The sequence below is a fragment of the Hyla sarda genome, chromosome 10 (genome assembly GCF_029499605.1).
Source record: "Hyla sarda isolate aHylSar1 chromosome 10, aHylSar1.hap1, whole genome shotgun sequence".
Classification (NCBI taxonomy): domain Eukaryota; kingdom Metazoa; phylum Chordata; class Amphibia; order Anura; family Hylidae; genus Hyla; species Hyla sarda.
In genome coordinates this window covers 100,917,791-100,989,879 of record NC_079198.1, presented here as the reverse complement: position 1 = coordinate 100,989,879, position 72,089 = coordinate 100,917,791, and the positions used below count along the sequence as shown (strand labels likewise).

The 72,089-nt window shown below is 44.7% G+C and overlaps 2 long non-coding RNA genes across 2 annotated transcripts; one reads left to right on the top strand and one right to left on the bottom strand.

Annotated features, from left to right (window-relative positions):
* Positions 1-15,246: 15,246 nt before the first annotated feature.
* On the bottom strand, positions 15,247-62,927 carry LOC130293722 (uncharacterized). The gene is made up of 3 exons (XR_008848272.1): positions 62,678-62,927; positions 60,782-60,866; positions 15,247-15,303 (listed from the first exon to the last, which is right to left on the bottom strand). It is a non-coding gene; the product is annotated as an uncharacterized LOC130293722 (long non-coding RNA).
* Positions 16,979-23,870, top strand: LOC130293723 (uncharacterized). The gene is made up of 3 exons (XR_008848273.1): positions 16,979-17,113; positions 19,060-19,172; positions 23,748-23,870. It is a non-coding gene; the product is annotated as an uncharacterized LOC130293723 (long non-coding RNA).
* Positions 62,928-72,089: the final 9,162 nt, after the last annotated feature.

The window sequence follows — 72,089 nt, the reverse complement described above, 5'->3', positions numbered from 1 at the left end:
GTAAAAGGACCAACTGCCTGGGAGCAAGAGCGTGGAGGAGGAAGCAGTGTGACCTGTCCAATTTTCATTTGTGGCTGTGCAGGAACAACATTTATCCAGTGGGCCGTAAAAGACATGTATTGTCCCTGACCGTAGTTACAGCTCCACACGTCGGCGCTGCCGTGCACTTTTGAACACATCGACAGGCTCAAGGACTGGCCCACCTTCTCTTGTACAAACTTATGCAGGGCTGGTACTGCCTTTTTCGCAAAGAAATGACGGCTTGGGACTCTCCACCTGGGCTCGGCACAAGCCATCAATTCCCTGAAAGCTGCAGAGTCCACCAGTTGGAAAGGGAGGGACTGCAACAACAGCAACTTGGACAGGAGCACATTCAACTTCTGCGCCGTTGGATGAGTGGGCGCATACTGTTGTCTCTTGGACATGGCTTCGCCTATCGATTGTTGGCGGAATGGCTGACTAAAAGTGGAAGAAGCAGGAGCGCCAGAAGGAGGGTTCGACACAATTCTCCCTTCGGCTGAGCCTGAGGTGGTGGAGCCTTGGCTGGATGACGGAGGGAGCGGATGACCACTGGGTGATGCGGCAGGCTGGACCACTACATCGGAGCCACGGTTATCCCAGGCCGCTTTATGGTGGCCAATCATGTGTTGATGCAGGGCCGTGGTGCCGAGATTGGGACCCTGGCAACGCTTCACTTTCTGCCCACAGATTTTGCATGTGACTACGCTAAGGTCCTCCGGATTCTTTATGAAGAACAACCACACCGCAGAGTAGCTGATTTTCACACCCACAGTTCGCACTATTTCACTGCTATTGGTGCCGTCTCCAGGAACCCCTGTTCCACTACCTCCCTGAATGGTAGCTTGTCGCGAAGCAGGTGGTCTCCCCCTGGCACGTTTGGCTCCTGAATTTCCACCACTGCCACCACCACGCTGATTGCCAACCGTGCTACCGCCTTGCTGCCTCATAGACAAAGAGCAAATCTCTTCTCCTGATGATGATGAACCCCCGTCTTCAGCACCCGGCTCCCAATTGCAATCGGCTTCATCATCATCAAAAGATATGTGCACGTCACTGATGTCCTCCTCGTGTTCCACAACAGTGTCTGCCTCAGGACCCTGAACAATTGAAACACCGCCTCCCACGTCACTCTCCGCATCAATACTTGCCCGCCTTGCGGAGCAAGGGACGCATGTCTCCTCACATTCTTGGCTGCCCATTAGCTGCTGAATGTCCTCTATTACATCGTCCTCACTAAATAGTGGAGCTGAACCCAAAGCATGAGATACTTCTTTGGGAGAGGGAACAGCATAGGACAAAGGCAATGGGATTACGGGGACTGCTCCCAGGTCATGCCAACTGAGGGTTGTGTCTGAGGAACCCACCGACTCTTGACTGGGGTTGTCATATGTCGCTTGTGATGATGGGGATTAGTGTGCAAACCAATTGACGAGGAGAGATGGGTGTTAACGGGAGCTCAGGCCTATTGCTGCGACTCCTGCTGCCACTCGCCCCAAGTCTGTTGCCAACTCTGCCTGACGTATGTAGGCCTCTGCCCCTTCTCTGTGCACGTCCTGGCACTTCCCTGCCTGACATACTTAGTGCGTTTATGAGGGTATAGAACAGCAGCAGGCGATTACTTACGGCTGTCCTTTCAAAGTATATAGGCCCTAGACAGAATAACAGTTACTAAATAGTACACTCCTTTGTTCTATGTATGCCCTTTGCAATGATGAGCGCACTGGTATGCGTATTTATACGCAGAAAAAAACGCTTTTTTTTGTTTAATACACCAGCAGGTCTATACTAATGTGTGGAATAGCACAGAATTTAGCACAGAGACAGAATAACAGGTAGTAAATAGTACACTACTTTGTTCTATGTATGCCCTTTGCAATGATGAGCACACTGTTAAGCGTATTTATATGCAGAAAAAACTTTTTTATTTTTGTTGTATACACCAGCAGGTGTATACTAATGTGTGGAATAGTAGTGAATTTAGCACCGAGACAGAAATACAGGTACTAAATATTACACTACTTTGTTGTATGTATGCCCTTTGCAATGATAAGCGCACTGTTAAGCGTGTTTATACGCAGAAAAAACTTTTATTTTTTTTCATACACCAGCAGGTGTATACTGTGTGGTATAGCACTGAATTTAGCACAGAGACAGAAAAAAAGGTAGCATATAGTACACTATTTGGTTGTATGTACACCCTTTGCAATGATGAGGGCACTGTTAAAGGGGTATTCCAGGCAAAAACTTTTTTTATTTATCAACTGGCTCCGGAAAGTTAAACAGATTTGTATATTACTTCTATTAAAAAATCTTAATCCTTTCAATAGTTATTAGCTGCTGAAGTTTTCTGTCTAACTGCTCAATGATGATGTCACGTCCCAGGATCTGTGCATGATGGGAGAATATCCCCATGGGAACTGCACAGCTCCTGGGATGTGAGTCATCAGAAAGCAGTTAGACAGAAAAAAACAACTCAACTTCAGAAGCTAATAACTATTGCAAGGATTAAGATTTTTTAATCGAAGTAATCTACAAATCTGTTTAACTTTCTGGAGCCAGTTGATATATAAAAAAAAGTTTTGGCCTGGAGTAGCCCTTTAAGCGTATTTATATGCAGAAAAAAACTTTTTTTTTTTTTCATACACCGGCAGGTGTATAACGTGTGGTATAACACTGAATTTAGCACAGAGACAGATTAACAGGTGAAAAATGGTAAAAAGGCACTAAAGTCCACACTAATATGGGCAGCACCACAGAATTTTTTTTTTTACAGATATTAAACCCTAAATTGAACTCTGTCACACAATTGTGACAAGCAGATTTGTGAAGCAACAGAAAAAACTCAATTGGGCTGAAAAAAGAGGAGATTAGATGCTCCATACAGGTAAAACAGCTGTGAGATCTATGGCGCAGGTGACTGCTCTGCAGCACCTCTATGCCTGCTATATTGAGTAAGGAGAATACGAGGTTTTGCTAGAATCGTTCTCGGTCAGAACTGCAGCAACACTGTGCCCTGTGTCTTTCCCTAATGCTGATGTCACCGCTACTCGTAGCGGTTGGATGCTGTAGGACGCCGTTGTATGCGGTCAGCACACAGACGTGCAGTCACTTCCTTTCCCTATCTCGTGCATAGAAGAAATGACCAGAGGGAAGATGGCCGCCAATTATATAGGGCTGTGACATCACAGGGGATAGGCTGCATCTGACATGTGATTCAGGGTCAGCCCGCCTACCTTGATTCCCGCGCCAGCTTCGCGCCCTCCCATGGTGCCTTGCCCCATGTACTGACATGTGGAGCCACCATCTTAGGTCTAAAACAGCCTAGAACGCAGGAAAATGGAGTTTAATAAAGCGATTCGTGCGATCGAATCGCAGCGAAGTTTGTATTCGATCAGAATCAAATTTTTCCTGAAATTCGTAACAAATTCGGGTTCGTCAGATTCGATTCGCTCATCTCTATTGCTAATATTTATTCTGGAGCAAACATTCACTGTGATGATTGAGCAAGGAGGGATGGAGGAAGGTTCACATCTGGCTGGCAGCTGTAAAGATGTTCTTCTTGAGGAGGTGTTGGATAAGGGGCATGAAAAAGTGGGACCTGAGGAGACTCTGGCGATGAAATCTGTTGAATGGGATGAGAAACCTACACAAGGTGACAGTTATGTTGATGATGACAAGGACCATGATGACCAACCTTGGCATTATGGGACAGAGGCCGAACAAGGCGGGGCCTTGGAAAAGCAGGCAAGGATGGCAAGCTTATGTTTTCATGACTATGCCCTTCCAGGCATATTTCACGCTTGAAAGAAAAAAATTTGTACTACATAGCCGCACTCTTAGACCTTCGGTATAAAGATTTCACTTTTTGAAAAGGAAGCTAAATTGAAATTTTATAGGAACAAGCTGACAAGCTGCACAGTCAGCTTGGCACGGTTTTCCATCAGCAAACACCTGCCGGATGGGGATCCACTCTCTCCTCCCTGCTAAGTCAACACTTCACTCTGCCAGGACTACTCCTGAAAGAGGCAGGAGCAGCAGCATCTTCACAGTAGAGTACATTGTGGCAACGTTTTTACATCCAGTATTCCCTCCTGACATGAATCATCACCAAACGGATGTACACCTCCACCTGTACAACTAGGTTGATGCAAACCTAAGCTGTGCCCTTACTCTGACACACACAATAAGCCTGGACCGCATGGACTTCTTGGTCAACAGATAAAACCATTGGCCAAAACTTGCCCAGTTTGCCATTGGTGTTCTATCATGTCCACCCTCCATTGTAGCATCAGAAAGAGTGTTCAGCGGCATTGACACCCCTAAGTGAACAAGACTGGAGACAGCAACTTGGAAAAATGCACTTTTGTTAATATGAATCAGGCATGGATCAGTGAGGAATTTAAAACTTCTTTTGCCAGATGTAATTGATCAGACACCACTACCACCACACCTGCCGATCGCTGGATACTAAAACTCCCACCAGTCCACCTCTGCCTCCTGTCTTCTACAATTTCAAACAGTCCACCACTGTCTGCTGTCTGCTGGATACTACAACACCCACCAGTCCACCACTGTTGCTGCCCGCTGGCTACTACTACTCCCACTAGTCCACCACTACTGCTGTCTGCTGGATACTACAACTCCCAGGAGTCTACCACTTCTGCTGTCTTCTGGCTTCTATAACTTCCACCAGTCCACCACTGCCTGCTATCTGCTGACTACTGTAAGTCTCATCAGTCCACCACTACCTGCTGTCCTGTCCACTGGCTATTAAAACTACAATCAGACCATCCTACTACAAGCTAGACCTACACATACAATACCCATGTTGCCCCAAAACGGAAAAATGTTTGGCTTTTCTTACTAAAAAGCTATTTCTTTTTCACTATTTTGGGACACCAATCTGTTTTCAACTTATGAAAGGGAGAATTCTTGGAATGCTTGAAAAAATCAATTTGGGCTTTAGTAGCCAAACTTAAAACCTGCTACTCGCAAAAAAAGGGATTCGTTTTGGAATACTTTGCAAAAACCATTGCGTCCTTTGATACCTATGTGTACATTTTAACATCAGCAGGCATCTGAGTTAGTTACCATAGGTTACAGTATGTCACTGTAACTTAGACATTAACATTAAATTAATATTAACTTTAAAACTACTTGAATACATTTCTGGGAGACCCTAGCAGTGTTATACAGGGCTTTGGAGCTCTTAGGTAGGGTTATACATGTGTTTTGAGGCTTATTTCAATACTGGTTCAAGGAGAACTTGTTTGACACAAAGTGAACATTTTCAAACAAATTTTGGAAAGCTTTTGAAAAGTTTGCTCAACTCTAGCCCCGAACAAAGCCTTCAACGCAGATATGAACCTATCCTTTTAGACACGCTAGTTTACATCCATAAAGGTAAGGTTAATTCTGTATGTTCCAATAAAACTGCCATTTTTGTCCACAGTCTGAGTCTGGAACTACAGCTTAAAGGGGTACTCCGGTGCTTAGACATCTTATCCCCTATCCAAAGGATAGGAGATAAGATGCTTGATTGCGAGAGTCCCGCCGCTGGGGACCCCCACGATCTTGCACGCGGCAACCCGTTTGTAATCAGTCCCCGGAGCGTGTTCGCTCCAGGTCTGATTGCTGTCGATCACGGGGCCGGCGGCGTGTGACGTCACACCTCCGCCCCTGTGTGACCTCATGCTCCGCCCCTCAATGCAAGTCTATGGGAGGGGGCATGACATCTATCACGCCCCCTCCCGTAGGCTTGCATTGAGGGGCGGAGCATGACGTCACACGGGGGCGGAGGCGTGACGTCACACACTGTCGGCCCTGTGGTCGCCGGTAATCAGACCCGGAGCGAACACGCTCCAGGGACTGATTACAAACGGGGTGCCGCGTGCAAGATCACGGGGGTCCCCAGCAACGGGACTCCCGCGATCAGACATCTTATCCCCTATCCTTTGGATAGGGGATAAGATGTCTAAGCACCGGAGTTTCCCTTTAAGTTATAAGAACTGAGCTGCAGTACTAGACACAGACTAAAGACAAAACCACATGCTGTTTCTGCAATAGAAGCAAAACTTTTGGCATTAAACCTGTATGTTATGAATTGTTCTAGAACAGCTCATAACGTCACACACTGGTAATGTCATAAACATAATGATGACATCATAGGTTGCTGGTAAGGTACGAGATTGATGAGGTAAGAGATTAAACTCATTCCTAAAATATTCCTGAGATCCATATATCTTTGTTTTGGTATATCATCAGCTCTAGGCACATGAAGGACACTCAACACTAGACTTAGTCTTGCCCCCTCCCAACTAAGTTTCTTAAAGGAAACCTGTCATCGCTTTCAAGCTGCCTGAACCACGGGTTATCAAGGTGGTCCCTGGCAGCTTCTCCCTGCTCCACCAACCTTGCTTCATAGATCTCTCCTTGTTTGGGCAAAGTTAAATATCTATTACTAAAGGCTGGGGGTCGGGGGGACAGGCGGACAGAAGCAACGGGGACTGCCCAATGACTTTTGATTCAGGTAGCATAACAGTTATGGCAGGTTCTCTTTAGTGAGGTGGCAATCATAAAGGGAGGTTCTCCACTCAAACCCCACGAGCCTACATGGAAAACTGCTCCTATGTATTATTACCATCAACAGCTACTGAGGGTTGTAGAAGCTGCAATGACTCCTGTGTGAAGGGAGTGGTGAAACAACTCCTCTTAGGGCTCAAGTACACAAACATAGTACAGCAAAGAAAAATGGGTGTATGGATCCCTAGCACCAAGCCACATATTCCATATGCCTATGCAACACAGACTGTACAGGAATATGTTTTCATTGAAGTGGAGAATACCTTTGTATATACTATACATAGTCCATAGAAATATGTTACAATTCTTTTTCTGTATAAAAGAATTGACATAGAAAAATAAAAAATAAACCTGGAAGCCTATAGAGGTACAATAGAGGCAATGTGCACTTTTACTGTGGCTCTATATAAATTAAAGTCATAACACGGCCCTGTGCATGACCCCTGAGAGTGGTAGAATAGCCTTGATGGATCAAAAGACATATTATTTATGATATAGCCATGGTAATCACAACAGCAGCCGATGTCTGATTAAAGATATTGGTCACAGTTAGGGATGAGCGAATCTAATCTGACAAATCCAAATTCGTTACGAATTTCAGGATAAATTTGATTCGCAATGAATCCGAAATCGCCGCGATTCAATTGCACAAATCACTTCATTAAACTCCATTTAGTGTGGTCCAGGCTCCAGGGCATCTAAAATGGCAGATCCATTTGAGGACATGGTGGGATGTGAGGACATGAGGCAAGGAACTCTGGGAAGGCAGGTAGTTGGTATGACCCTGAATCACATGCAGCATGCAGTCTATCAGCAGCCAGCCACCCCTGTGATGTCACAGCCCTATATAATCGGCAGCCATTTTGTGGCTAGTCACATCAGCATTTTATTTCAGAGAGAGCGTTTCATTGCAGGGACAGATAGAGCAGTGTGTGCATTGCACAGAAAAACAGCTTGACAGCAGTGATTCAGCACAAGCCAAAATCACTGCAGAAAAGCACTGACAGAGAGAGAGAGAAAGTACACTTTTGGGTGTAATACACAGCGACTCTACTGCTGCAGTGGGGTGTACAGCAACTCTAAAGCTCATAGGGGCCAGTTAGGCTGAGCACTAAAAGCCATTGTCATCTGCTATTAATGCCTAATAATACTGTACTGGGCTCTACTACACAGCGATTCTGTACTGCTGTAGTTGGGTGTACAACAACTCTAAAGCTAACAGGGGCCAGTTAGGCTGAGCACAAAAAGCCAATGTCACCTGCTATTAGTGCCTAATATTACTGTACTGGGCTCTACTACACAGCGATTCTGTACTGCTGCAGTTGGGTGTACAACTACTGTAAAGCTAACAGGGGCCAGTTAGGGTGAGAACAAAAAGCCATAGTCATATAATATATTAAAGCCATATTACAGTGCCTAATACAGATTGCGTAGCGGAGCTTATTGTCCTCTCATAAGTGTAACCTGTGCGTACATAGGTGTTCTATGTTTTTTTTCCCCTGTAAAACTATTTTGGGCCAAGTTACTGTGAAAGGCCAGCCAAAGCTACACCCTTGTTTTTGTAGCCTAATACACTTTTAAGCGGAGCGTATTTTCTACCGCTCATAAGTGTACCCTGTGCGTACATAGGTGGTGTGCGTTTTTTTTCCCTGAAAAACTAATTTGGGCCTAGTTACTGTGAAAGGCCAGCCAAAGCTGCCCACTTGTTTCTGTAGCCTTATACAGTTTGTAGTGGAGCGCATAGTCCTCCTCTCATAAGTTTAAACTGTACATACACCTAATTGGTGTCCTTTGTACATTTTCCTGTTAAACTAATTTGGGCCTAGTTACTGTGAAAGGCCAGACAAAGCTACACACTTGTTTCTCTAGTCTAATACAGTTTTAAGTGTAGTGGAGGCAGAGGTTGCAGCAGAGTAGGGTGTGTGGCAGCAGAGGTCGCAGCGAGAGGTCTAAGCTCCCGGTGTCAGCTAGCAGTTGTGTCTCGACCAGCAACCCAGCAGCTATGATTGATTGGTTCACTCGGTCATCCACTTCATCCCAAGTGACATTCGACACCCCCAGTCAACAGTCGGTGGGTTCCTCAGACTCAACCCTCAGTTGGCATGGCCCTCGTGCTGCTGCTGCCACCTCCAGGTTCTGTCATTGCGCCACCATATGGTCTCCTCATGCTGATGCTGCCACCTCCAGGATCTCTCATTGTGCTGCTCTATGGTGAATCTATTTAAATTCTTCTATTTAAATTTAAAAAAAAACCTATGTAATCTTTTCAAGACTGAGTACTGTAGTCGTTGTCATATATTACCTTTGGAATTACCACAAGAATCCAATGAAACAGGTTGGAGCGATAGGTTTGGGGCTGGGGGAGGGGTTGGCGGGGGCACTTAGAGGCAGGGGCTGGAACAGGTGGCAGCTCACCAAAATGGGTCCTCAAAAAAGGATTTTAAAAAATGTAAATACATTCAAATCAAATTAAATAAAAATTACATTAAAAAGTCTCATTAATCTCTTCACTTGTGACGCCATATGGTCTACCGACCATGCTGGCACATCCAGACGCTCTGCGGCAGTCATTCTAATTGTGATGCCTGTAATCTGCATGTCATACTGAATAACAGTATTATTTCACTGACACAGCACACTCCCTATTCGTGTTACGGCAAGGCAAAGTGTTCTACACCCATATTGAGGCTCTCTGTAGCCCAGAAATAGATGTTTTTAATGCAGATTCGCTGCGAATAAATTCAGACCGAACCAAATTTTGGGGGAGAATTCGGCCATTTTTGGGGAGAATTCATCCAATTTTCCCAAAATTCGCTCATCTCTAGTGACAGTTATTATTACTTGTTTACCAGAATATGTTCAGTACAGCCAACTGCATACATTTAAAACCTCATAACTGTTAATGGGGATGTATAAATTTAGGAGAAATTTTGTTTTTGTCTTTTTTCAGAAACAGCGCCACTCTTGTCTGTGGGCTATGGCAGGTATTGTAGCTGTGAGCTATGGACACAGGTGTCACTGTTTCGGAAAAGGAAACATCCCTCTGTCATACAGCTCTTCAAGAAATATCTACAATGGAATCTTAAAGCCATGTCATCCATCATTAAAGTTTAACCAATTGCAATAAGCAAATTACACGATACTTCATAATATCAAAATAATATATTCCAATAAATCAGTCAGACCATATATCATACTCAACTCTGCCCTAACACATGACGGACATAACTAGATAATCTGCATTGGATGATACAGATTAGCACTACATTAAATCTTTGCACAATGTGATCTTAATAAAGTAAAACTAGAACAGATGTCATGGAAAGAAGAATGTATTTTGACGGTGTATAGTGTTTTCACATTATTTTTATCTGTATTTTGGATAGGGCTTCCTGCCTTCCTTCCGGCTTTAACAAGGATAGCTAGTAATGCCCCGTGTCTGTGTCTTATATAATCCTTCAGATGTGTATGTGATCAAGGCATAATGGGGGAGATTTATCAAAACCTATCCAGAGGGAACGTTGCTGAGTTGCCCAAAGCAACCAATCAGATTGCTACTTTCATTTTTGAAAAGGCCTGTGCAAAATAAAAGATGCAATCTGATTGGTTGCTATGGGCAACTCAGCAACGTTTCCTCTAGACAGGTTTTGATAAATCTCTCCCAACGGGCATAATACTTTATGTATATATTTGTTGTACATGACACAAATGTCCTGGAAAGCCATTCTTAGGATTTTGGATGATAGAAATTGAAGGGGTTATCGGTTCTTATACAGTCCCTAAACAAGAACCAGATTCCCTGCTCGAATTCTCTGAAATCAGCTGTAATCGGTGGGAAAGCCTGTGAGAAAGTGTTTACTTTTTCTGCAGCGCCACCATAGTAGAAAATAAGCATTACACAGTTGGCATTAAAATCAATAGTTTGTCTGTACATTGCAGGGCAGGACATATGCTCCAAAGTAAGAGGTGCTCTTTATGATTGCTCTTCTCCCAGGCCAAGAGATAAGGAGCTAGAATGGGTGACCTCTATTAATAGGGTACTCTGACATCAGCAATCCTACCAGTTCCCTGCTCAGATCTTCCAATTTAACAGCACAACATTGCACAATGAGTGAGGTTGCAGCACCTGTTAATCATTCCCTGTCTATTCCTCTGCCTGTAACATTCCTCAGAAAACGGATGCATACCACACATCTCATTCTCCATAATTGTCCCAATAAAGATATTAGAGATGAACGAACTTTCAGAAAATTCAGTTTTTGGAGTTATCAAATGATCGGAAAGTGTTTGCTTTGCGGCAAACCCGCAATTAAAGAGTTAAGTAGCACTTAAGTAAAGTAGCACAACCTAAAATATATTATTATTGTGATCACATCTGGTCTCACTCCCCCCAAGCCCTCATTAATTATTTTATGCAATAAAAAAATAAATAAAACACCGGTCATCAATGCAGTCCATAGAATTCTACGTAGTCCTCTGGATACACAAATCTGAAACCATAAGAAAAACACAAAAAATGGGTTAGTAAATTTAGGGCGCACATAGAGAAGTGTGTTTCTAAACAGAGATCCTTCAGCTGGTGCTAAACTACAACCCCCATCATTCACAGACTGTCAAAGGCTGTCTGGGAATTATGGAAGTTGTAGTTTAACAACAGCTGGAGGCTCCCTGTTTGGGGACACACTGACGCAAAGGGTCTGTTCTACATTTTACATTTTTAACATGCCTTTTTAAAACAAAAAGGTATGCTGAAAATGCACAATGTAAACAGACACATACTAACAAGCATTCTTCTTGATTCAGGGCTCTTCTTCTGTAGCTCCGCCTCTATTGACATCATTATTAGATAGGGGATCTACAAAAGCAGAGCCATGGACCAAGAAGAAGGATGGTAAGCAAGATCTTCTTCTGTATACAGTATAAAGCAAAGGCTGTATAGTGTATATATCACCCACCCCCTCACTTAAGAGTTAGTGCTCAGCAGTAGTGTTGAGCGGCATAGGCCATATTCGAATTCGTGAATATTCGCGAATATATGGGTGAATATTCGTCATATATTCGCGGATATTCGCATATTCGTAATATTCTCGTTTTATTTCCGCATATGCGAAAATTAACATACGAAAATTTGCTTCTTCACAAATGTACAGCGAAAATTCGCATATGCGAAAATATGTTTATGCATATTTTCGCATATGCGAAAATACGCACACCAGTAGTATTAGAGCCTTCTTTACACCACACAAGCTGGAAGCAGAGAGGGAGGTTCACTGTGATGTGTACTGTGAAAAAAATATATAAAAAAAAAAACGAATATTCGTAATTACGAATATATAGTGCTATATTCGCGAATATTCGCGAATATTCGCGAATTTGCGAATATGCGATATTCGCAAATAAAATTCGCATTGCGAATATTCGCCAGCAACACTACTCAGCAGCACTATCTAACTCTTTCCTTGCTGACCTGGTGCAAAGCGCTCAGCCCCACAAGATTTCAAAGTAATCTAGCGATCTGGACAGTTCCCTTGGTTAAGTGTGACTAAAAACAAGAGCGCAATGCTGCTCGCTTCCTTGGCCTGTAATAAAATATCAGCCAAAGGCTGTGTGGGAATGATGAGGATTGCAGTTTAACAACAGCTGGAGGCTCCCAGCTTGGGAACACACTGCCACAAAGAGTATGTTCACATTAAACATTTTTAAGCTGCCTTTTTAAAACAAAAAAGTATGCTAAAAATGCATATTTACCAACCTGATGTCATTATTTGGTGGGGGGGGGGGGGGGGGAGTTACAGAAGAAGACCCACGGACCAAGAAGAAGGTTGTTAAGTAAGATCTTACCCCCCACCCCACCCCCATTCCCACATACACACAAAGAGGGTCCTTAAAGGGGAACTCCGGTGAAAGCAAATGTTTTCAAATCAACTGGTGTCAGAGAGTTAAACAGATTGGTCAATTACTTCTATTTCAAAATCTGAAGCCTTCTAGTACGTATCAGCTGCTGTATACTACAGAGGTTCGCTCTGACCACAGTGCTCTCTGCAGACACCTCTGTCCATGTCAGGAACTGTCCAGAGTAGGGGCAAATCATCATAGAAAACTTCTCCAGCTCTGGACAGTTTCGGACATGGACAGAGGTGTCAGCAGAGAGCACTGTGATCAGACAGAAAATAAATGTTAAAAGAAGCTGATACAGTGAGGATCAAAAGTTTGGGTACCCCAGATAACAATTTGTATTAATGTGCATAAAGAAGCCAAGGAAAGATGGAAAAATCTCCAAAAGGTATAAATGACAGATTAGACATTCTTATATTATGTAGACAAAAGTTAGATTTTATTTCCATCATTTACACTTTCAAAATAACAGAAAACAAAAAAATGGCATCTGCAAAAGTTTGGGCACTCTGCATAATCTATAGCATGCACTGCCCCCTTTGCAAAGCTGAGACCTGCCAGTGTCATGGATTGTTCCCAATCATCATCTGGGAAGACCAGGTGATGTAAATCTAAAAGGGTTTAAATGCCCAGACTCATCTGACCTTGTCCCAACAATCAGCACCATGGGTTCTTCTAAGCAGTTGTCTAGAAATCTGAAACTGAAAATAGTTGAGACTCACAAAGCTGGAGAAGGCTATAATAAGATAACAAAACGTTTCCAGATGTCAATATCCTCTGTTCGGAATGTAATTAAGAAATGGCAGTCATCAGGAACAGTGGAAGTTAAAGCAAGATCTGGAAGACCAAGAAAAATATCAGACAGAACAGCTCGCAGGATTGTGAGAAAAACAATTCAAAACCCACGTTTGACTGCACAATCCCTCCAGAAAGATCTGGCAGACACTGGAGTTGTGGTACACTATTCCACTATAAAGAGATACTTGTACAAATATGGTCTTCATGGAAGAGTCATCAGAAGAAAACCTTTTCTATGTCCTCACCACAAAAATCAGCGTTTGAACTTTGCAAATGAACATATAGACAAGCCTGATGCATTTTGGAAACAAGTTCTGTGGACCGATGAGGTTAAAATTTAACTTTTTGGCTGGAATGAGCAAAGGTACGTTTGGAGAAGAAGGGGAACAGAATTTTATGAAAAGAACCTCTGTCCAACTGTTAAGCATGGGGTGGATCAATCATGCTTTGGGGTTGTATTACAGCCAGTGGCACAGGGAACATTTCACAAGTAGAAGGAAAAATGGATTCAATAAAATTTCAGCAATGGGTTCTTCTAAGCAGTTGTCTAGAAATCTGAAACTAAAAATAGTTGAGACTCACAAAGTTGGAGAAGGCTATAATAAGATAACAAAACGTTTCCAGATGTCAATATCCTCTGTTCGGAATGTAATTAAGAAATGGCAGTCATCAGGAACAGTGGAAGTTAAAGCAAGATCTGGAAGAACAAGAAAAATATCAGACAGAACAGCTCGCAGTATTGTGAGAAAAACAATTCAAAACCCACATTTGACTGCACAATCCCTCCAGAAAGATCTGGCAGACACTGGAGTTGTGGTACACTATTCCACTATAAAGAGATACTTGTACAAATATGGTCTTCATGGAAGATTCTTCAGAAGAAAACCTCTTCTATGTCCTCACCACAAAAATCAGCGTTTGAACTTTGCAAATGAACATATAGACAAGCCTGATGCATTTTGGAAACAAGTTCTGTGGACCGATGAGGTTTAACTTTTTGGCTGGAATGAGCAAAGGTACGTTTGGAGAAGAAGGGGAACAGAATTTTATGAAAAGAACCTCTGTCCAACTGTTAAGCATGGGGTGGATCAATCATGCTTTGGGGTTGTATTACAGCCAGTGGCACAGGGAACATTTCACAAGTAGAAGGAAAAATGGATTCAATAAAATTTCAGCAATGGGTTCTTCTAAGCAGTTGTCTAGAAATCTGAAACTAAAAATAGTTGAGATTCACAAAGCTGGAGAAGGCTATAATAAGATAACAAAACGTTTCCAGATGTCAATATCCTCTGTTCGGAATGCAATTAAGAAATGGCAGTCATCAGGAACAGTGGAAGATAAAGCAAGATCTGGAAGACCAAGAAAAATATCAGGCAGAACAGCTCGCAGGATTGTGAGAAAAACAATTCAAAACCCACGTTTGACTGCACAATCCCTCCAGAAAGATCTGGCAGACACTGGAGTTGTGGTACACTATTCCACTATAAAGAGATACTTGTACAAATATGGTCTTCATGGAAGAGTCATCAGAAGAAAACCTTTTCTATGTCCTCACCACAAAAATCAGCGTTTGAACTTTGCAAATGAACATATAGACAAGCCTGATGCATTTTGGAAACAAGTTCTGTGGACCGATGAGGTTAAAATTTAACTTTTTGGCTAGAATGAGCAAAGGTACGTTTGGAGAAGAAGGGGAACAGAATTTAATGAAAAGAACCTCTGTCCAACTGTTAAGCATGGGGTGGATCAATCATGCTTTGGGGTTGTATTACAGCCAGTGGCACAGGGAACATTTCACAAGTAGAAGGAAAAATGGATTCAATAAAATTTCAGCAATGGGTTCTTCTAAGCAGTTGTCTAGAAATCTGAAACTAAAAATAGTTGAGACTCACAAAGCTGGAGAAGGCTATAATAAGATAACAAAACGTTTCCAGATGTCAATATCCTCTGTTCGGAATGTAATTAAGAAATGGCAGTCATCAGGAACAGTGGAAGTTAAAGCAAGATCTGGAAGAACAAGAAAAATATCAGACAGAACAGCTCGCAGTATTGTGAGAAAAACAATTCAAAACCCACATTTGACTGCACAATCCCTCCAGAAAGATCTGGCAGACACTGGAGTTGTGGTACACTCTTCCACTATAAAGAGATACTTGTACAAATATGGTCTTCATGGAAGAGTCATCAGAAGAAAACCTCTTCTATGTCCTCACCACAAAAATCAGCGTTTGAACTTTGCAAATGAACATATAGACAAGCCTGATGCATTTTGCAAACAAGTTCTGTGGACCGATGAGGTTTAACTTTTTGACTGGAATGAGCAAAGGTACGTTTGGAGAAGAAGGGGAAAAGAATTTAATGAAAAGAACCTCTATCCAACTGTTAAGCATGGGGTGGATCAATCATGCTTTGGGGTTGTATAACAGCCAGTGGCACAGGGAACATTTCACAAGTAGAAGGAAAAATGGATTCAATACAATTTCAGCAAATTTTGGATGCTAACTTGATGCCATCTGCGAAAAAGCTGAAGTTAAAGAGAGGAGGGCTTCTACAAATGGATAATGATCCTAAACACACCTCGAAATCCACAAGGGATTACATCAAGAGGGGGTAAACTGAAGGTTTTGCCATGGCCTTCACAATCTCCTGACCTCAACATCATTGAAAATCTATGGATAAACCTTAAAAGAGCTGTGCGTGACAGACAGCCCAGAAATCTCAAAGAACTGGAAGAATTTTGTAAGGAAGAATGGGCAAAGATACCTCAAACAAGAACTGAAAGACTCTTGGCTGGCTACAAAAAGCATTTACAAGCTGTGATACTTGCCAAAGGGGGCAGTACAAGATATTAACTCTGCAGGGTGCCCAAACTTTTGCAGATGCCATTTTTTTGTTTTCTGTTATTTTGAAAGTGTAAATGATGGAAATAAAATCTAACTTTTGTTGACATATTATAAGAAGGTCTAATCTGTAATTTGATGCCTTTTGGAGATTTTTCCATCTTTCCTTGGCTTCTTTATGCACATTAATGCAATTTTTTACCTGGGGTGCCCAAACTTTTGATTACACTTCCATAAAAAACAGACCTAGAATATGTTCATGTGCATGAGCCCTCCAGGATCGGCCATCAATTGAAAATTTTGGTAAATTGGGGAAACATATTACTAACAAACATATAAGAAAAAAAAAATATTTGTGAATAAACCAATATGGCATTGCTCCTGTGTATATATACATATGTAAAATACACTATGGGGGAGGTTTATCAAACCTGCCCAGAAGAAAAGTTGCTGAGTTGCCCATAGCAACCAATCAGATCGCTTCTTTCACTTTTCACATGCCTTTTCAAAAATGAAAGAAGCGATCTGATTGGTTGCTATGGGCAACTCAGCATAAATCTCCCCCATAGCATATAAACACTACTTTAGCTCTGATGATCTAAAGACTGTGGCCCTCCAGATGTTGCAAAACTACAACTCCCAGCATGCCTGGACAGCCAACGGCTGTCCGGGCATGCTGGGAGTTGTAGTTTTGCAACATCTGGAGGGCTTCCATTTGAAGACCACTTCGACCACCGCTCTATGGAAACCCAACCAAATAATCCACCCTGAATAAAATAAATAACAATGTAAAGCTAAAACCAAAAGTATTAATATAGTAAAACAAAAAATGTATCCAGAGTCAAGAATATTACTATATAGTAAATATGTGGGAAACCATCGTACATTTGTGACCTCCCATTTCCTATGGATATTTCAGTTGTATGTTACATCGCACATTAGTACAGGGATACAGAGCACATGTAAAGCAGATCCTGGTAAGTCGATAATAAGTCGACACTGCAGTTTTGGCCTTTTGTGCCTTTTCCAAATTCGGTCATGCCACAGAAAGGACTGTGCAGCTGTGACACAATCCGCAAAGCAACATCCTCCATTGTCCAGCTGCCCCGACACTCACTCTTACTTTACAGGATATTCACAGGCCTTAATGCAAACAATACGAGCTTTCAAATGGGGAAATCGGATATTGAACGTTAGTGGGAAGGCAGCTGGGCACATTCTGGCTTTATGGCATTCACTCACAATTATATAGGTCCATCATGCTATTTAGGAAATAGATGTAATTCGTAGAATTCTGCTCAGACGGGTGACACTGAGAATTACACTTTTGCATGCATTAGTCAAATAGTAACACAATTTTTATAATATCACACTCCTCCGTCTTGTGAATAACTAAAAAATTCTATATTTTGCTGCTTACCAGTGAATTGTGATATCTTATATCATGTAGCCAGGGCTAAGTTAGTAAAAAAAAAAAAAAAAAAAAAAGGGGGCAACTTGAACCCTAGGGCAAAATTCATAAAGGCACTTTAGAATTTAGAATTATAATTCTTCATTTAAAGGGGTACTCCAGTGCTAAGACATCCTATCATCTATCCAAAGGATAGGGGATAAGATCCCTGATCGTGGGGGTTCCCCCGCTGGCGACCCCTGTGATCTTCCACGCCGCACTCCGTTAGAATCAGTCCCCGGAGCGTGTTGGCTCCGGGTCTGATTACTGGCGATCACGGGGACGGAGCATAGTGACGTCACAGCTCCGCCCCGTGTGACATCACTATGCTCCGTCCTCGTGGTCGAGATGGACTCAGCCTGAGGACCTCCAGCGGCTCCGGAAGCAGCTAAAGGTGGGTGCTGCATGGTAGATCCCGGGGGTCCCCAGCAACGGGACCTTAGCGATCTGACATTTTATCCCCTATCCTTTGGACAGGGGATAAGATGTCTAGGGGCGGAGTACCCCTTTAAAGTACTGGTCTCCATATATAAGAAAAAGAGACCTAAGAGGCCCCTTAAAGCATACCTGTCAGATCCCACAAAAATATTGATATTTTACTCAGTACCTAATCCTGACCATGTACATCTATTTTTTATGCCTATTTCACCTATATTTGTTATAAAAATCCATCTTTTCATTAGCTCACAGTGTTAGAAATCCTCTCAGGGGAAGGGGGTGTGTCCCTCCTTGTGGTGGTGGGAGGTGATTGGTGTGCCTGCTCATGCAGCCTTGTCCATGAGTCATCTCTTGTCTATGACTCGTGGACAAGCCTGATGCTGCTGCAGGACTGGTTAGTGTCCCAATAGGTATGGGGACCCCGAATGGTGGTATTTTCAGGGGCCATTTTCTTCATTAAATATTCAAACATTTTTAAACAACCTTATTACAAAAGGTCTTTAATTTTCATCATTTACAACATATAAAAAGTATTTGGATCTGACAGTGCCCATTTAAGCTCCTAGGCCCATATGCAATAACATTTTCTGCACCCCCAAAAGTTACGCCCCTGGTAGTAATGGCTTTGTCCTTTGTGGGAATCGAAACCCTAGCAAACAGAGGATGTTGCAGAGAGGATTACATTGTTCTTTGTTTCCCATTTAGTGGCAACTACAGGAGAAATGTAGTATTACATGTCCCACTCTGTATTATTTCATAGATGGTGATCCAAATGCAGATAGGCATAATGACATATGTATTTTTGTGATGCATTGCTGCAAGTTTAAATTATGTTCAGTGGACATAAACATAATTTCTGCTCCAATGGCTGGAATAAAGGATAACTCCCATCCTGATTGCCTAATCCCATAAGGTGTATATGTCACTTGAGTTGTTTAAATGGGCACTGTCTGAATCAAAAACGTTTAATATGTTGTACATTGTGACAAAACATTATCCTTTCTAATATACTTCATAACATTTTTATCTCTTCAGACACGCCCCTTCCTGAGCAGTGGATGTCAGAATGGTTGAGCAGCAGAACATAGGGTTTTGTGAGCCAAATGCAGAAGCTAGACACATAAAAAGATAAGAATTTGCATGACCTAGTGAGTAACATATATAAGCATAATTTTTTCTGTGATATGACAGATATGTCCTTAAAGAACAAGGGGGTCTGATTGAGGGCCTCTGGTGGCTTGCCATGGCAGACAGAAGACTAACAAAGACTTCTAGGTCAGCCACAGATGCATGTCTATTAAGCCTTCTAGGTATACAGCAGTATACAACAGATCGCGTTCTGGAAAAAAAATCACATAAAGTGTATTCAATAAAATATATGTACAGTAAAAAGGATCAAAAAATATTTTTCAATAAATACAAAAACAAAAAAAAAACTTACCTATATGCAGTATGGTTTTGCCTCGACTATCCTGGCCCATGTAATAAAGAAAAAACAAAATAAATACAAAACAGCAGCATTTTAACACCTCTCCTCCAACACAATAAAAATGAATGAATTAATTTATACATACCCTGCGATGGTTCTATTAAAAATGTGACTTACCCCATAAAGAACTAGTCCACATATGGCTAAACTGATGAAAATAAACAATTAGATAAAAACTTTATGGAATGCAAAAGAAAGGAAAGATTTAAGAAAAAGAATACATATATACATGGTAAAACCATAATTTCACTGAGCCCTAGTATAAAAATAGTGATACATATGCTGGTGAATGAATTAAAATTTGAAATAGATAAAATAGGTAGTAAAAGTTCATTATTAAGGGTGGTTTCATACCACGTTTTGTAGCTAAGGTTCCCGTATACGGCTGGGAGGAGGGGGGCGGGGCTTAATCGTGGCGCCCGCACTCAGCCGTATAGGGGAACCGTATTTAATGCATGTCTATGAGCCGACCGGCGTTTTCGGCCGTATACGGTTTCCCGACCATAGGCATAAACACGGTCGACCACATTTTTGCCTGCGGTCGGGAAACCGCATACGGGCGAAAACGCAGCTGACCGGAGGCTGTGGGTCACTCCGATCGGCTCATAGACATGCATTAAATACGGTTCCCCTATACGGCTGAGTGCGGGCGCCACGATTAAGCCCCGCCCCCCTCCTCCCAGCCATGTACGGGAACCGTAAGTACAAAACATGGTGTGAAACCACCCTAAATTATATGTATCCCAAAATATTCTAATCCATCCACCCCTCATATAGCCCCATATACCTTATTAGAAAAATGAAAAAGTTATATGGCTCTAAGTGATGCACAAAATTGCTGCGGTCATTAAAGGTGCTATCCCAAGATCAAAAGTTATCCCCTTTCCACAGGATAGGTTGATATCTAACTGATTGGTAGGGGGCCCCCACCGATCCTAAGAACAGAGGACAATTGTTTCCCGAATGATTGAAGCGGCCCTATTTATTGAAAGTTACACAGAACAAATATCATCTGAATAGGTCAATATTGCCCTATGTAATAAGGCCAGCGATCAGCCAACAAATGAGTAAATGCTTATGCATCAGCTGATCGTTTTGTTTTGCCATGTTAATAAAATACTCATTCCTTGGCCATACATTGCCGTGTGTAATAGGGACCAAGGAATGAAGAAAGCAGAAGGCACCAATAATCATGCAATTGTTAATGCAGCTCTCCCCATAGGGTGGTTCAGTGTTGTAATCGGTTCTTTTAACAAGCGCCGATCAACGAGATCGCTGCTTGTTCACAGTATGCATTGCCACTTAGAGTATGGGTAGCAATGCATTGCAAATAAAAAGAAAATAGAGCCAAAAGATAATGCTTATGGAGCACTGGAATACATTAGAAAATGTAGGAATGAAGCGTAAATTCTTGGAAAGTAAAATGTGGCCACAGTTATTGTTCCTGAGGTGTACAGTGCTTACTATTAAAGGGGTATTCTGGCTACAGCCATCTTATCCCCTAGCCAAAGAATAGGGGATAAGTTGTCTGATCGCGGGGTCCCTCCAGAACCACCGCGATCTCCCGGCTGCACCCGGCGTTTGTTTATAGCGTTGGGTCCAGTGCAAGGGCACCGGAGGCTCGTGATTTCATGGCCGCGCCTCACTCGTGACGCCACGGCCATCACCCCTCAATGCAAGTCTAGTGGAGGGGGCATGACGGCCACCACGCCCTCTCGCATAAACTTGCATTGAGGGGGCATGACCGTGACATCACGAGCCTCTGCCCCGCATCATCAGTTATCCGGCACAGAGTGAAGTTCGCTCCGTGCACCGGATGTCTGGGGTACCGCAGCCAAGATCGCGGGGGTTCCCAGCGGCAGGACCCCCGCGATCAGACATCTTATCCCCTATCCTTTTGATAGGGTATAAGATGTCTATGGCTGGAATACCCCTTTAATCGTCCTTTTTATTGAGAACAGCTTAAATTGCCATCTACTCTGTCCTGACATTACATCTGCGATATTCCAGGGAATTAATGTAATTACTCATCCGTTAAAGAAAGAAGAAAAGGAACGAATCAAAATAGTTTATTATAAAGTTTAATCTGAAGAATGTGATTAACGGGAAATGTAGAACGACTAAGTCCGCCACTTCTGTTGATCCTTATATTAAAACACTTCTCTGCCTGAATAATAAAATATAGACAAGCTCATAAATACTGTATTTCTCTTTTTTCTATACAGATATTTCTCTTTTCAGAGCTGCAGTTTTTACTCTAGAATTGTTCTTATCACTATTACTAGAAACTGGAAATTGTAGCCACGAATGTGTATACAGGTTTACATCCCACACCAACACTTCCCGCCTTCTCCTTTTTATTTTCGTATTGAATGCCTTCCATCCATAGGCTGGGTTCACACATAACATTTTGATATTTGGTTTTAGTTTTGGTCAAAACTAGGAGTGGGCCAAAAACTCTGCGTTGATTCCACACCTGATTTGGGTTAAAAATATTGACCAAACTGAGCTCTAAGACAAAGACCAAATTACCACATGTGAACCCAGTCTTAGACATATCTGTCCCTAAGTTTACCCCTGTACTTTCCATGCCAGCTTGGCTTAGAACAAAAAGAGAGGCTTTCCTACACTTGAGACAAGTGCTAAATAGTGTTGCTCGCGAATATTTGCGAATATAGCACTATATATATTCGTAATTACGAATATTCTTTTTTTTATTTATTTCTTTTTTTTATTTTTATTTTTTCACAGTACACATCACAGTGATCACCCTTCTCAGCTTGTGTGGTGTAAAGAAGGCTCTAATACTACTGTGTGAGACTGGCGTGCGAATTTTCGCATGTGCAAAAATTTGCATATGCAAATGTTCGCATATGCGAATTTTCACTTATGCTAATTTTCGCACACGTGAATTTTCACATTTGCAAAAATAAAACACGAATATTACGAATATGCGAATTTAGCGAATATATGACGAATATTCGGCCATATATTCGCAAAATATCGCAAATTCGAATATGGCCTATGTCGCTCAACACTAGTGCTAAATGACCAAATGCATCATGGGAGTTAGCAATGGAAATTTCTCTTAGAGTTGGTATTCATTTTAATAGACCGAGGCATTGGAAAATAATTAGAAAATATGATGCATAATCATTTTTATTATTATTAGTCATAGTAGTAATGATGATAATAGTAATAAATTATGTTTTAAATTGTTACATATTTGTTACGCTGTGAACGTGAATATTCATTTTGCTGTGATTTTTCTACAAGGTTTGAGAAGAGCATCAAGGTCATGTCTCTTCTATGATCATTAATCATCTGCTCCTTAATGCAATCATCATAACAGAAACTTAATGCATAAAAGCAAGCAAACATAGTAGAGACGTTTAATAGTTGTTCAGATCTAATACCAGAGTATATTCTTAGTTACTGTTAAAAGCTTTTTGTCCAAAAAAAGACAGTATTGTTAATGAACAAAGAGATATAAACCCACTCGTTAAAGCAGAAACGGTCCTACCTGCTGTGTTCCCAGGTGCTCCATTCCCACTCCTTGAACGTCTCAAAAGTAATGTTTTAACACAGGAAGGGGTAGGTGCTTGTCCCAATAATAACATGTTGGTGAAACCACACCCACAAACAATGTCCAAAAAGATGCATTTTGTTGCCGCAACATTAGTACCACCATGTATCTATTGGACAAAGTGTATGGGCATGGTTTCACCCACATGTGGTTATTGAGACAAGCACCCACCCCCTCTTGACTCAGAGCAATATACTTCTGTGATGTCCAGGGAGTTGAAGTAGAGGACATGGAGGACTGTTTCTACATCCCGGACAACCCCCTTTAAGGCATCAGATGTTCAAACACTTATGCCTTACAATATCAGTATTCAGAAGAGTACAGTTTATGGAAGTGTATCATAGGAGATGTCGTCCAAAACATCTGCAGTGCCAAGGTTGTCTATGCCTTTCCTAGATGATCAAGAGAAATGGGAGGCCCCAAGAGGTAAATTTCAAGTGTCATAGCAAAGGAGCTAAATACTTATGTCCATGCCAAATGTAAGTATCTCCTCTTGCAAAAATGTCTAAAATTTCGTTTTCACATTTTCATTATGGGCTATTGAGTGCAGACTGATTTTTTTTTTCAGTGCAAGGACCTAACAAGGGTCTGAAGACTTTCCGAATGCATTGTACACTGTTAAATAAAATACTTTAAATAAATTTGCAGATCAGCATGAAAGGAAAGACATAACCCAAAAATACAACATAGCATCTTCTCTTAGCCTTCCCTGATGTCTTCAGACTGACAAGTCTAATAGCTTGTGTGGCCTTCTGCGGCAGAAGACGAGACAAGTAACCATCTAGTTGGTAAGAAGCAGATTATGATGTTAATTGAAATACTAGCAAAGCAGATAACATCTACAACTAGTAAAAGAGACTACTGAATAACCCATATATCTCAGACAGGTGAATAAATATTTCATATGCAAAACATAATCATCTCTCATAGTGAGAGGCGGCTGAGGGCTCAGCTGTATTGTGTTGTGATTGATACTTTTTCATTATTTTATTAAAGAGAAGTTAACACATACAGTGCACATCACTGAGAGATAAAAGGTAAGAATGTTATTAGTATGATAGGGAAAGAGGAGACTTATTGACACACAATGCACCGAGTCTTGCAGATTCTGTGAACTGATAAGGCTAGAATCCCACTGAGGATTTTCACGCAAAAGGCCGTAAAAAACTATCTGCGAGAAAATAAATCTGCGTCCAGATGTTAGCTGCAAGTCAATAGTAAACTGCAAATGCCAGGTCCACTTGACGTTTTTCAGTTTGGCATTTTTTTAATCCAATGGGCATTTTTCAGCTATTTTGAGCTCAGAGGCTGGTTTTCAAAAACGTCCTCAAAAATCTTGGTGTTTTCCTCCCATAGAAGTCTATAGGAGTGAAAAAAAATGCCAAGAAAAACACCATGTGGGTTTTAACTTTTTTTTTTTTTTTTTTAGGACTTAAAAAATAAAAAGAAAAAAGATACAGTAGTAATGGAAAATAATTTATTCAACCCCTTAAGGACTAGCCCTTTTTCACCTTAAGGACTGAGCCCTTTTTTGCAATTCTGACCAATGTCATTTTATGCATTAATAACTCTGGAATGCTTTTACTGTTTATTCTGATTCCGAGATTGTTTTTTCGTGACATATTCTACTTTAACATAGCGGTAAATTTTAAGAATTACTTGTATCCTTTCTTGGTGAAAAATCCCCAAATTTTATGAAAATTTAAGAAAATTTAGCATTTTTCTAACTTTGAAACTCTCTGCTTGTAAGGAAAATGGATATTCCAAATACATTTTATATTGATTCACAAAAACAATATGTCTACTTTATGTTGGCATCAGAAAGTTGACATGTTTTTACTTTTTGATTACATTAGAGGGCTTCAAAATATAGCAGCAATTTTCAAAATTTTCACAAAAATGTCAAAATCTGAATTTTTCAGGGACCAGTTAAAGGGGTTATACACCATAAGGTGATTTTAATACGTACCTGGCAGACAGTAATGGACATGCTTAGGAAGGATCTGCGCTTGTCTTGGGGCTAAAAGGCTATGTTGTGAGATGTGGCAAGCTTTTTGTGGCTAGCTTTTTGTGAACTTGTATTTCCTGTTTGACTTATGTTTTTTTGACTACAAATCCCACAATGCCATGTTCCTTCCTCCCACACATCAGCCACCCCACCCATTGAAACCTGTGGTTTTAAATCAGGGTGCCTAGCATTATTTCCAGATTGATCCCTCCACCCATTGAAGCAGACTTCCCTGTCATCAGCTGACTAGTGAGTCAGGTCTTGGCCGCATTGCAAGCTGGGAAAAATCTGAGACACCAGTCATTTTGTATGCTAGTAAAAATAAATATTGGAGTGAAAAACACAGAAGAATTGTGAGAAAACCGTCACACACAGGTACAGACACTATATTATGAACAACACTAACTTTACAGCCCCTGTAGCATAGTCAAATAAAAAAAAAATCATGGAATACCCCTTTAAGTTTGAAGTAGATTTGATGGGCCTTTCTTTGAGAAATACCCCATAAATGATGCCATTATGGAAACTACACCCCTCAAAGTATTCAAAATGACATTCAGAGAGTTTGTTAACCCTTTAGGTGTTTTACAAAAATAGCAGCAAAGTAAAATCAAAATCTGCATTTTTTACACTAAAATGTTCTTGTAGCCCCATTTTTTTTTTCATTTTTAAAAGTGGTAAATGTAGAAAAAGCCCCCCAAAATTTGTAGCTTAATTTATCTCGGGTATGGAAATACCTTATATGTTGACATAAAGTGCTCTGCGGGCTCACAACATGGCTCAAGAGGGAAAGAGCAACTGTGGGATTTTTGAAAGAGAATTTTGCTGAAATGGTTTTTGGGGGTCATGTTGCATTTAGGAAGCCCCCATGGTGCCAGAACAGCAAAATAACCCCCACATGGCATACTATTTTGGAAACTACACCCCTCATGGAACATAACAAGAGGTATAGTGAACCTTAACACCTCACAGGTGTTTGACGACTTTGCGTTGAAGTTGGATGTGAAAATGGAAAATTTTATTTTTAACACTAAAATGATGGCGTACCCCCAATTTTTTTCCACAAGGGGTAATAAGAGAAAATGGACCCCAAAATTTGAAGCCCAATTTCTCCCAATTAAGAAAACACCCCATATGTGGACGTTAAGTGCTCTGCTGGCGCACTACAGGTCTCAGTACAGAAGGAGTGCCATTGGGCTTTTGAAGAGAGAATTTTGATGATATTGAAGTCGGGGGCCATGTGCATTTACAAACCTCCCATAGTGCCAGAACAGTAGAACCCCCCCCCCCCCCACATGTCATAAGGGATGCAGTGAGTATTTACACCCCACTGGTGTTTGACAGATCTTTGGAACAGTGGGCTGTGCAAATGAAAAATTACATTTTTCATTTTCACGGACCACTGTTCAAAAAATCAATCAGACACCAGTGGGGTATAAATGCCCACTGTACACATAACTACATTCTGTGAGGGGTGTAGTTTCCAACCTGGAGTAACACTATTCTGGCACCACGGGGGGGGGGGGGGGGGAGGGCTTTGTAAACACACATGGCCTTCAATTCCAGACACATTCTCTCTCCAAAAGCCCAATGGCACTCTTTCTCTTCTGATCATTGTAGTGCGCCCGCAGAGCACTTTACATCCACATATGGGGAATTTCCATACTGAGAAGAAATGGGGTTACAAATTTTGGGGGGCTTTTTTCCTCTTACCCCTTGTGAAAATAAAAAATTTGGGATAACACCAGCATTTTTGTGGAAAAAAAAATACATTTTTCTTTTTCACATCCAACTTTAACAAAAATTCTTCAAACATCTGTGGGGTGTTAAGGCTCACTTTTTTTATTACGTTTTGTCAGAACTGCTGTAACAATCAGCCACCCCTGTGCAAATCCCCTCAAATGTACATGGTGCTCTCACTCCTAAGCCATGTTGTGCATCCACAGAGCATTGTACATCCACATAAGTGGTATTTCCATACTATTTCCATTTTGGGGGTCTTTTTTTCCTTTTACTTCTTGTGAAAATGAAAAGTATGGGACAACACCAGCATGTTAGTGTAAAAAATGATATTTTTTCACAATAACATGCTGGTGTAGACCCCAAATTTACCTTTTCATAAGGGGTAAAAGGGGAAATAGCCCCCCAAAATTTGTTAGGCAATTTCTCCCGAGTATGGAAATACCCCATATGGGGCACTAAACTGTAGCCATGAAATATAACAGGGCTCCGAAGTGAGAGAGCACCATGCGCATTTGAGGCCTAAATTAGGGATTTGCATAGGGACGGACCCGGATGCAAGAATTACACTTGCATCCGAAACCAAAATTACCATACAGCAGTGTTTCCCAAACAGGGTGCCTCCAGCTGTTGCAAAACTCCCAGCATGCCTGGACAGTCAATGGCTGTCCGGCAACACTGGGAGTTGTTGTTTTGCAACAGCTGGAGGCTCCGTTTTAGAAACTGTGCCGTACCAGACGTTTCTCATTTTTATTGGGGGGGGGGGGGGGGGGGGGGGTAAATGTGTAGTGGTATATGTATATGTAGTGTTTTACCCTTTATTTTGTGTTAGTGTAGTGTTTTTAGGGTACAATCACACGGGCGGGTTCACAGCGAGTTTCCCACTGGGAGTTTGAACTGCAGAGGAAAATTTGTACATTCACATGGGGGGTGGGGCAAACCTCCAGCTGTTGCAAAACTACAACTCCCAGCATGCACAGACAGCCAAAGGGCATGCTGGGAGTTGTAGTATTGCAACAGCTGAAGGTTTGCCCCCCCCCCCCCCCACCATGTGAATGTACAAATTTTCCGCTGCAGTTCAAACTCCCAGTGGGAAACTCGTTGTGAACCCGCCCGTGTTATTGTTGAAGTTATGTAACAGCTGGAGGCACACTGGTTGCAAAACACAGAGTTTGTTACTTAACTCAGTGTTTCCCAACCTGTGTGCCTCCAGCTGTGGCAAAACTACAACTCCCAGCATTCATGGTCTGTCAGTGCATGTTGGGAGTTATAGTTTTGCAACAGCTGGAGGCACACGGGTTGGGAAACACTGAGTTAGGAAACAGACAATGTTTCCCAACCGGTGTGCACCAGTTGTTGCAAAACTACAGCTCCCAGCATGCCCAGACAGCCGAAGGGCATGTTGGGAGTTGTAATTATGCAACAACTGGAGGAGAACAGTTTGGAGACCACTGTGTAGTGGTGTCCAAACTGTAGCCCTCCAGATGTTGCAAAACTAAAACTCCAAGCATGCTCATGCTGGGCATGCTGGGAGTTGTAGTTTGGCAACATCTGAAGAGCCACATGTTGCCAAACTACAACTCCCAGCATGCCTGGGCAGTCCGGGCATGCTTGGAGTTGTAGTTTTGCAACATCTGGAGTGCTACAGTTTGGACACCACTGTATAGTGGTGTCCAAACTGTGCTCTTCCAGATGTTGAAAAACTACATCTCTCAGCATGCTGAGACTGTCCAGACTGAAGGGGCAGATGTTACAGAACTACGACTCCCAACATGCCTGGACAGTCTGAGCATGATTGGAGTTGTAATTTTGCAACATTTGTAGGGCTACAGCTTGGGCACCATTGTATAGTGGTCTCTAAACTGTGGCCCTCCAGATGTTGCAAAACTACAACTACCAGCATGCCCAGACAGCCTTCGGCTGTCTGGGCATGCTGGGAGTTGTAGTTTGGCAACTCCTAGAAGGCAGCCGTGAAGGTCACTTACCACTGATCTTCACTGCTGCCGCCACCGCCTCCTCACTGCTGCAGATCCCACTGCAGATCCCGCCGCTGCCTACGCCGATCCCGCCACGATCGCCGGTCCCACCGCCATCCTCAACTGCTTCGGTACCCTCCTCCGTCTCCCTCCCCCTCCCCGCTCTGCCCAACATCCAGGGGTGGGCAGAGCAGGGATTTCAAATGTACCCCCCCCCCCCCCGCTCCCAACTGCCATTGGTCGGTTAGTCCTAACCAACCAATGGCAGAAGATAGGAGGAGGTGGCATCACTGCCACCTCGCTCCTATCCTTCAGGATGATCGGGGATGTCTCTGACATCTCCAATCGCCCCTATTTTCCGGGCTAGCGGGTCATCAGAGACCCGATGATCCCAGAATCGCCACAAATCGCCGATCCGAATTGATCGTCAATTTACAGTGATCGCCGATATGGGGGGACCTCAGGACCCCTCCTGGGCAATATGCCGGGATGCCTGCTGAATGATATCAGCAGGCATCCTGGTTCGGTCCACGTTCGGCGAGCGGCAGGGGTCGGAAGAATGCAGGGCATACCTTAAGGACTCAGAAACGGGGGCGTATGGGTACTCCCTGCGTCCTTAAAGGAGATATCCAGTGGTGAACCCAGTGTTGAACAACTTATCCCCTATCCTAAGGATAAGGGATAAGTTGCAGATCGCGGGGGGTCTGACCGCTGGGGCCCCCCGCGATCTCCTGTACGGAGCCCCGACAGCCCGCGGTTTGGGGGCGTGTCGACCTCCGCACGAAGCGGCGGCCGACACGCACCCTCAATACAACTCTATGGCAGAGCCAGAGCGCTGCCTTCGGCAATCTCCGGCTCTGCCATAGAGATGTATTGAGGGGGCGTGTTGGCCGCCGCTTCATGCGGTGGTCGACACCCGCTATCTGGCCGGAGAGCCTGGCCCCCATACAGAGAGATCGCAGGGGGCCCCACCGGTCGGACCCCCCGCGATCTCAAACTTATCCCCTGTTAATAGGATAGGGGATAATGAAATTAATCTTTTTTATAACAAAATTTTTATAAATTTTTAAACAGGGATTAATTTATGTGTGCGGGCAGGGCACTAAAAATGTAGCCAACAATAAAAATGTAGTGTGTGTGTGTGTTTTTAACTTTTTTTTCTTTTTTTGTTTACATTTTTTAGGTAGTACTACTACTCCCAGCATGGAACACACTGTTCCATGATGGGAGTAGTAGTACCTGTACTAATTTATAGATCACCGTGAGTCCATTGCGATCCTTCTGTATCATTTATAAATGCGTCCGGCCGCTCTTCTATGGTCCCCTGCACTGCCGTTTATATACACCTATTCATAGTTCCCGCAGAGCTGTGATTGGCCAGATGGTTCCAGCCAATCACAAGATCCTTTTATTTTTTTTTTTTTTTGGTACCCAACAAATTTTGAAAAAAGCGGGCCAAAAAAGGCAAATTCCACACAAAGGTAAAAACGCAAGAAAAACGCAAGAAAAAACGCCAAAACACAGGGAAAAACAGTGGCAGTTTTTCTGGCATTTTTAAGCCTAAAAAAACGCAATGCAAAAACCTCAATGGAATCCTAGCCTAATGGATATGGACAAGCTTTGGGGGTCGATTTAAACTTCCTTTGTGACTTTCCAATTGGGTGTACTTACCTCTATAGTTCTAATAATTACATCATTGTACATCTACTGTATGCCCAGACTAACCCACATGCAGTGGGCAGGACATGACCACTAGGGTAGCAGGTAAAACCGCTACTATGGGGCTCAACAACTAAAGGGGCTAAAATATGGGTTAAGATATTATATAAGATGCCATTAGTAATGTCTGTGAAGAGTGTATGGAAAGTAGATCATCTACTGAATCATCTCATTTTCTTACATTATAACTGTCCTGCAATAGACTGTAATTCCATTATTTCTGTACTGGGATATCATGATGCTTGCATGTGACATTTCCCCTCCTATTTTTGTGCTATGATGTCACAGAGTACATCTTCCCTGCACTGTGACTTTAGAAGTACTGTACTGTGACGTCACTGACTAGATTATCCTTATACTGTGACATTATTGGGAGCAATCTTCCTGTCATGCAACATTATTGTGCACAGTTTCCCTCTATGGTGATAATACTGTGTGCATTACTGCATATTTATTGTACTGTAACATCACTGACTATACTGTGATATCACTGTGCATATCATCCCTGTATTGTGACATCACTGTGCATATCATCCCTGTATTGTGACATCACTGTGCACATCATCCCTGTACTGTGACATCACTGTGCATATCATCCCTGTATTGTGACATCACTGTGCACATCTTCCCTGCACTGTGACTATAGAAGTACTGTACCGTGACGTCACTGAGTAGATTATCCTTATACTGTGACATTATTGGGAGCAATCTACCTGTCATGCAACATTATTGTTTCCCTCTATGGTGATAATACTGTGTGCATTACTGCATATTTACTGTACTGTAACATCACTGACTATACTGTGACATCACTGTGCACATCATCCCTGTACTGTGACATCAGTGTGCACATCATCCCTGTACTTGAGCATCACTGTGCACATCATCCCTGTACTGTGACATCACTGTGCACATCATCCCTGTACTGTGAGATCACTGTGCACATCATCCCTGTACTGTGACATCAGTGTGCACATCCTCCCTGTACTGTAACATCACTGTGCACATCATCCCTGTACTGTGACATCACTGTGCACATCATCCTTGTACTGTGCACATCATCCCTGTACTGTGACATCACTGTGCACATCATCCCTGTACTGTGACATCACTGTGCACATCATCCCTGTACTGTGACATCACTGTGCACATCATCCCTGTACTGTGACATCACTGTGCACATCATCCCTGTACTGTGACATCAGTGTGCACATCATCCCTGTACTGTGACATCACTGTGCACATCATCCCTGTATTGTGACATCACTGTGCACATCATCCCTGTACTGTGACATCACTGTGCACATCATCCCTGTATTGTGACATCACTGTGCACATCATCCCTGTACTGTGACTTTACTGTGCACATCATCCCTGTACTGTGACATCACTGTGCACATCATCCTTGTACTGTGCACATCATCCCTGTACTGTGACATCACTGTGCACATCATCCCTGTACTGTGACATCACTGTGCACATCATCCCTGTACTGTGACATCACTGTGCACATCATCCCTGTACTGTGCACATCATCCCTGTACTGTGCACATCATCCCTGTACTGTGACATCACTGTGCACATCATCCCTGTACTGTGACATCACTGTGCACATCATCCTTGTACTGTGCACATCATCCCTGTACTGTGACATCACTGTGCACATCATCCCTGTACTGTGATATCACTGTGTACATCATCCCTGTACTGTGACATCACTGTGCACATCATCCCTGTATTGTGACATTACTGTGTACATCATCCCTGTACTGTAACATCACTGTGCACATCATCCCTGTACTGTGACATCACTGTGCACATCATCCCTGTACTGTGACATCACTGTGCACATCATCCCTGTATTGTAACATCACTGTGCACATCATCCCTGCACTGTGACATCAGTGTGCACATCATCCCTGTACTGGAGCATCACTGTGCACAAAATCCCTGTACTGTAACATCACTGTGCACATCATCCCTGTACTGTGACATCACTGTGCACATCATCCCTGTACTGTGACATCACTGTGCACATCATCCCTGTACTGTGACATCACTGTGCACATCATCCCTGTACTGTAACATCACTGTGCACATCATCCCTGTACTGTGACATCACTGTGCATATCATCCCTGTATTGTGACATCACTGTGCACATCATCCCTGTACTGTGACATCACTGTGCACATCATCCCTGTACTGTGACATCAGTGTGCACATCATCCCTGTACTGTAACTTCACTGTGCACAAAATCCCTGTACTGTGACATCAGTGTGCACATCACCCCTGTACTGTGACATCAGTGTGTGCATTATCGCTAGACAGCGACATCACTGATCACTGTGTGCATTGTCTCTTTTCTATGACATCATTGTAGAGAATTATCAAATTAATTACATACTTTTAATATTTTGAACTGGTTGTCAAGTAAGGTCATGGTGGATTGTGGACCCTTTTGCAAGTTTTACTATGGGGTCCCATGGTTACATATTACTCCCTAGATTTAGAGAAAGGCTTAGGCTACACATAACTCCCAATATAACTCCCACTGTGTACTGTATCTTGGCTTTACAGGGACTGAAGTGGAATCATCACAGCACATTCACTAACATTAAGAATCAAACACAACATGGCAGCAGCTTGAAGCAATCAACATCCACGTCTGACTATGTACCCATGATACTGCAACTAGGATCCCCCTAGTGTCTGTTGCCTGTTCTAGAAGAGGAAGTTTGTCTACAGGTTGGGAACTGCCTGTATAGGTGATGCCTGTCTACTATGTATTTGTTCAGTTCTCAGTACAGACCTGTTTTGCTTACCTAGTTGTTTTGTTCGGTTTTAAGGTAAATATGTTGCATAGATTTTTTGTTTACTGATCAGAGTCTGATACTGATACATGGTCTTTTTCTATTTGCTCATTGTCAATGTTTTTCTTACCCTCTCAACTGTAGGTCTGCCACATCATAGTGGCTGCTGTGTATGAACATCAGCGCACCAGAATGTCAGTGCATGGAGAGATGACTTCCATTATGATAACGGAAGAATTATTATGAAGTACAACTAAATCACCAATAAGAAAAAGAAGGGCATCTTATAGTTGCCACTTGTCTACTGAGGGAGATTATTAACCTAAATTGTCATTATAAAATACCTATCTATAAGCTGTAAAATGGCTATAACATAGACATTTGAAATATGAAAGGGTAAAAATGGTTAGAAACAAAAAATAAATAAAATAAAAATAAATCATGGATGTCATGAACTTACCAGGACCAGTTCCAGCACCAACTCTCGTTTTCAGCAGCACAGCTGGGCCGGCCGCTTCACTAGTCTGGACAACAGAAGACGCTGCTGGCCCAGCCAATGAGGAGGCATGAGCGCCAAGCCAATTAGATGCAGCCCTAGTTCTCATGCATTCCATAAGAGGTATTGGATATTTAACCTTCCCTGTGTCTTCGGCTTGTGCCCCTGATTGTCGTTAATACCCTTCACTCATGTTTTGATCCCTAAACCTTTTCTCTGTGTTCTGACATGCTGTGACCAGTGCCTGTATTCTGACTATTCTGCTGCCTGCCAATTTTGTACTGGACCTCTAGGTTTGAGCCTTGCCTGTGCTGACTGTTTCTGACTCTGATTTTGTACTATACTCTGACTTGCCTGATTTACCCGTGCACTTATCTCACTGTAGCGCCCATCACCCTGTTGGATGCTGCCATTTAGGACAGATCATTTAAATATGTTTTGACAGTGGTTGGGGCAAGTGTTAGTCTGCACTGTACCCTACCGGACCCGACAACGGACTTTCCATATGTGTGCATAGGGCACCCATGAAGAATACAAATGGGAATAATATTATTCTTTGTACTTTCTGAAGAACATAAAAAATTATCCTTTTCTCGACAGATTGGGAGCCTCATTCCCCAAAATGTGTTTCTAAAAAACTGTACGTGTGCGTATATCAGGAATTGCTTCATCCCTGTACCATGTGTTTCATCGCTGTATAGGGCCCTTTAACAGAAACAGATTTACCTGATTAGAAATATAGAAGAAGCTAAATATTAGGTAACATTTCTATGGATCACAATACAATTGATGTTTTAGTCACTGTTCTGGAATGGAGGAATAAGAAGACATGTTTTGAATTCACTAAATCCTCAGACTTACATCCCACTCAGAATAGGCTTACTACCAAATGCCAAGCCTGTAGTGTGTCTTATGTTTTCAATTTATCATTGATATGTGTCTTAAACAAATACAGGAATCCCTCCTCATCTCTGGCTATGGCAGAATGTGCAACCTTTACAGGATTTGGGGCCTGAGCCCTCTGATGTCACATGTCATTTATGTTATTAATAAGAACCGTTCACCCATTTTGAATCACTTATAAAACAGAATGAACCACAGACTAAGAATGTATTGATTTACTTGCTAACAGGAATACCACATGTTTTGTCTAGAAGAATATATGTATATATATATATATATATATATATATATATATATATATACCTAATTGAGAGTTTTTGCAAAAACTCCAAAATTATATAAAAGCTGTGGATGTGCTCGCCAAAAAGGGCATTATTATGGTTGTATTATAACATTTAAACCATCACTTTTATTTGGCAATGTTGTCCAGACATGTCAAAAGTTTAAATTGCACCAGGTCTCAGTCCTGAGATCCACTGCAATATCGAGTTACAGCCAGGCGAAGTGCGGGGCAGCATGCTTCTCCCTCCCTAGCTGTCACTGAAATCCGACTCATTCCCCATAAACTCTACTGCAGTGACTGAGTCTTAGTATTGAGACCCGGTGTGATCCAAACTTTGGACATGTTCGGACAATATGTCAAAAGTTTTTCCAAATAACAGTGATGCTTTGAAGCAATAGTGTCATTAAGAAAAATTTTTTTGGGCATGTCATACATTTTAAAAGTTTGGATCGGTCAAGTACTCAGTGCTAAGACCTCCATTAATTTCCAGATATAGCTGAGAGAGGCGCTTAGTCCATCTGATTGCAGAAGATTGCAAAATTTGAACGCACTGCAAAAAACTTTTTTTTCACAAGCTTTCTAGCGAAAGCATAAATTAAATCCCCAAATATTATTTTAGGAAAATATTCTGTGTAGCTTATAACTTATTGACTGAAATCTCTGTTCCTTCTGGCATAAGGAGTCCAGTAGGCGGTCCTAATCAGTGACTGATAACTATTTTTGCATCTATACAGGAAAGGCGAGTAATCATCAAATGGGTATTCAGCTGCTCAGCGTTTGGAACAAACTGTTCCAAGCGCTGGAGCTGGCGCCAGGAGCTTGTGACGTCATAGCCCCCTCATGACATCACGCAACGCCCCCTCAATGCAAGTCTATAGACTTGCATTGCGGGGACGGGGCGTGACGGCACGAGGGGGCAGGGCTATGACTTGACGAGCTCCCGGCGCCAGCTCTAGCGTTCGGAACAGTTTGTTCCAAATGAGCAGCGGAGTACCCCTTTAAGTGACACCACCAACTGGACTCCTAACCATATAGCAAGCAGAGATTACAATCCATAGGTTACAAGCAATACTGAATCTACCAAACTATGGGGGAAGATTTCTCAAAACCCATGCAGAGGAAAAGTTGACCAGTTGCCCATAGAAACCAATCAGATCACTTCTTTAATTTTTCAGAGGCCTTTTCAAAAATGAAGTGATCTAATTGGTTGCTATGGGCAATTGGTCAACTTTTCTTCTGCACAAGTTTTGATGAATCTCCCCCATTTATATTGATCGGCTTTTCCTGCTCTATGACATGATGCTTGAAGATTCAACTTATACGGTCTGTAGTGCCTAGAGTCACCTCTAAATTGGAACTGTATGGGGGGGATATTGGTCTGTGTACAGTGTTTTTTATTTATTTTCAGTATGGTAGTATTATCACTTAGTGTTGCTCGTGAATATACGCAATTCGAATATTATTCGCGAATATTGCATATTCGCGAATTCGCGAATATAGCGCTATATATTCGTAATTACGAATATTCTTTTTTTTTTTTTTTTTCTTCACAGTACACATCACAGTGATCATCCCTCTCTGCTTCCAGCTTGTGTTGTGTAAAGAAGGCTCTAATACTACTGTGTGATACTGGTGTGCGAATTTTCGCATATACGAAAATTTGCATATGCTACTTTTCGCATATGCGAATTTTCGTTATACTAGTTTTTGTATATGTTAATTTTCGCATATGTTAATTTTAGCATACGCGCATTTTTCGCATTTGCGAAAATAAAACGAGAATATTACGAATATGCGAATATTCGCAAACATATGACGAATATTCGTCCATATATTCGCGAATATTCGCGAATTCGAATATGGCCTATGCCGCTCAACACTATTATCAATGTGTGGTGTAATGGTATTGATCAGGGTGTGATGGAATTATTTGTCTAGTATAGTGGTGTTATTGATGTGTGTACACTGGTTTTTATTCATTCAGTATCAGTATAATGCTTTTATTTAGTCACTGTAGTAGTATATGTCCTCCTGGTGTGGAGGTATTATTTCAACCTTTTAGAAAATCCTGCATGCGGTCCTGGTGAGCAGGTATGAATGCATTGCCATAAACTTACGTTTGGGGGTGTGGGCGCATAATACTTTGCCTTGCGCCATGTGCTGCCAACCCATATTACGTTGTGACAGCCAATTAGTGTTGAGCGGCATAGGCCATATTCGAATTCGCGAATATTCACGAATATATGGACGAATATTGGTCATATATTCACGAATATTCGCATATTCGTAATATTCAATTTTCGCATATGCGAAAATACGTGTATGCGAAAATTAGCATATGCGAAAAGTAACATATACAAATATTAGTACAGGTAAAAATTTGCGTACGCGAAAATTAGCATAAGCAAATTTTCGTATATGCGAAAATGCGCATATGTTAATTTTCGTATATGCGAAAATTCGCGCACCAATCTCACACAGTAATTATTACATTTTTAATTATTTTTACACTTTTATTTTATTAATTAATTTATTTTTACACTTTTTAATGCTTTGGAATACTTAGTATTCCAAAGCGTTGCAGTTATATGCTGCCTGCCAGTTTTCATTAGCAGGCAGTCTTTGTAGGACCCCCGACTGCCCAGGTATGCAGCAGCACCCCACGATGCTCCGGGGTGCTGCAGGAGAGACAGAGGGAGCCCCCTCCCTCTGTAAGAACTCCTTACAGCACGCGGTCACTTCTGACCGCGGCTGTAAGGGTTAAACTGTCGGGAGTGAAGTGAACTTCACTCCCGGCAGTGCGGCCACACACAGCACCCCGCAATCGCGCTGCGGGGTGCTGCAGAGGAGACAGAGGGAGCTCCCTCCCTCTGTCATAACACTTACAGCCCGCGGTCACTTCCGACCGTGGCTGTAAGGGTTAAAACTGCCGGGACCGAAGTTTACTTCGGTCCTGGCAGTGCAGCAGGGTCCCGGCTGTGTGATACAGCCGAGTCCCTGCCGCGATCTCGTGGGTGCACTGGGCAGCACCCACGAGAATAATGGACGAGTATAGACGTCCAGGTGCCGGAACGCCCGCCAACCTGGACGTCTATACTCGTCCGTGGTCGTTATCGGGTTAAAGCCTCACAAAGTCTAGAGCCACTTCTGTCTCTAACAACAGCTCACAACTTACACTCTACATCAGTGTTTTTTTCCAACCAGTGTGCCACCAGCTGTGGCAAAACTACAACTTCCAGTAAGCCCAGACAGCCGGAGGCATAATGGTTGGTGAACATTGCTCTATACATTACTTGAGAACCTGGCCATTTTATATGAGCATATATGTTGTGGCCTAAGTATGAAACCACAAGGGGTGCACACCTATGTTCTGCTACTTTTGAGATAGCACCTCCATAGTAACCCAGTGCTAGCCACAATTCCTCCAACCACAGGGTTGTCAGCCATATTGCCACAGTAAGCCACAGGAGAAGTCCATCCTAATTTGAGATACAAATGGGACATCCCAAGGCAACAATGCTGGATAGACTCCATGCAGAAGGATTGGTGTGTGTATCAGTGAAATCCCATGGGAGCTGGAATGTTAGTAATCCAGGATGCTTGGGAAGCCTAGATGGTATAACTCATATTGGTGTTTACAAATCTCAGAAAACTGGATGTGGAAAGGCGGCCTTAGGGTGCATTCACACCATGTTTGTGCACTATGGCTGCCAGCAGGGAAATAAAAAAACCGGCGCAGCCGTACCCTGGCAGATCCATGCAGATTAAAAAAGGAGCCAACCAAAGTCACTATCTGACTATTCAACTCATTCTAATGAATGTAGTGTGGCGTGGGTCCAACAGGGATACGGCAGTGGCCGGTTTTTACATTTCCGGCAGCCGTATTGCATAATCATGGTGTGATTGCACCCTTACTGGACTTCATCCATATCTTTATAAGAAATATTTATATACTTCCACAATAGAGGACAACTCAAGGTCTTTATACTATTATTTTTTTCTTTTTATCCTTTTGGGTAGATTTTAAAGACATTTCATCAGTGCTCTGCAAACACCAGAATGGCTGCTAATATGTCCATTCCAATTAGTGTTGCTCACGAATATTCGCAATGCGAATTTTATTCGCGAATATCGCATATTCGCGAATTCGCGAATATTCGCGAATATAGCACTATATATTCGTAATTACGAATATTGTTTTTTTTTTTTCTTTTTTTTTCTTTTTTTCCCCACAGTACACATCACAGTGATCATCCCTCTCTGCTTCCAACTTATGTGGTGTAAAGAAGGCTCTAATACTACTATGTGAGACTGGGTCGCGAATTTTCGCATATGCGAAACTTTGCATACGCTAATTTTCACATATGCGAATTTTCTCTTATGCTAATTTTCGTATGTACGTATATTCGCATATGCGAAAATAAACCGGGGATATTACGAATTCGCGAATATTCGCGAATATATGACGAATATTCGTCCATATATTCGCGAATATTCCCGAAATTCGAATATGGCCTATGCCGCTCAACACTAAAATAGCTCCAGCCCATTTTCCAGAGATGGTTGACATGGCTGTACAGTAAGATTAATATTACCAGGTTTGTATAAATCTGATACTGGCTTAGAACATTAATGCTTTTTCCATCGTATGGAAGTCACTTTGTTGTTTGGGCTCCTAGTTGTCAAGCAAACATTTTATTACAACCATAAACTAACGCTTTCATTACCCAGGAGATTATAAACCATGTCACTACCAGGAGGACATTGATAGCGGTGTCGGAGGTCACACAGACATGGAACGGTATATTAAATATATTGTCCAGTTATTTCTTCAGCACCATAGAATGTTGTTGTTGTGTACAGTATAGACAGTATAGACTATATAGACTGTTTTGAATAGTTTTCAGACAGTCTAGAGCAGGGGTACTCAACTATTTTTAGTGAGGGTATGCCTATTCTGGTCTGCCATCCGGTAAAGGTCCAAGTTGAACGCAAAGGCCTGGTTCACACCTAGCGGCCTCAGTGCCGTGAAGGAAATAGCAAACAAGCGACTGAAGTGTGGAGGATGTATGACCTGAATACTGCAGAACACTGTACCCTTGAATATAATACTGCAACACACTGTAACCCTGAATATAATACTGCCACACACTGTACCCTGAATATAATACTGCCACACACTGTACCCCTGAATATAAAACTGCCACACACTGTACCCTCTGAATATAATACTGCCACACACTGTACCCCTGAATATAATTCTGTCACACACTGTACCCCTGAATATAATTCTGTCACACAGTGTTCCCCTGAATATAATACTGCCACAAACTGGGCCCCTGGTATATTACTGCCACACACTGTACCTCTGAATATAATACTGCCACACACTGTACCCCTGAATATAATACCGCCACACACTGTACCCCTGAATATAAAACTGCCATAAACTGTGCCACTGGTATATTACTGCCACCCACTGTGCCCCTGAAAATAATACTGCCATCCACTGGGCCCCTGACAATAATACTGCCATCCACTGTGCCCCTGAAAATAATTCTGCCACACACTGGGCCCCTGGTATATTACTGCCACACACTATTCCCCTGCAATATTACTGCCACATGCTATTGCCCTGCAATATTACTGCCACACGCTATGCCCCCCAAATACATTTTCAACAAACACTCTACCTCTGTGTCCCTTAAAACAATGAATGACGCCACTGTGCCCCCACAATAAATGAAACCACTGTGCCCACTGAATGAATGACGCTACTGTGCCTGCATAATGAATGACGCCACTGTGCCCGCACAATGAATGATGCCACTGTGCCCCCAGAATTAATGATGCCACTGTGCCTCTAGAATTAATGATGCCACTGTTCCCACAAAATTAATGATGCCACTGTTCCTCTAGAATTAATGATGCCACTGTTCCCACAGAATTAATTATGCCACTGTGTCTCTAGAATTAATGATGCCACTGTTCCCACAGAATTAATGATGCCACTGTGCCCACAGAATTAATGATGCCACTGTGCCCCACAGAAATAATCATGCCACTGTGCCCACAGAATTAAAGATGGCACTGTGCCCACAGAATTAACATCTTAAGGACGCAGGACGTACCTGTACGCCCTGCGCCCGTTCCCGGTGTTTAAAACGGGGTCACGGCGTGATGCTGCATCACATCGGGTCGGTCCCGGCTGCTATTCATAGCCGGGACCCTGGGCTAATAGCGCGTGGCACCGATCTTTGTGCTGTGTGCAATTAAGCCTTCAGACGTGCCGATCAAAGTTGATCGCCGCGCTGAAAATGAAAGTAAACGCTTCCGGCAGCTCAGTCGGGCTGATCGTGACTATCGCGATAAAATTGCGATGTCCCGATCAGCTAGGACACAAGCGAGCAAGTGTTCCCTTACTCCAGACTGTGGCTATTCATTTGTATTGGCATCTTAAATACATAGCTACAAATGAATAAGGGGAGATTAAGCGGGTGGTCCGGATGACTGGCGGCCACTGTCCAGATCTTGACCGCGGTCCGCCAGTTGAGTATCCCTGGTCTAGAGAATCAACCTTGTAATTTGGTTTTAAAAGCGCAGTAGGCCTACTACATGCTATGGAGTCCCATAGGTGAGGGTATCCACTGCTAGTGTAGCCTTTAACCCAGTGTTTCCCAACCAGTATGCCTCCAGCTGTTGCAAAACAACAACTCCCAGCAACCTGAAAGTTTTTCATTTTCATTTTGACATGTAAACTTCATTCTTCAGGTCAGTACAATTACAAAGATACCCGATATATATATATATATATATATATATATATATATATATACACACACACACACACACACACATATATACAGTGGGGCAAAAAAGTATTTAGTCAGCCACCAATTGTGCAAGTTCTCCCACTTAAAAAGATGAGAGAGGCCTGTAATTTTCATCATAGGTATCCCTCAACTATGAGAGACATAATGAGAAAAAAATCCATAACATCACATTGTCTGATTTTTAAAGAATTTTTTTGCAAATTATGGTGGAAAATAAGTATTTGGTCAATAACAAAAGTTAATCTCAATACTTTGTTATATACCCTTTGTTGGCAATGACAGAGGTCAAACGTTTTCTGTAAGTCTTCACAAAGTTATCACGCACTATTGCTGGTATTTTGGCCCATTCTTCCATGCAGATCTCCTCTAGAGCAGTGATGTTTTGGGGCTGTCCATGGGCAACACAGACTTTCAACTCCTTCCAAAGGTTTTCTATGGGGTTGAGATCTGGAGGCTGGCTTGGCCACCCCAGGACCTTGAAATGCTTCTTACAAAGCCACTCCTTCATTGCCCAGGCAGTGTGTTTGGGATCATTGTCATGCTGAAAGACCCAATCACATTTCATCTTCAATGCCCTTGCTGATGGAAGGAGGTTTTCACTCAAAATCTATACATGGCCCCATACATTCTTTCCTTTACATGTATCAGTCATCCTGGTCCCTTTGCTGAAAAACAGCCCCAAAGCATGATGTTTCCACCCCCATGCTTCACAGTAAGTATGGTGTTCTTTGGATGCGACTCAGCATTCTTTCTCCTCCAAACATGACGAGTTGAGTTTTTATCAAAAAGTTCTACTTTGGTTTCATATGACGATATGACATTCTCCCAATCCTCTTTTGGACATCCAAATGCTCTCTAGCAAACTTCAGAGGGGCCAAGATATGTACTGGCTTAAGCAGGGGGACACGTCCGGCACTGCATGATTTGAGTCTCTGGCAGCATAGTGTGTCATTCAATAGGTCCCCCCGTGTGGTTCTGGGATTTTTGCTCCCCGTTCTTGTGATCATTTTAACACCACGGGGTGAGATCTTGCGTGTAGCCCCAGATCGAGGGAGATCATCAGTGCTTTTTGTTTCTGGTGTCCTTCGACAGCTCTTTGGTCTTGGCCATAGTCGAGTTTGGAGTGTGACTGTTTGAGGTTGTGGACAGGTTCAAATAGGTGCCATTAATACAGGTAACGAGTGGAGGACAGAGGAGACTCTTAAAGGGTACCTCTCATCAAAAAAACTTTTGATATATTATAGATTAATGTATGCAGAATAACTTTACAATTGCATGTTATAAAAAAAATATGCTTCTTTCTATTTAATTTTCCACTTTGAAGAAATGACCACTAGGGGTCTCCCTATCAGTCCTGGTAGCAAGCATTTCTGACTCATGCTGGATTCCTAAACACTACGAGCTGCCAGTCTGCTTTGTTCACAAAGGAGAACACTCAGAGCTGCCAGCCTGCTTTGTTCTCAGCCTGTTTGGCTGTGAACAAAGCAGGCTGGCAGCTCTGAGTGTTTAGGACTCCAGCATGAGTCAGAAATGCTTGCTGACAGGACTGATCGGGAAAAATACAATAGAAAGAAGCATATTTTTCATTAACATGCTATTGGAAAGTTATTCAACATTCATTAATCTAAAATATATCAAAAGTTTATTTGATGAGAGGAACCCTTTAAAGAAGTTACAGCTCTGTGAGAGCCAGAAATTGTGCTTGTTTGTAGGTGACCAAATAGTTATTTTCCACCATAATTTGCAAATAAATTCTTAAAAAAATCAGACAATGTTATTTTATAATTTATTTTTCTCACTATGTCTCTCATAGTTGAGGTATACCTCAAGTGGGAGTGTCACGATTCGGCTGGCAGGAGGTGGATCCTCTGTGCCAGAGAGGGATTGGCGTGGACCGTGCTGGTGGACCGGTTCTAAGTTGCTACTGGTATTCACCAGAGCCCGCCGCAAAGCGGGATGGTCTTGCAGCGGCGGTAGCAACCAGGTCGTATCCACCAGCAACGGCTCAACCTCTCTGACTGCTGAAGATAGGCGCGGTACAAGGGAGTAGACAAGAGCAAGGTCGGACGTAGCAGAAGGTCAGGGCAGGCAGCAAGGATCGTAGTCAGGGGCAACGGCAGGAGATCTGGAACACAGGCTAGGGACACACAAGGGAACGCTTTCACTGGCACAATGGCAACAAGATCCGGCGAGGGAGTGCAGGGGAAGTGAGATATAAGTAGGGAGTGCACAGGTGAGAATACTGATTAGGCCTGCTGCGCCAATCAGTGGCGCAGCGGCCCTTTAAATGGCAGAGACCCGGCGCGCGCGCCCTAAGGAGCGGGGCCGCGTGCGCCGGGACAACACAGACGGGGAACGGGTCAGGTACGGGAGCCGAGATGCGCATCGCGAGCGGGCGCGTCCCGCATCGCGAATCGCATCCCGGCTGGGAGTAATATCGCAGCGCACCCGGTCAGCAGGTCTGACCGGGGCGCTGCGAATGAGAGAACGCTGCGAGCGCTCCGGGGAGGAGCGGGAACCCGGAGCGCTCGGCGTAACAGTACCCCCCCCTTGGGTCTCCCCCTCTTTTTGGAGCCTGAGAACCTGAGGATAAGACTTTTGTCCAGGATGTTGTCCTCAGGTTCCCAGGATCTCTCCTCAGGGCCGCAATTCTCCCAGTCGACCAAGAAGAATCTTTTACCTCTGACCGTCTTGGATGCTAGAATCTCCTTCACAGAAAAGACGTCAGAAGATCCGGAAACTGGAGTGGGAGAAACAACTTTGGGAGAGAAGCGGTTAAGGATGAGTGGTTTAAGGAGAGAGACATGGAAGGCATTGGGAATACGGAGAGAAGGAGGAAGAAGGAGTTTGTAAGAGACAGGGTTGATCTGGCACTTGATTTTGAAAGGACCAAGATAGCGTGGTCCCAGTTTATAACTGGGGACACGGAAGCGGACATATTTAGCGGAGAGCCATGCCTTGTCTCCGGGAGCAAAAATGGGGGGAGTTCTTCTTTTTTTATCAGCAAATCTTTTCATCCGGGATGAAGCCTGTAAAAGAGAATTTTGGGTCTCTTTCCATATGGTGGAAAGATCACGAGTCACTTCATCCACAGCGGGCAAACCAGAGGGCAAGGGAGTAGGGAGGGGAGGAAGAGGGTGACGGCCGTACACCACGAAAAATGGGGATTTAGCAGAAGATTCGGAGACTCTGAAGTTGTATGAGAATTCGGCCCATGGTAGAAGATCTGCCCAGTCATCCTGGCGGGAGGAAACAAAATGCCGTAAATAGTCACCCAGGACCTGATTAACTCTTTCTACTTGCCCATTGGATTGGGGATGATAAGAAGAAGAGAAGATTAATTTGATCTTGAGCTGTTTACAGAGGGCCCTCCAGAATTTAGACACGAATTGGACGCCTCTATCTGAGACGATATGCGTGGGCAAACCGTGAAGGCGAAAAATGTGTACAAAAAATTGCTTTGCCAACTGAGGCGCTGAAGGAAGACCAGGAAGAGGAATAAAATGTGCCATCTTGGAAAATCGATCAACGACCACCCAAACAACTGTGTTGCCACGGGATGAGGGCAAGTCCGTAATAAAGTCCATACCAATCTGTGACCAAGGCTGTTCAGGAACAGGCAGAGGATGAAGGAGACCAGCAGGCTTCTGGCGAGGAGTCTTATCCCGGGCACAGACCGTACAGGCCCGCACGAAATCAATAACATCAGTCTCCAGAGTCGGCCACCAATAAAATCGAGAGATGAGTTGCAAGGATTTTTTGATGCCCACATGGCCTGCGAGGTGGGAGGAGTGTCCCCATTTGAGAATCCCGAGACGCTGGCGTGGAGAAACGAAGGTCTTCCCTGGAGGAGTTTGCCTGATGGAAGCTGGAGAAGTGGAGATCAGACAGTCCGGAGGAATGATGTGTTGCGGAGAGACCTCTACTTCAGAGGCATCAGAAGAACGAGAGAGGGCATCGGCCCTAATGTTCTTGTCAGCAGGGCGAAAATGGATTTCAAAGTTAAAACGGGCAAAGAACAACGACCACCTAGCCTGGCGAGGGTTCAGTCGTTGGGCAGACTGGAGATAGGAGAGATTCTTGTGATCAGTGTATATGATAACTGGAAATTTTGATCCCTCCAGCAGGTGCCTCCATTCCTCAAGTGCCAATTTAATGGCCAGTAGTTCTCGATCCCCGATGGAATAGTTTCTCTCCGCCGGGGAGAAGGTCCTAGAAAAAAAACCACAAGTCACAGCATGCCCGGAAGAATTTTTTTGTAGAAGGACAGCTCCAGCTCCCACTGAGGAGGCATCTACCTCCAATAGGAAAGGTTTAGATGGGTCAGGTCTGGAGAGCACGGGAGCGGAAGAAAAGGCAGACTTGAGATGTTTAAATGCGTCTTCCGCTTGGGGGGACCAGGACTTGGGATTGGCATTTTTCTTGGTTAAAGCCACGATAGGAGCCACAATAGTGGAAAAGTGTGGAATAAACTGTCTGTAATAATTGGCGAACCCCAAAAAACGTTGGATAGTACGGAGTCCGGAGGGGCGTGGCCAATCTAAGACGGCAGAGAGTTTATCTGGGTCCATTTGTAGTCCCTGGCCAGAGACCAAGTATCCTAGGAAAGGAAGAGATTGACATTCAAAGAGACATTTCTCCATTTTGGCATAAAGTTGATTGTCACGAAGTCTCTGAAGAACCATGCGGACATGCTGGCGGTGTTCTTCTAAGTTGGCAGAAAAAATCAGAATATCGTCCAGATAAACCACAACACAGGAATATAGGAGATCACGAAAAATTTCATTAACAAAGTCTTGGAAGACGGCAGGGGCGTTGCATAGGCCAAAGGGCATGACCAGATACTCAAAGTGTCCATCTCTGGTGTTAAATGCGGTCTTCCATTCGTCCCCCTCCCTGATGCGGATGAGATTATAAGCACCTCTTAAGTCCAGTTTGGTAAAGATGTGGGCACCTTGTAAGCGATCAAAGAGTTCCAAGATAAGAGGTAAGGGGTAGCGGTTTTTTACCGTGATTTTATTAAGTCCGCGGTAATCAATACAAGGACGTAGGGAGCCATCTTTTTTGGACACAAAAAAAAATCCAGCTCCGGCAGGAGAGGAGGACTTGCGGATAAACCCCTTTTTTAAATTCTCCTGGATGTACTCCGACATGGCAAGAGTCTCAGGAGCAGACAGAGGATAGATTCTGCCCCGGGGTGGGGTAGTACCCGGGAGGAGGTCAATAGGACAGTCATAAGGCCTGTGAGGAGGCAAAGTCTCAGCTTGCTTTTTGCAAAAAACGTCAGAATAGTCCATATAAGCCTTAGGAAGACCGGATACAGGGGGAACCACAGGGTCATGGCAAGGAGTACTGGGAACCGATTTAAGACAGTCCTTGTGACAAGAAGTACCCCAGTTCTTGATTTCTCCTGTGGACCAATCAAGGGTTGGGGAATGGCGTTGAAGCCACGGTAATCCAAGAAGAATTTCAGAAGTGCAGTTGGAGAGGACCAAAAATTCAATTTTTTCGTGATGAGGTCCGATGCACATTAGGAGAGGTTCTGTGCGGTAACGCACGGTACAGTCCAATCTTTCATTGTTAACAGAATTGATGTAGAGGGGTCTGGCGAGACTGGTCACCGGGATGTTGAACCTGTTGATGAGAGAGGCCAAAATAAAATTTCCTGCAGATCCGGAATCCAAGAAGGCCGTAGCAGAGAAGGAGAAGGTAGAGGAAGATATCCGCACAGGCACAGTAAGGCGTGGAGAAGCAGAGTAGACATCAAGAACTGTCTCATCTTTGTGCGGAGTCAGCATACGTCTTTCCAGGCGGGGAGGACGGATAGGACAATCTTTCAAGAAGTGTTCGGTACCGGCACAGTACAGGCATAGGTTCTCCATGCGGCGTTGTGTCCTCTCTTGAGGTGTCAAGCGAGACTGGTCAACTTGCATAGCCTCCACGGCGGGAGGCACAGGAACGGATTGCAGAGGACCAGAGGAGAGAGGAGCCGGGGAGAGAAACCGCCTTGTGCGAACAAAGTCCATATCCTGGCGGAGCTCCTGACGCCTTTCGGAAAAACGCATGTCAATGCGGGTGGCAAGATGAATAAGTTCATGCAGGTTAGCAGGAATTTCTCGTGCGGCCAGCACATCTTTAATGTTGCTGGATAGGCCTTTTTTAAAGGTCGCGCAGAGGGCCTCATCATTCCAGGATAATTCGGAGGCAAGAGTACGGAATTGGATGGCGTACTCGCCAACAGAAGAATTACCCTGGACCAGGTTCAGCAGGGCAGTCTCAGCAGAAGAGGCTCGGGCAGGTTCCTCAAAGACACTTCGGATCTCTGTGAAGAAGGAGTGTACAGAGGCAGTGACAGGGTCATTGCGGTCCCAGAGCGGTGTGGCCCATGACAGAGCTTTCCCAGAAAGAAGGCTGACTACGAAAGCCACCTTAGACCTTTCAGTTGGAAACTGGTCCGACATCATCTCCAAGTGCAGGGAACATTGCGAAAGAAAGCCACGGCAAAACTTAGAGTCCCCATCAAATTTATCCGGCAAGGATAATCGTAAGCCGGAAGCGGCCACTCGCTGCGGAGGAGGTGCAGGAGCTGGCGGAGGAAATTGTTGCTGGAGCTGTGGTAATAGCTGCTGTAGCATCACGGTCAGTTGAGACAGCTGGTGACCTTGTTGCGCTATCTGTTGCGACTGCTGGGCGACCACCGTGGTTAGGTCGGCGACAACTGGCAGTGGGACTTCAGCGGGATCCATGGCCGGATCTACTGTCACGAGTCGGCTGGCAGGAGGTGGATCCTCTGTGCCAGAGAGGGATTGGCGTGGACCGTGCTGGTGGACCGGTTCTAAGTTGCTACTGGTATTCACCAGAGCCCGCCGCAAAGCGGGATGGTCTTGCAGCGGCGGTAGCAACCAGGTCGTATCCACCAGCAACGGCTCAACCTCTCTGACTGCTGAAGATAGGCGCGGTACAAGGGAGTAGACAAGAGCAAGGTCGGACGTAGCAGAAGGTCAGGGCAGGCAGAAAGGATCGTAGTCAGGGGCAATGGCAGGAGATCTGGAACACAGGCTAGGAACACACAAGGGAACGCTTTCACTGGCACAATGGCAACAAGATCCGGCGAGGGAGTGCAGGGGAAGTGAGGTATAAGTAGGGAGTGCACAGGTGAGAATACTGATTAGGCCTGCTGCGCCAATCAGTGGCGCAGCGGCCCTTTAAATGGCAGAGACCCGGCGCGCGCGCGCCCTAAGGAGCGGGGCCGCGCGCGCCGGGACAACACAGACAGGGAACGGGTCAGGTACGGGAGCCGAGATGCGCATCGCGAGCTTGCGCGTCCCGCATCGCGAATCGCATCCCGGCTGGGAGTAATATCGCAGCGCACCCGGTCAGCAGGTCTGACCGGGGCGCTGCGAATGAGAGAACGCTGCGAGCGCTCCGGGGAGGAGCGGGAACCCGGAGCGCTCGGCGTAACAGGGAGAACTTGCACAATTGGTGGCTGACTAAATACTTTTTTGCCACACTGTATGTGTGTGTGTGTATATAGATATAGATAGATAGATAGATACATATACGTTTATTATTATTATTTATTTATTATTATTCTTTTTTTATCGCTCTGTTCTGACCCCTAGGACTTTTTTATTCTTCCACCTGTGTTAAAGCAAATTTTTTTGCACAATGATCTGTAGTTTTTATCAGTACCAATTTGGAATAGATCACATTTTGATTGCTTTTTATTTCATTATTTGTTTTTTTCTGGGATGGAATGTTTTTTTTTTTTGTTTACTCCATTCACCGTGTGGGATCAGTAATGTTATTTTTTAAGAGCTCGGACAATTCTGCATACGCAGACCAAATAGGTTAATTGCATGACATTTTTCTATTTATTTTCTATATTTATTTTATCATGGGAGGGGTTTATTTATATCTTATAAACATTTTTTTTATAAATTTTTTTTAGTTCCCCTAGGGGACTTGTATAAGCAAGCATTCGATTGCTCATACAGATTAATGCAGTACATATGTACTGTATTGATCCAGGAGATCTGCACTCTAAAGGAAGGCTCTATCAATAGCAGATTACCTTCAAAGGTTTAGCAAAGGCTTCAGGCTGCCATTATAGTGGATCTGATGATCCTGTCACAGGAAGCAGATTCAAATTACTGCGTCACCAATGACAGGAAACAAGACCGTTTAAATGTTGCTGTCAGTTTTGACAGTGGCATTTAAAGGGGTATAGCCCGGAGCAGAGATTGCTCTTCTCCAGCCTTGCAACATCCCTCAGGTGTTGCATACAGCAAAGTGCTACAGTATACGGAGTGGGCTCGTCTCCCGAGTTCTCTGCATACTCCTTGAATAGCCCTATGGCATGTAGCTCAATGTCCTTAAAGGGATAGATTAAAAGGGATAAAATAAGTGACTAAATTATCAATGAAGCCGTCATAGGTTTAAAAGGGTACTCCGGTGGAAAACATTTTGTTTGTTTTTTAATCAACATATCAGCTGCTGTATGCTCCAGAGGAAGTTCCTTTCTTTTTAAATGTATTTTTTGTCTGACCACAGTGCTCTCTGTTTACACCTCTGTCCATGTCAGGAACTGTCCAGAGCAGGAGCAAATCTCCATAGCAAACCTATGCTGCTCTGGACAGTTCCTGACATGGACAGAGGTGTCAGCGCTGTGAGAGCACTGTGGTCAGAGAGAAAAGAAATTCAAAAAGAAAAGAACTTCTGATAATTACAGGAAGGATTAAGATTTTTTTAATAAAAGCAATTTACAAATCTGTTTAACTTTTATGCACCAGTTGATTTAAAATAAAACGTTTTTCACCGGAGTTGCCCTTTAATCTGAAGATCGTGGGCCTCAAAGCAAAATCTGTATCAGCCCCCCCCACCCCCACACACACACACACACCTACCATGTGTCATTTATAATACTAATGTCTTCTTATATATTTGAGACACAGAGTGCAACTGTTACCTTTACATTTTCTGGTCCTAATATCCTATTAGCCCCAACGTAAATGTTTAAATTTAAAGGCCATTTTCAGAGGAACATGTTTTTGGAATGATAGAGAAAAGTGTCAAGAACAAGATGAAAAAAATGTGAGGTGCAAATAAATGTACCCCCAAATCAAATGGAACACAGGACTGTCCCCCCTCCCCCACTGATCACACATGCATTTTATCAAATATAATTCTGACCATTAGGGTTAAGATGACCTAATCCTGGCCGCACAGCACTATGGTTGCGCTACATTGAAATAGTGACACGTGACAGGTGTAGTGTCTACTCACACTCATGCTTTGGGTTCCTGAGATGCTTTATAAGCACATTTTTCCAGAATTACGCCTGTTTCCATAGACATTTGTTATGCAGACCCAGTCTATGTACAGCAACAAATAAGGAAGCAAATAGTGGTTCACAGTGATTAGTGTTAATAGATGATGTCCTGCACAATACTTGTAATGCGGGATGGATCCTTAATTTGTCATATGGGTCCAGCTGTGCTTTGCAGTCATTGGACTGTGCTCATGTCTGCGAGGTTCAGATAGCTGACACATTAACTCACAGTGACACCTCATTACTAGATACCGCACTCTGGTCTGGCTATTGCTTGATACATCACAGAATATTTTATAGTGGTAGTTCATTCTCAGCAGTGATCCACAGGAGAATAGGTGGAGACCACCATGTTGATTCCAATCCCAGCCAGAGCCAAGATTTAATTCCAGGCCTTATCTGGCTAAAGCCTTTGATTAGAGTCTAGGATGCCGAACAGAGGTCATCCAAACATATGTGCCACTAATTCATTCTAATTATATGTAACAAGAAGAATTCCTTAAAGTTCTCTGTAATATTCAGTACTTCGTGGTCCTCTTACTGAAAACATTGTGTCCCAGCTAATTGGAATTGTGATTGTTATTTGATATAAAAGTGGATATGAACCCATATTGTTCTGTCCTTTTGAAAGGAGTTTCTAACCTATGATAACCCTTACCTCTTTCTAACTCAGCAGTGGTCAACCTAAAATAATATAGGGGCCAAAAATGTGTCCCTTCCCTCCATCAAAGTGTTGCACAGCAGATTCGGCTAATGCCAAGTCAAGGTGTAGGTACACACATATGGCCTAGATTTGTGGCCTGAGTTTTCTCCATAATTTAGCTAAATATAGGTTTGGACTATTCTGAGATTTGCTCTTGTTTTTGGCACAATATATACTGAGGAAATACAGTCCATGAGCAAATGAAGCGGAATACAAAACAATGCCTCCATAACAGAGGAGAAAAAAAGAGAAGCACGCAGCATACAGTCGTTTTGATGTTCAATAATTATTCTAAGAAAGATACAAAAGTCAAGACTTCCCTGGAGCAAAGGGGGAAGACAACTTTGGCGGAAGGGGATCTCTATCCCCTGTTGTCTTGCCTGTATAAATGTTATTGATTTAAACAAAGGTGGAACTGCTTTAAAAGGAAAGGTTTATATAGGTGCCTAGTGTAATACTGCGAGGAGGGTTGGGTTTAGGAATAGATGTGAATTTCTGTATTATCTCAAAGGGTATATACAGGGGTGGGATTTAGTCAGTTCTCCTCATATCGCAGGAACTTGTTGTTAAAATGACACCTGGTTCACTGAACTAGAGGGATAACAGGTCAGAGAGGAGGAGCAGCCTGCAGAGGTTACACAGAAGGTGTTGACCTGGAAGCCTCTCTGCAGTGCTGCTTGTGTGTGCTGCAATGCAGATTTCTTTTCCTCTGATAACATTCTTCAAAATCCTGGGAAACAGGATAATCAAATTTTAAAGGGGTTATCCAGAAATAGAAAAACACAGCTAATTGTCACGATTCGGCTTCCAGGTAGTGGATCCTCTGTGTCAGCGAGGGATTGGCGTGGACCGTGCTAGTGGACCGGTTCTAAGAGGCTACTGGTTTTCACCAGAGCCCGCCGCAAAGCGGGATGGTCTTGCTGCGGCAGTAGCAACCAGGTCGTATCCACTAGCAACGGCTCAACCTCGCTGACTGCTGAGAAGGCGTGGGACAGAAGGACTAGGCAGAGGCAAGGTCAGACGTAGCAGAAGGTCGGGGGCAGGCGGCAAGGTTCGTAGTCAGGGTGGATAGCAGAAGTTCAGGAACACAGGCTTTGGACACACTAAACGCTTTCACTGGCACAAGGCAACAAGATCCGGCAAGGGAGTGCATGGGAGGAGGTCAGATATAGTCAGGGACCAGGTGGAAGCTAATTAAGCTAATTGGGCCAGGCACCAATCATTGGTGCACTGGCCCTTTAAGTCTCAGAGAGCTGGCGCGCGCGCGCCCTAGAGAGCGGAGCCGCGCGCGCCAGCACATGACAGCAGGGGACCGGGACGGGTAAGTGACCTGGGATGCGATTCGCGAGCGGGCGCGTCCCGCTGTGCAAATCGCATCCCCAACGGCCAAGACAGTGCAGCGCTCCCGGTCAGCGGGACTGACCGGGGCGCTGCAGGGAGAAAGACGCCGTGAGCGCTCCGGGGAGGAGCGGGGACCCGGAGCGCTAGGCGTAACAGTACCCCCCCCCTTAGGTCTCCCCTTCTCTTTGTCCGGTAACTGCCTCCCCTGGGATGAGGACACCGGGAAAGAATGGAGGGTTTCCTCAACGGCAGGCAGTACAGCAGGAGTGGGAATGGGGAGGGAGGGCAGAGGGCGAGGCCTGGCACGGGGCAGTGTGACACCAGGACGGGGGCCATGGGGAGGCACAGAGGCTTGCCTGACGGGACTGGGAGGGGGGGAGAGGCACTTCCTGTGGCAGGCAGAGTCCCAGTTCTTGATCTCCCCGGTGGTCCAATCAAGGGTGGGGGAATGAAGCCGGAGCCATGGCAGACCGAGGAGGACCTCAGAGGTACAGCCGGGGAGAACGAAGAGCTCAATTCTCTCGAGGTGGGGTCCAATAGACATCAGGAGGGGTTCTGTGCGGTAACGCACGGTGCAGTCCAATCTGGCTCCGTTGACCGCGGAAATGTAGAGCGGCTTGACGAGACGGGTCACCGGGATGCTGAATTTATTAACAAACGACTCCAAAATAAAATTTCCAGAGGCACCAGAGTCCAAGCAGGCCACGGCTGAGAGGGAGGAGTTGGCTGTAGAAGAAATCCGCACGGGCACCGTGAGACGTGGAGAAGAAGACTTAGAACCAAAAGATGCAACACCCACGTGAGCTGGGTGCGTGCGTGCGTTTCCCAGGCGTGGAGGACGGATAGGGCAATCCACCAAGAAATGCTCAGTACTGGCACAGTACAGACAGAGATTTTCTTCTCTACGGCGATTCCTCTCTTCCTGGGTCAGGCGAGACCGATCCACTTGCATGGCCTCCTCGGCGGGAGGCCCAGGCGAAGACTGCAAAGGATGCTGTGGGAGAGGTGCCCAGAGATCTAAGTCTTTTTCCTGGCGGTGCTCTTGGTGTCGCTCAGAAAAACGCATGTCAATGCGGGTAGCCAAATGGATGAGTTCTTGGAGGTTGGCAGGAATCTCTCGTGCGGCCAGCACATCCTTGATGCGACTGGATAGGCCTTTTTTAAAGGTCGCGCAGAGAGCCTCATTATTCCAGGATAGTTCAGAAGCAAGAGTACGGAATTGTATGGCGTACTCGCCAACGGAAGAATTACCCTGGACCAGGTTCAGCAGGGCAGTCTCAGCAGAAGAGGCTCGGGCAGGTTCCTCGAAGACACTTCGGACTTCAGCGAAGAAGGACTGGACTGTGGCTGTGGCAGGATCATTGCGGTCCCAGAGCGGTGTGGCCCAAGACAAGGCCTTTCCTGAAAGAAGGCTCACTACGAACGCCACCTTAGACCGTTCTGTAGGAAACAAGTCCGACAACATCTCCATATGCAGGGAACACTGAGACAAAAATCCACGGCAGAGTTTAGAGTCCCCATCAAATTTGTCCGGCAGGGACAAGCGGAGGTTAGGAGCGGCCACTCGCTGCGGAGGAGGTGCAGGAGCTGGCGGAGGAGATGGTTGCTGCTGTAGCAGAGGCAGAAGTTGCTGTAACATGGCGGTCAACTGCGACAGCTGCTGTTCTTGTTGGGCAATCTGCTGCGATTGCTGAGCGACCACCGTGGGAAGATCAGCGAGACTTGGCAGCGGCACCTCAGCGGGATCCATGGCCGGATCTACTGTCACGATTCGGCTTCCAGGTAGTGGATCCTCTGTGTCAGCGAGGGATTGGCGTGGACCGTGCTAGTGGACCGGTTCTAAGAGGCTACTGGTTTTCACCAGAGCCCGCCGCAAAGCGGGATGGTCTTGCTGCGGCAGTAGCAACCAGGTCGTATCCACTAGCAACGGCTCAACCTCGCTGACTGCTGAGAAGGCGTGGGACAGAAGGACTAGGCAGAGGCAAGGTCAGACGTAGCAGAAGGTCGGGGGCAGGCGGCAAGGTTCGTAGTCAGGGTGGATAGCAGAAGTTCAGGAACACAGGCTTTGGACACACTAAACGCTTTCACTGGCACAAGGCAACAAGATCCGGCAAGGGAGTGCATGGGAGGAGGTCAGATATAGTCAGGGACCAGGTGGAAGCTAATTAAGCTAATTGGGCCAGGCACCAATCATTGGTGCACTGGCCCTTTAAGTCTCAGAGAGCTGGCGCGCGCGCGCCCTAGAGAGCGGAGCCGCGCGCGCCAGCACATGACAGCAGGGGACCGGGACGGGTAAGTGACCTGGGATGCGATTCGCGAGCGGGCGCGTCCCGCTGTGCGAATCGCATCCCCAACGGCCAAGACAGTGCAGCGCTCCCGGTCAGCGGGACTGACCGGGGCGCTGCAGGGAGAAAGACGCCGTGAGCGCTCCGGGGAGGAGCGGGGACCCGGAGCGCTAGGCGTAACACTAATTTCCTTCCAAAACATTTCCACGTCTGTCCCCAGTTTGTGTGTGGTTTTACAACTTGGCTCCATTCACTTCAATGATACTGAGCTGCAGAACCACACCCAACCTGGAGACAGAAGGGGAGAAGTTTTTGAAAGAAAGCAGCTCTGTTTTTCTTTTCCTGGATAACCCCTTTAAAAATCTTAAGGGAGCATAATATGGATCTATTTAAAGCTAGAGGCCTTATTAGGATTCCAAGGGGCCACGTGTAATCTCCAGAGGTAACCATATGAAGCTGTATTTAGACCCCTCAAGTACACCATTTGGAGGAAGCATCCTTGTAAGTCAATGTTTGACCCCCTAGAGGGGTTTTCCGATTATTAAACCTATTTTCAACTAATAAATGAGCAAATAACAGAAACGTTTATTTCTTTAGTCTTTCATGCTTTCTTTCTGCTCCTGATGCAAACTGTCTGCTATGTTCTGGTGTACATCCTTTAACCCCTTCATGACCCAACCCATTTTCACCTTCATGACCTGGGCATTTTTTGAAAATCTGACCACTGTCACTTTAAACATTAATAACTTTGGAATGCTTTTACTTATCATTCTGATTCCGAGATTGTTTTTTCTTGACATATTCTACTTTATTTTATCGGTAAAATTTCACTGATATTTGTATCCTTTCTTGGTAAAAAATCTAAAAATTTCATGAAAATTTTGAAAATTTAGCATTTTTCTAACTTTGAAAGTCTCTGCTTGAAAGGAAAATGGATATTCCAAATAAATTACATATTGATTCACATATACAATATGTCTACTTTGTGTTTGCATTAAAAAATTGACAAGTTTTTACTTTTGGAAGACATCAGAGGGCTTCAAAGTTCCGCAGCAATTTTCCAATTTTTCTCAAGATTTTCAAAATCTTAATTTTTCAGGGCCCAGTTCAGGTTGGAAGTGGATTTTAAGGATCTTCATATTAGAAATACCCCATAAATGACCCCATTATAAAAACTGCACCCCCCAAAGTATTCAAAATGACATTCAGTAAGTGTTTTAACCCTTTAGGTGTTTCACAGGAATAGCAGCAAAGTGAAGGAGAAAATTCTAAATCTTCATTTTTTACACTCGCATTTTCTTGTAGACCCAATTTTTTAATTTTTACAAGGGGTAAAAGGAGAGAAGTCACCCTAAAATTTGTAACCCAATTTCTCTCGAGTAAGGAAATACCTCATATGCGTATGTCAAGTGTTCGGCGGGCGCAGTAGAGGGCTCAGAAGGGAAGGAGCGACAATGGGATTTTGGAGAGTGAGTTTTTCTGAAAGGGTTTTTGGGGGGCATGTCCCATTTAGGAAGCCCCTATGGTGCCAGAACAGTGGACCCCCCCACATGTGACCCCATTTTGGAAACTATACCCCTCATGGAATGTAATAAGGGGTGCAGTGAGCATTTACACCCCACTGGCGTTTGACAGATATTTGAAACGGTGGACTGTGCAAATCAAAAATTTTATTTTTCATTTTCACAGACCACTGTTCCAAAAATCTGTCATACACCAGTGGGGTGTAAATGCTCACTGCACCCCTTATTACATTCCGTGAGGGGTGTAGTTTCCAAAATGGGGTCACATATGGATATTTATTGTTTTGTGTTTGTCAGAACTGCTGTAACAATCAGCCACCCTTGTGCAAATCGCCTCAAATGTACATGGTGCACTCTCCCTTCTGGGCCTTGTTGTGCGCCCCCAGAGCACTTTGCGCCCACATATGGGGTATCTCCGTACTCAGGAGAAATTGCGTTACAAATTTAGAGGGTCTTTTTTCCCTTTTATCTCTTGTGAAAATGAAAAGTATAGGGCAACACCAGCATGTCAGTGTAAAAAATTTATTTTTTTACACTAACATGCTGGTGTAGACCCCAACTTCACCTTTTCATAAGGGGTTAAAGAAGAAAAAGCCCCCCAAAATTTGTAAGGCAATTTCTCCCGAGTACGGCGATACCCCATATGTGTCCCAAAACTGTTGCCCTGAAATACGACAGGGCTACAAAGTGAGAGAGCGCCATGCGCATTTGAGGCCTGAATTAGGGATTTGCATAGGGGTGGACATAGGGGTATTCTACGCCAGTGATTCCCAAACAGGGTGCCTCCAGCTGTTGCAAAACTCCCAGCATGCCTGGACAGTCAATGGCTGTCCGGCAATACTGGGAGTTATTATTTTGCAACAGCTGGAGGCTCCGTTTTGGAAACAGTAGCGTACCAGACGTTTTTCATTTTTTGGGGGGAGGGGGGCTGTGTAGGGGTATGTGTATATGTAGTGTTTTTTACTTTTTATTTTAGGTTAGTGTCAGTGTAGTGTAGTGTTTTTAGGGTACAGTCACATGGGCAGAGGTTCACAGCAAGTTTGCCGCTGGAAGTTTGAGCTGCAGCGCAAAATTTGCGCCATCTCAAACTTGCGGCACTCACTGTAAACCTCCGCCCATGTGAGTGTACCCTGTACATTCACATTGGGGGGAGGGGGCAAACATCCAGCTGTTGCAAACTCCGAGCATGCCCTTTGGCTGTCCGTGCATGCTGGGAGTTGTAGTTTTGCAACAGCTGGAGGAACACTGGTTTGGAAACACTAAGTTAAGCAATAAACTTTCAAGTGTTTTGCAACCAAACTTAGTGTTTCCAAACCAGTGTGCCTCCAGCTGTTGCAAAACTACAACTCCCAGCATGCATGGTCTGTCAGTGCATGCTGGGAGTTATAGTTTTGCAACAATTGCAACAGCTGGAGGCACTGAGGTAGGAAACGGACAATGTTTCCCAACTAGTGTGCCTCCAGATGTTGCAAAACTACAACTCCCAGCATGCCCAGACTGCCAAGGCATGCTGGAAGTTGTAGTTCGGCAATATCTGAAGGATCAGATGTTGCTGAACTACAACTTCCAGCATGCCTGGGCAGTCTGGGCATGCTGGGAGTTGTAGTTTTGCAACATCTGGAGGTCCACAGTTTGGAGACCACTGTATAATGGTCTCCAATCTGTGCTCTTCCAGATGTTAGAGAACTACAACTCCCAGCATGCCTGGACAGACTGAGCATGCTGAGATTTGTAGTTTTGCAACATCTGGAAGAGCACAGATTGGAGACCATTATACAGTGGTCTCCAAACTGTGGACCTCCAGATGTTGCAAAACTACAACTCCCAGCATGCCCAGAAAGCCAAAGGCTGTCTGGGCATGCTGGGAGTTGCAGTTTTGAAACTCTCAGAGGCAGCAGTGAGATCGCTTTACGGCGATCTCACTGCTGCCAATGAAGATGCCGCACTGCTGCCGGAAACTCACCTCCGGGACGCAGCGCAGCCGGGACCGCACGGAGGACGCCGGGACCGCACGGAGGACGCCGGGACCGCTCGGGACACCGCTCCGACGGGTAAGTGACGCCGGGGGACGGGTCAGGGACACTTAGCAGAGCGGTGTGTGTCCCGATCCCCGTGATCGGGACTCACACACCGCGCTGCTAAGTATTTTCATAGCGAAACGCTGCTATCAGCTAGTCAGATTTGACCAGCTGATAGCAGCGATCGCTGGGGGGGGTGGGGGACGAAACCCCCCGTGGTCGCACGGTAAGATGGCTGGCTATCAGTGATAGCCACCATCTTTCCGGGCGCTGCGGGATGCCGCGAGTAGCGGCAGTAATATCCATGACGTACCTGCATGTCATGGGTCGGGAACACCTTGCCACCCATGACGTACAGGTATGTCATAGGTCGGGAAGGGGTTAATTGACTTTCTGTTGCTGCTGTACACTCTAGCTGGGATTTTACCAAACTCTGTCTCAAAAGATAGCAACAGTGGTGTTGCTAGGGTTGGTGTCACCCGGTGCGGTAGAAAATGGTGTCACCCCCATACCTCCCCCCCCCCCCCTCAGTAAGTTTTTAGCCTGTTGTGACAGACACCACTGGTGTAGCGCATTGTGAGAAATTCCAGTATAATAATCAGATATACCAGTTGCCACAGAATGGGAAAGTGTTAAAGAAGTTTTCACCATTGAAATATACAGCTCCCAGAATTACTTAAAGGGGTACTCCACTGGAAAACATTTACTTTTATATCAACTGGTGCCAGAAAGTTAAACAGATTTTTAAATTACTTCTATTTAAAATCTTAATACTTACAGTACTTATAAGCTGGTGTATGCTCCACAGGAAGTTGTGTAGTTCTTTCCAGTCTGACCACAGTGCTATTTGCTGACACCTCTGTCCATGTCAGGAACTGTCCAGAGCAGGATAGGTTTGATATGGGGATTTGCTCCTACTATGGACAGTTCTTGACATGGACAGAGGTGTCAGCACAGAGCACTGTGGTCAGACAGAAAATAAATTAAAAAGGAAAATAACTTCCTGTGAATCGCTTATAAAGCAGCTAATAAGTACTGGAAGGATTAAGATTTTTAAATAGAAGTAATTTACAAATCTGTTTAACTTTGTAGCACCAGCTGATTAAAAAAAAAATGTTTTCCAGTAGAGTACCCCTTTGAGCAGTGGTGAGGTTATGCTGGGAGTTGTAGTTTCACTGACCTAACTGTAGAACTGACAAGTGACTACAGCTCTGATGTAGAGAGGAGAATGTACAATGGTATCAGTGACTACAGGTGACATCTTCTCTATAGTGAGGAGAATACACAATATCTGACTACAGGTGACGTCTTCTCTATAGTGAGGAGAATACACAATGATTTCAGTGACTACAGGTGACGTCTTCTCTATAGTGAGGAGAATACACAATGATATCAGTGACTACAGGTGACGTCTTCTCTATAGTGTGGAGAATACACAATGATATCAGTGATTACAGGTGACGTCTTCTTTATAGTGAAGAGAATGTACAATGATATCAGTGACTACAGGTGACGTCTTCTCTATAGTGAGGAGAATACACAATATCAGTGATTACAGGTGACGTCTTCTCTATAGTGAGGCGAATACACAATGATATCAATGACTACAGGTGACGTCTTCTCTATAGTGAGGAGAATGTACAATGATATCAGTGACTACAGGTGACGTCTTCTCTATAGTCTTTCCTTATCTAATTCGGATGGTACATACCGCCAGGACTTGTTCCAGCTAAAACTTCTCTCTGCAGAATGTGATGCCCACACGTCTCCTCACTATGTCAGCGCATTCTCATCCTCTATATGAAAACAATTATTATTATAAACCTGAGAGACACTGTATCTTCTAAATATAATACTACTATACTCTTTGATTATAAACCTTCCATACACTGTACCCTCTGAATATAATACTACCACACACTGTACATTCTGAATACCAACACATACTGTACCCTCTGAATATAAATCTGCCACATACTGTACCCCTGAATATAATACCGCCACACACTGTACACACTGAATATAATACTACCACATACTGTACCCTCTGAATATAAATCTGCCACATACTGTGCCCTCTGAATATAAATCTGCCACATACTGTACCCTCTGAATATAAATCTGCCACATACTGTACCCTCTGAATATAAATCTGCCACATACTGTACCCCTGAATATAAATCTGCCACATACTGTACCCCTGAATATAAATCTGTCACATACTGTACCCCTGAATATAAATTTGCCACATATTGTACCCCTGAATATAATACCGCCACATCCTGTACCCTCTGAATATAATACTACCACCCACTGCGCCCTCTGAATATAATAATTAGAGATGAGCAAACTACAGTAAATTCAACTCGTCACAAACTTCTCTGCTCGGCAGTTGATAACTTTTCCTGCATAAATTAGTTCAGCTTTCAGGTGCTCCCGTGGGCTGGAAAAGGTGGATACAGTCCTAGGAGACTCTTTCCTAGGAATGTATCCACCTTTCCGAGCCCACCGGAGCACCTGAAGGCTGAACTAATTTACGCAGGATAAGTCATCAACTGCCGAGCCGAGAAGTTTGTGACGAATCGAATTTACTGCAAGTTCGCTCATCTCTAATAATACTACCACAAACTGCGCCCTCTGAATATAATACTACCACAAACTGCGCCCTCTGAATATAACGTTGCCATACAGTGCACCCTCTGAATATAATACCACAACCGCAGTAACACCCCTCAACATCCGTTAGCTGATGCTATTACCACGGGAGGGGGGTATTGGTGGTGTTGCTAGTGGATGATGGGGGTGCTACTACTCAGGGGGTGTTGCTGGAGGATGATGAGGGTGCTACTAGCCATCCCCCCTGGCAGTATCATCCCCATCATCCATCGGCAGGATCATCCTCCTGGCAGGAGCACCGCCATCATCCACCATCAGGATCTGCTGATGGAGGTGCTGCTGGGGGGGGGGGGGTGTTGCTGGTGGATGATGAGGGTGCTACTGCCAGGGGGGGGGGAGCATTAGGTAGGCAGCAGTTCCCCCACATTAGGTAGGTCGCAGTTTCCCCACATTAGGTAGCATCTATTCCCCACATTAGGCAGCATAGATTCCCCACATTTGGTACCAGTTCCCCCACATTAGGTAGGTACCAGTTACCCTACATTAGGTAGCAATTTCCCCACATTGGGTAGCACAGATTCCCCACATTAGGTAGCACAGATTCCCCACATTAGGTAGCACAGATTCCCCACATAAGGTAGCATACACTCCCCACATAAGGTAGCATACACTCCCCACACTTGGTAGTAGTTTCCCCACATTAGGCCGCAGGTTCCCCACAATAGATTGCTGGTTATACCCCCCCCCCCCCCCCCCACACACACACACACACACACACACACAAAAAAAAACACATACAACACAGAGAGACTCACACACAAATACACACACACAGTCAGAGAGACACACACTCACAGTCACACACACATGCACACAGTCACACACACACACACACACACACAGAGTCACACAGTCACACACACACAGAGTCTCATACACACACAGAGTCTCACACACACAAACATAGATAGAGACAGACACACACACTCACCCATCCAGCGCAGCGCTCCTTCTCACCGGGCGCCGTGCGAGTGACGTAACTGACGTCCTCCTGCGCGGCCATACGGTGTGACGTCAGGCCGGCGCAGACGTGGGAGCGGAGGCCGGGCACAATGCTGGTGAAGGTGAGGGGGTGTGTGATGATGGACGGGCGCACAGTGCAGGAGAAAGAGGGGGGTTGCTGATGGACGGGCACACACAGCGCGGGGGGGGGGGGGGTTGTGCTGACGGATGGGAGGCCGGTCGGGCACCGATGGGGGAGGTAGTGTCTGTGTAGCTGGGGGGGTGCGGCTACGGAGCGTCTTGGTGTCACCCCATTAGGTTGGTGTCACCCGGTGCGGGCCGCACCCCCCGCACCCGGGTCGCAACGCCACTGGATAGCAAGGCCTTATTAGGATTCCAAGGGGCCACGTGTAATCTTCAGAGGTAACCATATGAAGCTGTATTTAGACCCCTCAAGTACACCATTTGGAGGAAGCATCCTTGTAAGTCAATGTTTGACCCCCTAGAGGGGATTTCCGATGATGAAGCCTATTTTCAACTAATAAATGAGCAAATAACAGAAACGTTTATTTCTTTAGTCTTTCATGCTTTCTTTCTGCTCCTGATGCAAACTGTCTGCTATGTTCTGGTGTACATCCTTTAATTGACTTTCTGTTGCTGCTGTACACTCTAGCTGGGATTTTACCAAATTCTATCTCAAAAGATGTAGTTTTTCAACAGTAAAAGAACTACAAATTGAATACGACTTTTCTACAGTTTGAAGTTATCAGATCAATCTATATAGTTTCCTTATCATACATTAAATTTATTGCAGGGTTCACATTGACCACCTTATGCTTTCCTTCTGCAAGTGAACTGTATGCAGATCTAAATACTGCTTCATATTGTTACCTCAGGAGACTACATGTGGCCCCTTGAAATCCTAATGAGGCCTCTAAGTACATCCATATAATGCTCCCCTTAAGATCTTTAAAATTCGATTATCCCCTTTCCCAGGATTTTGAGGAATGTCAGCAGAGGAAAGGAAATCTACATTGCAGCACGGAAAATTTCTATTTCCAATTTTTTAAATTGTTAATCTTTTATTATGACATGTTTTGGAATACAAATGTATCCAGGGTTTCTTTTTAACAGCAATGTGCTGAAGTCATGGTCATGGTCAGATTGCTGGTTTTATTATATAGATCCATATGTTAACAATAACTCCAGTTTTATGTGTTTTCCTCTTCTACCACCACAGCTGGTCTGTGTTTCCTTACAACCCTCGCCCTGTGAAATCAAGCACATGCGAAGAGCACATTGCATTGTGAATATACTGTATATCACATTCTCACACAGATATGCTGGATTATTTACAAAGGTCACATAATGAATGATGTATATATACATCATATACAAAAAAGGGAAAACCAATCGGCTGCAAGTCCTCATCCTTCAATGGGATGGATGTGGACTATACGGCCATTGACGTGTTTTTAGGGGATTGCGGCTTGATGGATTCCATTGTGTGAGTTATGTTCATTAAAATGATACAAACACTGTGACCTGCGTAAACAGAATGAGACAGACTTACATTACACATTTTGAGGCACATAGACATGCTGACTTAACTAGACAACACAATCTCATAACTTCTAACATGTGTACAGCAGACATACACGAGGGAATACAGGCTGGGTATAAACAATGTGCCGGACTCTCTAGAAGGTTTCAAAGAATTCAACAAAGATTGCACCAGGGAAAATATTAGAAACAAATGTTACAAAATATGTATGATATGTAATAGAAGAGGACAAAGAGATCTGAAGTTATAACAAGGAAGAGTCTGAAGTAAAAATTTCATGTACCCAAAACAGATATATATTTCAAGCAGAAATTGTCGCTACCATTCCTAATCATTTTACATATAGACCCAAAGAGAAATTTCTTTTTTTTCTGTCAATCTTCTGTAGCTGAGGTCCCTGTGGCTCTCTGGCTGCTGTGAAAGTACAACTTCCAGTACACCCCGAGAGCCGCACATGTGCTGGAAGTAGTAGCTTTGCAATAGCAGTATATGAAGAATGAGGGGTAGAGAGAGTTGTCATTTATGGCGAAAAGTGCAGGTTTTCTGTAAACATCTGGATGATGGGCATAATTGGCTGTTTTTTTCCCCCAAAAGTGGATGCAATAATAACTAGTGTGCATTAGTACATGTGTTTTTCTTGTTTGGCGTTTTATTCCCTGCATTGCATTTTTTCTTGCCCATATTTTTACTGACCTTACATAGATCTGTGGAGTATTAGCCAATTAAATGGGCACTGCCAGATACAAAAACTGTTTATGTTGTTACTGATGAAAATTAAAAGACCTTTTGAATATTTAATAAAGATAATGGCCCCTAAAAAAACCAACCACTAGGGGTCCCCCATACACTAACCAGGACACTAACCAGTACTGTAGCAGCAGTACTGTAGCAGCATGAGCTTGTCCATGAGTGTTACGCCGAGCGCTCCGGGTCCCCGCTCCTCCCCGGAGCGCTCGCTTCACTCTCCCCGCTGCAGCGCCCCGGTCACATCCTCTGACCCGGGGCGCTGCGATTCCGCTGCCAGCCGGGATGCGATTCGCGATGCGGGTAGCGCCCGCTTGCGATGCGCACCCCGGCTCCCGTACCTGACTCGCTCTCCGTCTGTTCTGTCCCGGCGCGCGCGGCCCCGCTCCCTAGGGCGCGCGCGCGCCGGGTCTCTGCGATTTAAAGGGCCACTGCGCCGCTGATTGGCGCAGTGGTTCCAATTAGTGTGTTCACCTGTGCACTTCCCTATATCACCTCACTTCCCCTGCACTCCCTTGCCGGATCTTGTTGCCATTGTGCCAGTGAAAGCGTTCCTTGTGTGTTCCTAGCCTGTGTTCCAGACCTTCTGCCGTTGCCCCTGACTACGATCCTTGCTGCCTGCCCCGACCTTCTGCTACGTCCGACCTTGCTTCTGCCTACTCCCTTGTACCGCGCCTATCTTCAGCAGCCAGAGAGGTGAGCCGTTGCTAGTGGATACGACCTGGTCACTACCGCCGCAGCAAGACCATCCCGCTTTGCGGCGGGCTCTGGTGAAAACCAGTAGTGGCTTAGAACCGGTCCACTAGCACGGTCCACGCCAATCCCTCTCTGGCACAGAGGATCCACCACCTGCCAGCCGGCATCGTGACAGTAGATCCGGCCATGGATCCCGCTGAAGTTCCTCTGCCAGTTGTCGCTGACCTCACCACGGTGGTCGCCCAGCAGTCACAACAGATAGCGCAACAAGGCCAACAGCTGTCTCAACTGACCGTTATGCTACAACAGTTATTACCACAGCTTCAGCAGTCATCTCCTCCGCCAGCTCCTGCACCTCCTCCGCAGCGAGTGGCCGCTCCTGGGCTACGCCTATCCTTGCCGGATAAATTTGATGGGGACTCTAAGTTTTGCCGTGGCTTTCTTTCCCAATGTTCCCTGCATCTGGAGATGATGTCGGACCTGTTTCCCACTGAAAGGTCTAAGGTGGCTTTCGTAGTCAGTCTTCTGTCCGGAAAAGCCCTGTCATGGGCCACACCGCTCTGGGACCGCAATGACCCCGTCACTGCCTCTGTACACTCCTTCTTCTCGGAAATCCGTAGTGTCTTTGAGGAACCTGCCCGAGCCTCTTCTGCTGAGACTGCCCTGTTGAACCTGGTCCAGGGTAATTCTTCCGTTGGCGAGTATGCCGTACAATTCCGTACTCTTGCTTCAGAATTGTCCTGGAATAATGAGGCCCTCTGCGCGACCTTCAAAAAAGGCCTATCCAGCAACATTAAAGATGTTCTGGCCGCACGAGAAATTCCTGCTAATCTACATGAACTTATTCACCTAGCCACTCGCATTGACATGCGTTTTTCCGAAAGGCGTCAGGAACTCCGCCAAGATATGGACTCTGTTCGCACGAGGCGTTTCTTCTCCTCGGCTCCTCTCTCCTCTGGTCCCCTGCAATCTGTTCCTGTGCCTCCCGCCGTGGAGGCTATGCAGGTCGACCGGTCTCGTCTGACACCTCAAGAGAGGACACGACGCCGTATGGAGAACCTCTGCCTGTACTGTGCTAGTACCGAACACTTCCTGAGGGATTGTCCTATCCGTCCTCCCCGCCTGGAAAGACGTACGCTGACTCCGCACAAAAGTGAGACAGTCCTTGATGTCTACTCTGCTTCTCCACGTCTTACTGTGCCTGTGCGGATGTCTGCCTCTGCCTTCTCCTTCTCTACTGTGGCCTTCTTGGACTCTGGATCTGCAGGAAATTTTATTTTGGCCTCTCTCGTCAACAGGTTCAACATCCCGGTGACCAGTCTCGCCAGACCCCTCTACATCAATTGTGTAAATAATGAAAGATTGGACTGTACCATACGTTTCCGCACGGAGCCCCTTCTTATGAGCATCGGATCTCATCACGAGAGGATTGAACTTTTGGTCCTCCCCAATTGCACCTCGGAAATTCTCCTTGGACTTCCCTGGCTTCAACTTCATTCCCCAATCCTGGATTGGTCCACTGGGGAGATCAAGAGTTGGGGGTCCTCTTGTTCCAAGAACTGTCTAAAACCGGTTCCCAGTAACCCTTGCCGTAACTCTGTGGTTCCTCCAGTAACCGGTCTCCCTAAGGCCTATATGGACTTCGCGGATGTTTTCTGCAAAAAACAAGCTGAGACTCTACCTCCTCACAGGCCTTATGATTGTCCTATCGACCTCCTCCCGGGCACTACTCCACCCCGGGGCAGAATTTATCCTCTCTCTGCCCCAGAGACTCTTGCCATGTCTGAATACGTCCAGGAGAATCTAAAAAAGGGCTTTATCCGTAAATCCTCCTCTCCTGCCGGAGCCGGATTTTTCTTTGTGTCCAAAAAAGATGGCTCCCTACGTCCTTGCATTGACTACCGCGGTCTTAATAAAATCACGGTTAAGAACCGCTACCCCTTACCCCTCATCTCTGAACTCTTTGATCGCCTCCAAGGTGCCCACATCTTTACTAAATTGGACTTAAGAGGCGCCTATAACCTCATCCGCATCAGAGAGGGGGATGAGTGGAAAACGGCATTTAACACCAGAGATGGACACTTTGAGTATCTGGTCATGCCCTTTGGCCTGTGCAACGCCCCTGCCGTCTTCCAAGACTTTGTCAATGAAATTTTTCGTGATCTGTTATACTCCTGTGTTGTTGTATATCTGGACGATATCCTAATTTTTTCTGCCAATCTAGAAGAACACCGCCAGCATGTCCGTATGGTTCTTCAGAGACTTCGTGACAATCAACTCTATGCCAAAATTGAGAAATGTCTGTTTGAATGCCAATCTCTTCCTTTTTTAGGATATTTGGTCTCTGGCCAGGGACTACAGATGGATCCAGACAAACTCTCTGCCGTCTTAGATTGGCCACGCCCCTCCGGACTCCGTGCTATCCAACGCTTTTTGGGGTTCGCCAATTATTACAGGCAATTTATTCCACATTTTTCTACCATTGTGGCTCCTATCGTGGCTTTAACCAAAAAAAATGCTGATCCCAAGTCCTGGCCTCCTCAAGCAGAAGACGCCTTTAAACGACTCAAGTCTGCTTTTTCTTCGGCTCCCGTCCTCTCCAGACCTGACCCTTCCAAACCCTTCCTATTGGAGGTTGATGCCTCCTCAGTGGGAGCTGGAGATGTTCTTCTACAAAAAAATTCCTCCGGGCATGCTGTCACTTGTGGTTTTTTCTCTAGAACCTTCTCTCCAGCGGAGAGGAACTACTCCATCGGGGATCGAGAGCTTCTAGCCATTAAATTAGCACTTGAGGAATGGAGGCATCTGCTGGAGGGATCAAGTTTTCCTGTTATTATCTACACCGACCACAAGAACCTCTCCTACCTCCAGTCTGCCCAACGGCTGAATCCTCGCCAGGCCCGGTGGTCTCTGTTCTTTGCCCGATTTAATTTTGAGATTCACTTTCGTCCTGCCGATAAGAACATTAGGGCCGATGCTCTCTCTCGTTCCTCGGATGCCTCAGAAGTTGAACTCTCTCCGCAACACATCATTCCACCTGACTGCCTGATCTCCACTTCTCCTGCCTCCATCAGGCAGACTCCTCCAGGAAAGACCTTTGTTTCTCCACGCCAACGCCTCGGAATCCTCAAATGGGGTCACTCCTCCCATCTCGCAGGTCATGCGGGCATCAAGAAATCTGTGCAACTCATCTCCCACTTCTATTGGTGGCCGACTCTGGAGACGGATGTTGTGGATTTTGTGCGAGCCTGCACTATCTGTGCCCGGGATAAGACTCCTCGCCAGAAGCCCGCTGGTTTTCTTCATCCTCTGCCTGTCCCCGAACAGCCTTGGTCTCTGATTGGTATGGATTTTATTACTGATTTACCCCCTTCCCGTGGCAACACTGTTATTTGGGTGGTCGTTGATCGATTCTCCAAAATGGCACATTTCATCCCTCTTCCTGGTCTTCCTTCTGCGCCTCAGCTGGCTAAACAATTTTTTGTACACATTTTTCGTCTTCACGGGTTGCCTACGCAGATTGTCTCGGATAGAGGCGTCCAATTCGTGTCTAAATTCTGGAGGGCTCTCTGTAAACAACTCAAGATTAAATTAAATTTTTCTTCTGCATATCATCCCCAGTCCAATGGACAAGTAGAAAGAATTAACCAGATCTTGGGTGATTATTTGCGACATTTTGTTTCCTCCCGCCAGGATGACTGGGCAGATCTCCTCCCATGGGCCGAATTCTCGTATAACTTCAGGGTCTCTGAATCTTCCTCCAAATCCCCATTTTTCGTGGTGTACGGCCGTCACCCTCTTCCCCCCCTCCCTACTCCCTTGCCCTCTGGTCTGCCCGCTGTGGATGAAATTTCTCGTGACCTTTCCATCATATGGAGAGAGACCCAAAATTCTCTCTTACAGGCTTCATCACGCATGAAGAAGTTCGCGGATAAGAAAAGAAGAGCTCCTCCCGTTTTTTCCCCTGGAGACAAGGTATGGCTCTCCGCTAAATATGTCCGCTTCCGTGTCCCTAGCTACAAGTTGGGACCACGCTATCTTGGTCCTTTCAAAATTTTGTGTCAAATTAATCCTGTCTCTTATAAACTTCTTCTTCCTCCTTCTCTTCGTATCCCTAATGCCTTTCACGTCTCTCTTCTCAAACCACTCATCCTCAACCGTTTTTCTCCCAAATCTGTTCCTCCCACTCCTGTTTCCGGCTCCTCGGACATCTTCTCTGTCAAAGAGATCTTAGCTTCCAAAAAGGTCAGAGGGAAAACTTTTTTTTTAGTGGACTGGGAGGGTTGTGGTCCTGAAGAGAGATCCTGGGAACCTGAGGACAACATCCTAGACAAAAGTCTGCTCCTCAGGTTCTCAGGCTCTAAGAAGAGGGGGAGACCCAAGGGGGGGGGTACTGTTACGCCGAGCGCTCCGGGTCCCCGCTCCTCCCCGGAGCGCTCGCTTCACTCTCCCCGCTGCAGCGCCCCGGTCACATCCTCTGACCCGGGGCGCTGCGATTCCGCTGCCAGCCGGGATGCGATTCGCGATGCGGGTAGCGCCTGCTCGCGATGCGCACCCCGGCTCCCGTACCTGACTCGCTCTCCGTCTGTTCTGTCCCGGCGCGCGCGGCCCCGCTCTCTAGGGCGCGCGCGCGCCAGGTCTCTGCGATTTAAAGGGCCACTGCGCCGCTGATTGGCGCAGTGGTTCCAATTAGTGTGTTCACCTGTGCACTTCCCTATATCACCTCACTTCCCCTGCACTCCCTTGCCGGATCTTGTTGCCATTGTGCCAGTGAAAGCGTTCCTTGTGTGTTCCTAGCCTGTGTTCCAGACCTTCTGCCGTTGCCCCTGACTACGATCCTTGCTGCCTGCCCCGACCTTCTGCTACGTCCGACCTTGCTTCTGCCTACTCCCTTGTACCGCGCCTATCTTCAGCAGCCAGAGAGGTGAGCCGTTGCTAGTGGATACGACCTGGTCACTACCGCCGCAGCAAGACCATCCCGCTTTGCGGCGGGCTCTGGTGAAAACCAGTAGTGGCTTAGAACCGGTCCACTAGCACGGTCCACGCCAATCCCTCTCTGGCACAGAGGATCCACCACCTGCCAGCCGGCATCGTGACAATGAGTCATGGACAAGTCTGCATAAGCAGATGCACCAATCACGAGGGAGGGACACGACGCCTACCCCTGAGAGGATTTCTCTGGGAGCTGATGAAAAGCGAGATTTTTATAATAAATATAGGCGATAGAGGCCTACAAATTAGATGTACATGGTCAGGATTAGGTACTAACATACTTTTTTTGTGGGATCTGAAAGTTATGCTTAAATGTTGATTTTTAATGTAGCAAACTTATATTTCTTTAGTTTATATTGCACAGGACAATTATGATGTACAAAATGTCAAGCAATTCACACACAAAAATACTGGAAAAAAAATCATTAAAAACTACAAATACCTTCTCCCCGGGAAATAAAATTCTCAAATATGTAAATTGTAAGAAGATGAAGGCGAATATCGGATCTTTGAAAACTAAGAAGACTCAGATCATTATCTTACCCATCTCACTTTTCAAGGCCTCAATCCTAGGATAAAGAGAATGAAGAAGTATTACGTTATATATTCACTATAAGGAGAAACCAGATGGCATACACCCTGGAGTACTGGGCTTAAGTAACTTAACTCAGTGACAAGCAGACCACTAGATTTATTTTTAATCTTCGGGAACGGAACTTATTCTTTTGCAGTGCCATAGGATTAACAGTTAGCAGATGTAGTGACGACATTTAAAAGGGAAATGAGATCTCACACTGGGAATTCCTTACCTGTAGGCTTCAGCAAGATAGTAAGACTAAAGTTTCAGTTGTTGTGTAACTACAAGTCTCTGCAAGACCTGCAGAGTTGCAAACCATATAACATACCATACTACAGTACTGAAGGCACTGGATATGGTGCCTCCTTAACAAAGCCATAACTTAAAGCTCTTGGGTCCCAAATTCAAAATCTACTGTATAACAAGGCCCCCACCGTGTGCCATGTATATGGACATGTACTTATGAGGCCAAGGGACAATAGAGGCCCTTGAAACACCAGGGCTCAGGTGCAACTGTTAGGCCCCTTTCACACTACCGTTATGACACGTGAATAACGTCCGTCAAACTCTCTTTTTTTGGGGGGAGTTTGAAGGTCCTCATTTTGACGGGTCATAACGGGCAATAAGGGGTCCAGATGAACTCCATTATAGTCAATGGGGTCCGTCGGACGCCACTATTTTCAGAGAGAATATTGGGAGAAGATGGATATGGGAAACTACAAATATGGACCATTTATGTGAAAAAACAAAGGTGGGTTAGAATGAGGAAGTGGAAGTGCTCCTCATTATAAATAAGGGTTTTCTTTAAAAGGATAATCCAACTTATAA